The following is a 62,197-nucleotide window of genomic DNA, read 5'->3' as shown; positions in this document are numbered from 1 at the left end:
ATTTTTTGTCGTAGCTCAATGCACCCATGAACCAAGAATAGGGCATGGTCCCCCTCCACTGCTTGCGCGACGTGAGCCTACCCACCACGGCGTGGAGGAAGGCGGTAGTCTTTGGCCCAATGGCCGGTCCTGCCACAGTTGAGGAAGGTATCATCCCGAGTTGCTTTGTGCTCGGCGGCGGGGCCGCCATCAGCACCAGCCAACACCCGAGCTCCTTTCTCCTCCTCCTTGCCGGCGCATGGTCAGCGACGACGCTCCCTAGGCAGACCAGAGCCAGAAGCCTCGTCCTTCTTCTTCTTGTCGAAGGCATGCCACTGCTCGGTGGTGTAGACGAGCTTGCCTCTGGTGGTGCTCGGCTCGGTGCGGGGCACCTCCTCGTGATCTTGCACTGCCTTGATCCTCCCGGTGACCTCCTCGATGGAGAGCGCCTCGAAGTCGAGGAGCGTCTCAATCTCTAGCACGATCTAGGAGTGTTTCTTCGGGATGCAGTGCAGGAGCTTCTCCACCGCACAAGTGTGGGTGATATCAGTGTCGTCGTTGCGCTCCATCTGCTCCTTCAGGCTAGAAAGGCAAAAGGCAAAGTCCTCGACTTGCTCACCAGGGTTAAAGGCGAGGCCTTCCTACTCCTGTCGAAGCTGCTGCAGCGTCGCTCGACGGATCCGGTGGTCGTCGAGGCGCGCGGTGGCGATGGAGTCCCAGGCCTCCTTTGCCATCGCCTTGTTGGCGAGGGAGGCGCCAATCTCTAGCAGCACGGCGGCGCACAACACCTCCAGTGCCCGCCGATCGTCGTGGAACTCGACATCTTCGAACTCGACCACGTCCCAGATCTGCCGGGCCTGCATCTTGACCTTCATCAATAGGCTCCACTCGTGGTAGTTGGTTCTCGTGAGCATCGGCCATGGCGTCCCCGCTCCGGAGTCACGGTAGACGGTCTGCACCACCGATCGCGCAACCGACAAGCGGCCGCGGCGTTCACGGCGCCGCTCCGGTGACGGCGACTGAAGACGACGCCCTGCTGGGCTTCACGACCCGCCGACCGGCTCCCGCTCTATCGCGACACGTAGCGCTGCAGCCGCGGCCACCGCGGCTTGAGCCACAGCCGCCACCTGCTTGGCCGTCTCGACCGCTGCCGCAGCCACCGCCTCTGCGGCAGCGAGGCACGTTGCGTGGTTGTCGGCTCCAGCTGCTGCTGCATCGCTGATTCGCTGGGGTTCCTCACCGCACCGGTAGCGGCAGCAACGGCGCGTGCTCTCTCGATCTGGCTGGCGGTGGACATGACTGCTCACCGGACTCTCAAGAACTCAGGCTCTAATACCAGTTGTTGGCCAAGAACCACGAGATGGATCTCAGATCTAGATCGGATCCGGGAAAGACAGAGGGCAGCTTGGCCTTGGCCGCTTATTGGAATTGGAAATGCAATAGCTTCTCTTTACAATAGCATTGCTCCTGTTTTTATGGACAAGGGACAAAGAGCATCTTCTACTTTTACTTTGTAGAAAAAGTAAGATACAAGTGCCGAGCACTAGACTTATCTATCATTCGATGGCCATTGAAGGTGAGGAGATGGTTGCCTTCAGGCTCTGCAGCTGTTCATCGATGTTGGCTTTGTTGGAGACAGGGCTGGAAGGCACGCTCGCGGACCTAAGGTGGCAAGCCATGATTTGAATGGAGGCTGAGGCCGTGAAGCTTCTCTTTTCTTGAAATGGAGAAGAGAAGGCAAGCTGCTGCAATGGTGGTCTTCCTGGCTTTGGCTTTACTCTTTATATAGCGAAAGAGGTGGAAGCAACTGCATAGCTGAACCAGCAGACACCAAGAATCATTCTCATGTGTAACCAAGTGGTGAACTGCAACAGAAGCCACCAAACCCAAGAAGCATCACAAACTTAGCTTGATTAGGAGGCTGTCATGTCTGCAATATGGGCGGCAAACTCGCCTGCACGGTTGAAGGGCAGCAAGAAGAGCATCTGATCCAGATCATGAGATGATTGATTAACAGGCAAGTTGCCGCTGGAGGAAGGAACAGCTAGATGCCCTTGCTCGCCTCCAGCTCCAGGTTCCCAGGTTAGTTGCATTTAATCACCCGATTCCAATATAATCACATCATTACATGGTGGATTAGTGAAGATAGTGATAGTCCTGTAGTAATGCCTCTGCTCTCCATTGCCACTAGCAGCATATATGCTTGGCCATCCACGTGTTTCTGCAATATTTATAGTCCTGAATAATTAGCATAGCATTGCATTTATCTGAATACAGGATGCAGTCAGGCTACTTACAAAAACAATGTAGGCACTATTGCACTATGACACAACACTGCATTTTCTGCCCAAGCAGATTGGCAACTAAAGATTTGGCCAGTAGGATTTTTCCTTCCTCCAAAAAAACCATTAAGGTAGACAAAAATTATATGCAACAATAAAAGAATTTTAGTCTAGAGAGTGGTGTTGAAAACATATTCTCTCATCTACCCATTCCATTTTATGTGATCCAGGCCCATATTTAAAGGATTCACTAATCTTTTTTACTGCAAAATGGATTCGCTAATCATCTAAATAGACTTCAATGTGCAGAACAGGAAATGTATATATCAACTTTTAATTTTCAGAGAAGTTCATTTGTATATACATACAATACTTTCTTTATTTACGCATGTGTGTCAGTGTGTGCCATTATAGCTGTTTTGATTTTCTGGGACTGATCCATTCACTCATGAAACAAGGATGGATGATTGAGCAAGGATTCAAATGGGCCTTGGTGGAAACACAGCAACAGAGGGAAAATAGCAGAGTGGAGCACTGTTTTTTCCACATTTTTTTCCCCTCTTCATTTCAAACTTTGGGGCTGGACAGTGCTTGCAGCCTGTCTTTTTGTCTGGACAATTCATGTTGCAAAATGCCAATGTTGGTCCAACATCAGCCCCACTGAAAATGTGGTCCGGCCTACCCAAAGATGCAACTGAAACATGACAGCAATGTTGCGTAATGAGGTTAGTCATCCCGTAATGTTGAAGCATAATGTGCACCTAATAGATGTAACCCTAACAACATCATTGTGTACTTGTTTGCCTCCAACAATTGAGATATGACAGGCTCATACATAGATTATTCAAAAGAAAAGAATCAAACTGCTGTAGAGATGGACAGCAAACACACAAGCAACTGGACTGGCATGATTCTTCTTGTCTGCTGATTCAAGTTTGTAGTGCTTCATTATATAGAGAGAGAACCCCAAGGAGAGTAGACACCATTAGAGCACCATTCCTCTCCCCTCCTCTACAAAGAAGACAGCACTGCATTTTTCGCTCCAAGCATGGCTTGCCATATAAGATCTGCAAGTGCGCCTTCCAGCCTTCGCTCCAACGAAACCAGCTTTGAGGATCAGTCTCAGATCATTAAGGAAACCATCCCTTTAGCCTCCTCAGCCATTTGAACATTGCTTGATGTTTTGAGGAGGCTTGGAAGTGTGTACAATAACATTTAGGAAAGCAGTGGAGGACTAGCTTGAGCGCTCTGTCCTGCTGCTTGATCTCTTTAGTGCCATGCAAGAGAGCGAGCTCGAGCAGGAGGTGCAATTCGTTATGTAAAGGGGAGACACTGCAGCAGTTGAAGCCAGCATTCAGTTTCAATCCAATATCTGCATTGCAAAGAAAATGCAGAAGCAGTTCAAGAAGATTAACAATAAGTCTACTTTAGCTAACCAGGAGAGCTGCAGGGTGGTCACGCTGTTGGGTGAAACCAGAGATATTGCTGTCTCAATTCTCGAGTTGTTGTCACATTTCCAGTCAAAGCAGATTACAGCATAAAGTTCTAGCAAGTGGTCTCTCATCCACAAGACATTCCTAAAGAGAAGAGTTCTATGTGAAGTGGATCAATTACAAGCCTAAAGCCTTGGAGTTGGACATTGTTTATCTAGAGGGTAGATTTGGGCAAAGCAGAGTTTCCCTTCTCAGCACTCTCAGCTTGTAGATAGATGTACCAACTCTGAGACCCTTTGTCATCTACCTTTTAGATGATCAGCTGATGACTGTATATGAGAAGTATTGTACAGAAAAACAGTCACTTGAAAACAGAAACATAATTTTGAACTACTTCTTGTTTTACTGTTATAAATCATATGATACAATGACCCAAGTTTGTAGCATCCGTCCAGAAAATTCTTTACTAAGAAAAAATGGTGCTCCAAAGATGCTCAGTACCGGTGACTGTTACCAAAGTAGTTAGGCCGCGTTGTTCAAGTTGATCTCTACATGGCTTTATTATGAGATGGCCACGTTGCTAAGATGCAATATGTTGCCTCAGCAGCAAGCAGCAGATCCTTGTCCAATGGATCTTGCTAAGTGCTAACTACTCCCAAAGCAAGCCAGCTCCAACACACGAGGTAGAGCGTGTAAGCAGCATGAGTTGTGTAGAATAAAATACCTACTGGCATTTACTGACTGCGCAACAACTACATAACACGTACTTCACCAATAATACTTGGTTAGTGATCACTAAACTAATCTCTGGAGCATGCAATTGGGTCAAGATTGCCCAGTAGAGTAACTAACTTGTTGATTCTTGTTGACAATAGTTGGAGCATGACAATGTGATAGATCACTGGGAGAATAGCTGGCGCACTAAAAATTTGATAAACACACGCGGCGTGATGAAGGAAACAGATTCCTTATGCTGCTGCCAGATCTCAAACCTTGATAGACAACATTGAGGAGATGAAATGGCAGGATTCTCTTTGTCTACCCTTCAAAAGATGCTGCCTCATACCCTCTCTCTATAAATAGGTCTCGGCAGAGACTTGAATCATCAGGCAAAAATTTTAGCTTCTCATTTCTTCCACCTCATTTCAATACGCAAAAAGTTTTCAGCCAGAGACTACAGATCGATATGGCTTGCCATCTTAGGTCGATAAGCTTGCCGTCTAGGCCTCAGTCCAGCGAAGCTGCAGTGCAACCAGAGTTGTGTATTCTAGAGGCAATCATCTCCTCACCATCCACATGTATCGTCACGATGTGTGACGGTTTGAGGAGGCTTGGAGACATCTACGACAGTGTTGAGGAAATGACTCACTTGCCAAGCAACCAAATTTGCTCTACCCAGCAAAGGAAAATGCTGGATGGAGAAATTGAGTCTTCTCTCCAGCTGCTGGATCTCTGCAACACCATGCAAGAGATCTTTGTTGAGTTGAAGGCCATTATCCAAGAGCTGCAAGTGGCTCTAAGAAAAGGAGATGGTGCCACCGTTCAAGCCAAGATCCAGTCTTACAGCCGCTTGGTGAAGAAGGCTAAACAGTCTTTCAAGAAGTCAAGCAAGAAGGCCACTTCTGACAAGACAGATTGTGCAATGATCAGGCTACTGACCAAGGCCAGGGAGATCGCCATCTCTCTACTTGAGTCCACGGTGCAGCTCCTGTCAAAGCAAATTGAAGTGCCCAAGAAGTCACTTGTCTCGAAGGCATTTTCCAAGAGAAAAGCAGTTGTTTGCGAGGAGGACCAATTACAGGCGTTAGAGTGCAGCATTGGAGATCTCGAGAGCGGAGCAGGACACCTGTTCAGGATATTGGTCCAGAGCAGGGTTTCTCTCCTAAACATCCTTAGCTCATAGATACTCCTTGTTGCTTTTGACATCCTGTGATTGGCATCCGTGTTTTTGAGGATTAGCTAATCTTGATGCAGTTTTCTACTATGCATAGAGTACAAATGTACAGAAATTTTCGGAAAGGAAAAAAGACACAGTTTTTATCCAATTCATTTTTGTTGATGTGATTTTGTGCATTCAGTATGGATTGCTTTGTTTTCAGATCCTTATTTTGTGGATCTTGCCCAGCGTGCAAGAAGCATGCCAGATCACAGCCACAATGGTTAAGCTGAGATAGCAGAATAAATTAGTCATCTAGATGTGCTATACTGCCCAACTCTGAATAAATTGAGCCACGCCGCCGCCGGACGCCCACCGGACAGTCGGACATGACGGTCCAACTCTGAATGAAGGGATTTTCGGAAATTTACGGGGTGTTTGGTTCCACGGACTAAATTTTAGTCCATGTCGTTCGGATGTTAATTAGAAAGACTAAATATGAGTTAATTATAAAATTAATTACGTTGATGGAGACTAATTTATGAGACGAATTTATTAAACCTAATTAACCCATCATTAGCACATATTTACTGTAGCACCGCCTTGTCAAATCATGGACTAATTAGGCTTAAAAAATTCGTCTCGTAAATTAGTCGCAATCTGTATAATTAGTTATTTTTTTAGTCAATATTTAATACTCCATGTATGTGTCCAAATATCCGATGGGACATTAACTAAAATTCGGTCTAAGGAACCAAACATGCCCTTAGTAGGGCTTCCACGTTCAAAGCAGGAGTAGACATGACTATATATGGCCATCGGGCCGGCCCGCCACGCCCCGGCCCGGGCACGGGCCAGGCACGGCCCGCAACTTCTCGGGCCGGCACGGCACGTCGTGCCTGCGGGCCATGCCAGCACGGGCCTCGTGCCTGGCATTCGGCCCAAGCACGGGCCTGCAGGCTGATTTTTGGGTCATGCCAGCCCGACCAGCCCGGCGAAAATATCGGGCCGTGCCAGCCCACAGCCCGTAATTCTATAAACATACCAGCAAATTCAGCTCTAACTTCAGTTTTCAAATTTAGAATCAAATTTCACAGAAAACATAAAGGATAAGAGATCACAGATTCACAATCACAAGTTCACAACTAGACCGAATTCAAAGATAACAATTAACAACTAGACCATTGACCAGTGACCAGTCACAACTCACAAGTATGAAGTATCTTAACATATTTACAACTCACAATCACAAAATAACAATGCACAAACAAGACTTAAAAAGATAATTGAGCTGTGTGCAATGCTGCCTCATTAAAAACCTTTCTGGGTAAAACTCACCCTTGTGAGAAACCTTAGAAAGAAAGAAAAAAAGAGTGCAGCACAGCTCTTATAATGATAAGTTCAAAGTTCAGATACAAATGTCACTCTCAGTTTTATCTCAACTCTCATCTCTTATCTCTCCTCTCAATCTCAAGTTCTCAACTCACTCTCATCTCTCATCTTTCAACTCTCTCAAAACAGAGAACGCTAAGTACCAGCAGAAGTAGATGCAGAAGTCACTGATGTACCAGCTGAAGGAGCCCCAGATGCACTCTAAATTTCTTCATCAAGATATTGATGCTCGAAGTAGCTTGCCAACTCTTGGTTGTCTGTTGAATGCTGCAGTCTTCGTTCTCCCAACTCCCAATCCTTGATGTAAGCAAGCATCTCCACATGTTCTGGCAACAAGCGTCGACGCCGCTCTTCAAGTATCCTTTCTGTCAAGCTGAAGCATGATTCTGAAGACACAGTAGACACTGAAACAGACATTATATCTTTTGCCATTATAGATAAAATAGGAAATGTTAGTTTGTGGTCACGCCACCAGAGAAACAAATCAAAGTCATTTTCATATGCAGTGACATTGTCACTGTCCAGGTAAGCTGTGAGCTCACAATCAACAGATGCAGCAGATAAAGTTGGGGTAGGGGATGGACCAATAACACCAGAGGCTCCAGGGCCTCCAAATATTCTTTCCCAAGCCTGTTTTCTCTTACCAGTTTGGCCTGCAGGATGTGCAGCCCTTCTATTCTTAGCTGCACCAAACTTGTTGTCATACTTGGCAAACAACTTATAAAGTTTAGTTTTAACAGAAGCATAATATGAACTGTAATCAACACCAAGGTTTTCTTTTAGAATTACCAGGACATTAAACAGACCTCTCATCTTAGCTCTTCGATCAAGAATGAAAGCAAATGAATACAACAGAGGTATATTTTCTCAGTATTTAAGAAATTTTAGTTTCATCGGATACACAATAGCTATCAGATTTTGATCCTTTTCACTTTCATGCAAATGCGCAGAAATCTCAAGCAGATGATGCAAAACAAGAGGGCTAGTTGGATAGTACACAACAGAAAGAACAACAGTTGATTCATAAAATACTTTCAGGAATTCCAATACCTTTGCAGCTATATGGCAATGCCTTGGAGTTAACAATTCAGCCCCAAAATTAGCATTAATGAACACAGAAAAAACTTCCTTATATGACAGCAGATGTTTAGCATAAGGTATGTAGCATTCCATCTAACATCCATATTCAAACCAAACTTTCTAAGTCTTAAACCTTGAGCATTGCAGTAGTTCTTAAACATGGCAATTCTATGATTAGAAGAATTCAAGAAGTTAATAGCAGTTCTAAAATCTTCTATGTAAGGTTTGAACCTCTTTAAATCAGATTTAACAATCAAATTTATGATATGACAAGCACAACGTTGATGAACAAGGTGATAAGTTCTTTTATTAGGATCAGAAGGTGTAGGGGCTGGATCAGAACCCAAGTATCCTACAAACAAAGGTGTCAAAGTTTCCATTGCTTTTGCATTAGAAGAAGTATTATCTAGAGTAACAGAAAAGATCTTGTCAATCAAACCAAATTCCTCAATCACAGAACTAATTTTTTCAGCAATGTTCTGACCAGTATGCTTCACCTCAATCAATCTCAACTCAATTACCTTTTTCTGTAGCTCCTAGTCAGCACTCACAAAATGAGCAACTACACTGATGTAGTCCTCCTTAGCATTACCAAACCAAATGTCAGATGTCAAACCAACAGATGAAGCACCACGCAAAATATGATTCTTAAGCATATTACGACGTTCAGTGAATAACTTACTTAGGTCTCTAGTGGTGGCCTGCCAGGAGACCCTAGTAAAAATAGGGTTATGAGCATGTTGAATGTACTCCTCCCATGCATCAGTGTCACCAATACCTAAAGGAAGATCAAGCCTAGCAATCAAGCGACACAGCTCCTGTCTAGCTACATCAGGTTTATAGTCCCAGTTACGCAAACCATCAGGATTAAGTGCAAGCCTAGACTGAACAGCAGCACATCGATTAGTTTTTTCCATACATGATTTCTAGTGCCTCTTCAAGTGCCTAGTTCCAGAAACAGATCTAGCAGACAAAGTAGCCTTACACATTTTGCAAACAGCTTTAGTGCAAATTCTACTGCCGTTCACATCCTCATAGATCTCATCAAAGTCAGCCCAGACAGGAGATTTGCGCTTACCAACTCTGGTTGCATTACCAGAAACAGATGGAGCAGAGCTGCTGGTGTTGGAGCCAGTCCCAACCGTCATCGCCCCTTCACCACCGCCGCCGTCTAGATCGATTGAAGCCTGGCTGGCTTTGAGATCGACACCGAACAAGGCAGCTGCGTCCTCTCGGAGGTCGTCGTCGTCCTCACCCTCGGGGGCCATGCCTGGTAGGACGACATCGTCATCCGCCATGGCAGTGACCGCTCTGGCCTCGTTCCTCGACGATGTGGGTGGCCGCCGAGCTCGCTCTACGCCGTAGCTAGAAGAGAAAGCATCGGCTACCGACCTGCAGATCAAGAAACACATCAGATGACAGAATCAGATCAAGAAAGAAGATGCTAGGGTTAGAGTTTACCTGCGCAACCGTAGTCCGGTGCCGGAGAAGACGACGACCCCCGCAGAGAAGACGACAGACCGTTAGCAAGGACGGCGAGCGGCGGAGGAGGGATGACACTGACAGGAACACGAACTCACATATCACCAAGAGGGGAAGGGAGAGGGGGAGAGGAAGGAGATCAGGAAGGAGAAGGGAAAGGCTGGTCGGCGGCGGAAGGCAGATCAAGGTCACCGGAGTCGATGAGGTCGGACGCCGAGGAGACGACGGCGCGACGAAGGCGAGGCGAAGACGAGAGCGGTGTGGGCGCTGCGCGGCGGGTGGAGTCGAATGGATTAGCCGATTAGGGTTAGGTGAGGAGAGGGGGCGGCCGGTGGCTGTGGCGTGTCCCTTATATATGAAGGGAGGGGCTGAGTGTGGGCTGATGATGGGCCAAAATGGTCGTTGGGCTGGCGGTGGCGGGTAGCCGTTGGGGGGGGGGCTGGCTGCCTCGGGCCGCTGTCGGGCCTCCCTCCATTTCTCGTGCCGGGCCGTGCCGGGCCACGGGCTTGGGGGTCAGCCCAAGCACGGCCTGAGCAGCGGGCCGGGCCAGCCCGGGCCCGAGTTTCATCGGGCCGTGCCGGGTTCGTGTCGGGCTTTTTTTTTTGTGCTTCGTGTCATGCTGTCGTGCCTCGTGCTGCATGGCCAAGTATAGACATGACGAGGGCACTCCTAACCCAGATGATTGATGCGGTACGGTAAAAGAAGAGAGAAAAAAATGATTTTTAAGACCGGAAATGTTTTTTTAAGGCTAGTGCTAGCGAAGGTTTTATTATAATTTCATTGCATTTGTAAGCTGTCACGTAAGTGTTTTTTATGATTTGGTAACTTTTTTAAAAAAAGAGAGAGAAGAATGAAACTCTCTTGGCACCATTACTAATTCTTTTATGAGTCATGGAATTAAATATATATGAAACTATAGAATGAAACTTGCCATTGAGAATGAGTGTTTTATCTACGTTTGATTAGGTCTACTTAAAAAAAAGATTGGGCTCCAAGCCAAAAAAAAACCCGCTATTTTTTCTGGCTTGATCTGACCTAGTGTTTGATCGGGTCTACTTCAAAAGTTTGGAACATGTATAATTTTTCTTACAGGGACAAATCCTGCTTTTATAAAGTAAATAAACAAAGTTCACAAGACGCGCAATACACATGGTGGAGAACCCAGCTAACTATACATCATCAACAGGCAAACACAACTAGAAGTATGAAACTCCAAAAGAGCAACACAGCTTCAAGCTTTCGCCATGCTGTTTTTCGTGTTGCGGGCTAGAGGCCGCGGTCCCAAACACGCCCTTAGAGAAGTCCCTCCACCTTTAGATCCTTAGTTTCCTTCGAGAAGTCCTCCAATCATTTCCTCATAGTCTTGATCTTGTCTTCTACTCCCTCCGTCCTTAAATAACTGTCGTTTTTTTGTTTTCGTACCGTAAGTTTGACTAGATTTGTAGAAAATGCATGCAATATTTGTATCTTTAAATAATTTTATTATGAAAATAGATTCAACGATCTATCTAATGATATTAATTTTGTACCATAAATATTAATATTTTTTATATTTAGTCAAAGTTGTTTCTCGGGAAGCGAAAACGATAGTTATTTAGGGAAGGGGAGAGTATATATCAGGCATCGTCCTCATTCAAGAGAATTCGCCACTCTACAGGAAGGTAAAAATTTTGTGAAAAATCTCATTAGATGTCTTCGAAAACTTCTTTTCAATACTCATTTTGTTCCAAATATTCAGGTCCCCAAATAATGATAGAGAGCAAAAGGAGTTTAATATGATAATCATCACAGCTCGGACAGATCTAGTGATAAGAAAAAATGGCTGCGGCTGCCAGCTTCTCAGCTGTAGCACTGAACTGTCACAGCTGCAGCCGCAGCCGCTTTAAGCCGAGCGAACAAGAGCCTTGTTCAAATTTTGGGTCGCGATTAGTAAAAGTAGCACGATCTGTCATGGGTTTTATGTGTCTAGCCCGATTTTGTATGCACTACCTTTTTATCTGATCTGAACCCGACTTAACCCAGTGTTTGATCAGGTCTACTTCAAACATTCAAATGTTTGGATCATGATTAGTAATAGTACCACGGTCTATTTTAGGGGGTTCTATGAAAACTATCAGATCACATCACAAGTTCATCTATACCTCAATAGAGACGATTACTCTAAAATCTCAAAATCTCTTCGGGCACGTTTGGTTAGGTAGTTGAAAGGAGGAAATGGGAGTCTGAATGTAGGAGTTTAGAAATCTTCTATTTTGATTTATGGGATGGGAGTTTTAGTTGAAAGGGGAATAGAAGTTTAGAGGATTAGTTTTCTACTAATAATTCGGGAGGGAAGGCAATTGGGTCGAAATTATGTTTTTTTTAGTGAAAGATGAATACATGATCACCTTCTATCTTGACTTGTCACTAATTTCTCACTTCAAAACTCACACATCAAATTAGGGATTTCCTATTCGACCTCCCTTTTATATTTCCCTCTATGAACCAAACAAGAAACTAAGATTAAGGTCCTGTTCGCTGGTCTGAAACTTGGCTGAAACTGGCTGGTTGTGTGAGAGAGAAACACTGTTTAGCTGGTTTGGTGAACAGTGAAATGTGAGGGGATCAGCCGGCTGGTCTGGACGATCCAGACCAGCGAACGGCCCCTAAAATTCAAATTCTCGTTAATTCCTTCTATCAACCCCTACTACTAATTTCTGTGACTCTTTCCCTATAGTTGCCAAACACATCAATAGAGCAACTCCAACAGAAGCACAAATTAGTTAGTTAAAGTGTAAAAGCTCGCACCAAGATCTATACCTTCTCCTGTGCAACTCCTTGGTAGATTTTTAGGGCCGCTGGTGGGGGTTTTAGGGAGAACAAATTATAGGAGCGATAAGAGAGAGAGAGAGAGAGTTGTTGGAGGGAGCTTTTACACATTAACTCACTAATCTATGGTATCTCTTCAAGTTGCTCCAATGATACATTTGGCAACTATACCGAGAAGAGGCATGTAAATTAGTGGTGGGAGTTGATGGAGCGAATTAATATGAGAATTTAAAAGTATCAATTCCTTGTTTGGTTTATGGAGGAAAATAAAAAAAAAGTTGAATAGGGAATTCATATATCACCTACTCGGTGTGTGAGTTTTATGTGAGAAATCTCTCACAAAAAGCATAATTTCCACCTAATAACCTCCCTTGCCGAATTATTAGTGGGAGTTAGCTCTCTAGACTTCATTTCCTCCAAACTTCCATTTATCCTTAACTACCTAATCAAACATGTCTTAAGAGCCTGTTTTGATCACATGAATTGAAACCAACATCTAGACAGTGCTTTCGATTTTATTACTAAATTACTTTTCAATTCCTTAAACAGGACCTAAGAGAATTTGAGATTTTAGAGCAGTCATCTCTTCGAGGTATGAATGAACTCGTGATGTGATCGGATTGTTTTCATACTACACCCTAAGGTCTTTGGATGTATTCGGATTCGTATCAATCCACGTCTGTTGGGATGGGATTACAGTGTAAGTAAATTTCACTCCAATACACCATAACACATGTGAATCCGGCGACATCAAACAAGGTCTAAAAGAGACTGTGTTACTGTTACCAACCGTGGCCCAAATATTTGAAAGTAGACAAATATCCAGTCGAGTCAGGTACTCAGGTTTGGGGGACATCTAATTATTTGCCACTCTTACGGAGGCCGCCTCTCTGATTGCTAACTTTGTGGTGGCAACTACAAAAATGTCCCAAAAAATAGTAACTCGTCTAATATTTTGCCATTTTTGCTGACGTGGCATGCCAGATCAGCCAGCCAGCTTGGGAACGGGCCGTTGACGCTCGAAGACCGAAGGCAAAAGACCATTCTGCCCCCGCCGTGTATTGCTTAACAAGCGCCGTCTCCTCCCATCTGTTCAGTCCACTCGCTATTTTCCCGTCCCTCCCCTTTCATTCCCCATGGCGGCGCGAGCTCAAGGCGGGCAGGCGGGAGCTCAACGGCGGCGCCAAGTCGTAGGACGGCATGACGCCTGCAAGGTTAGATCTACTTCCTTCTTCTACCTACGCGCGACATCTGTGAATGGGGGGATTCCTTATGCTAGGGTTTTCTAATTTTTGTGTGTTGATGTAGGATTCGGATGTAGAGCAAACCATTAGCCACGATGGTGTTGTCTCCGTGCCCCCCGTGGTATGTTTCATTGTTATGGCATGTATGTGAGGGGATCCCGTATGTGAGGGATGTCCTAACTCCCAATTTGTTTGTTTTGCTTGTCACTATCAGGATTGATCCTAGCAATGCTTTTTATAATCCATGTTAGCGTTGATAAATACACTTTGGTTAACGACTATGGAGTGGTTGACCTAGATGCTCAAGAACATGACCTATGGTTTGACAGTAGCAATGTGTACACGCTGAATGGCTTTGTAGATGATATGGCCAGCAAGATCATTTGGGGCAACTGCTTATTTGTGACATTGACAGTGGAACAGAGTGAAAGGTTACTAGCCATGATCAGTTTGAGGAGATGATAATGTCTAGGATGGATGAGAAGGTAATGCATGTTAGCTGTGATGTTGTTGAGAAAGATGCAGTTGGTCTGAATGATGTTGTTAGCAGAGCAAACAAAGGTGGGTCTTCTACTACTGCTACCCAATCTGGTGTGACAAATGCAGGACATGAATGCAGAAGGCTTAGGTGACACTTGTAGTACTCCTAAAGAAGGTAGAGCTAAAGAAAATGTGGTTGATTGGAACACATTGACTATATTGGCTGATGAGAACTGTGATGGTGAAGCTAATGCTGTGGTAGATGAGGATCAAATCTATGAGGCTTTTGGATTCAAGGCAGCAGATGAGGCTCCTGCATATGAGGTTCCTATTCCTAACATACCTGCTGATGTGGAGGATGAAATGAATGAGGCAACAATCCCTGTTAATGATGACCTAGGAGATGAGCCAATGTTTGGTTGGGATAGAGACAACCCTGACATGAGTGTTGGGGCACTGTATCCTTGCATGGATGATTTTAGGATGGCAATTAGGCAGCATACTATTGTGAATGAGTTTCAATTGGGGACAGAGAAGTCTGACAAGGAGAGGTTTAGGGGCTACTGCAGTTCCAAGGGCTGCCCATGGAAAATTAGAGCTAGGACACAGAAGGATGGCAGTGTCAGGGCACCAATACTAACACTTTTTTGTCCTTTTGATGTAACCTTATTTCTAATATTTGCATGTTGTATATGAATTTATCTTAACTATTTCTGACATTTCTTCATGTATGTGCAGATCCAAATCAATAAGGGTACCCACAAGTGTCCTTCAAAGAGTAGAGTTCTTGGGAGGATGGCATCCCAGAAGTGGATTGCTGAGAGGGCTATACCACTATTCAAGGATAATCCTGAGATGGGTCCTAAAGTCGTGAAGGAAGAGTTAGAGAAGAAGTACAACATAAAGATTCCATATCAGACTGTATTTTATGGGAGACAGAGGGTTGCAGATAAATTATTTGGTAAGTGGGATGATTGTTTTGATTATTTGTTTAGATTCAAGGCTGAGATTGAGCTTAGGTCTCCTAGTAGTGTAGTTGAGATAGATACAGTTACTATGGAAGGCAAGGTACACTTCAGTAGATTTTTTTGTGCCTTCAAAGCAAGTATAGATGGATTTAGAGATGGCTGCAGACCATATATTAGTGTAGATTCAACTGCTCTCAATGATGAGTGGAATGGCCACATGTCTGTAGCCAATGCAATAGATGGCCACAATTGGTTGTACCCAATTGCTTTTGGCTTCTTTGATTCAGAGACCAAGGATAATTGGACTTGGTTCATGGAACGGTTAGGGAAAGCTTTAGGGCCAATGAACCACTTGGCTATATGCACTGATGCCTACAAAGGGCTAGAAGCAGCTGTGAAAAAGGTTTTCCCTGGAGTAGAGCAGAGAGAGTGTTTCAGGCATCTCATGGAAAATATGAAGAAAAGGTTTACATGAAATGCCTATGCTAAGTACATATGGCCAGCAGCAAGGGCATGCACAGTAGAGAAGTTCAATAAATTGATGGACAAAGTTATTGAAGCCTATCTAGGAGTTGTTCCATGGTTGAAGGAACATCACAGTTTACTGTGGGCTAGGAGTGGATTTAAGGAAGAGATCAAGTGTGACTTCATAAATAATAATTTGGCTGAATCTTGGAATGCATGGATCCAAGCACATAAAGATCTACCATTAGACATTCTAGCTGATGCTATCAGGCACAAGACAATGGTACTTTTTGAGAAGAGAAGAAAGATATCCAAGGCCCTAAAAGGATTCATACTACCAGTAATAATTCATCAGCTAAATGCAGCCTCAAAGGGACTGAACCATCTGAAGGCAACTAAGGGTGGACCCAACCAAGCAGAGGTGATAGTCATGTACAATGATGAAGTTGTCAAGAGGCATGTTGTCTACCTGGACCAACATGAGTGTACATGCAGAGAGTGGCAAGCCCTGTCCCCATGCACTGGCAGTCATAATAGCTGAAAGGCAGCCAAATATAGAGCAATATGTGGATGTGGCCTACTCAGTGCACAAGTTTCAAGCAGCATATGCAGAAATGATTCCTGTCATCACTGATAAGAGCCAATGGCCGGTAGTTGAGAAGGGATTCAAGCTTCTTCCACCAATTGGGAAGAAAAGAGGACTTAGGAGGCAAAGGAAGAAGAGGGTTAAGAGATGCCTGGAGAGAAGTGGTAAAGCCACAAGGTAGGTTACTTGCAAGGGCTGTGGTGAATTAGGCCATAGAAGGACAAGTTGGAGGTGCCCACTAAGTGGCACCATCACCAAGGACTCCAAGAACAAGGGCAGCAGTAGCAAGGGAAAGAGAGGCAGAGGAAGCAGCAGCAGCAAGGTAAAATCTGAACCTAAATTGTGACTCAGGAACTTGCCATCTCGACAATAGCTCACTAAACCACTTTCAAATGCAGGAGGTTGAACTTGGAAGCTCCACAACCCCTTGAAATGATCATTCCAGAGGCTGAATCTCTGTCAAACCCTGCACCAGCCAAGAAGATGACCCCTAGGAGGAAGCAGCTAGCCACAAAGGTGAAGAATTCTTCTGCCAAGGGAAACTGATGAAGCAATGAATCCTTGTGATCCATATTTTGGGAACTTTGTTATGTCATTAAAAGGTGCATGAACAACTTGTTATGATATTGTAAGTTGAATGGACAACTTGTAATGTATTGCCTTATAGGCCTGAACTGAAAGTGCATCTAGCCCTTTTGTGGGTTTTGGATGATTGAATGACAACGTGATTAAAGGACTAACCTGTTTGCTAAGTGTGAACAGGTAATAGGTTATCTCATAGGTACTTAATGAAAGCCAAAATGATGTATTGTTGTATAAACAATCTAGTTCAAGCACAAGACAACAATGCAAATGGAAATCATGTGAAGGCTTATTTCTTGTGGGATTTCCATGTACTATGTGAAAGCAAGCTCATGATTATTAGTTAATGAGACATAAGGGATTGCATATGGAATGGTCTCATATTTGAAGCTTGCTAAATTTAAATGAAAAAGATAACAATACATATGAATGGATGATTCAACACAAGATGTGACTTGATGGCTTGAGATGGTGAAGATAGCAAGGAAAGGCTTCGAGGTACTAAGCAAGGGTGAAGGACAAGCGATGGCTTGGCGGCCGAAGAACCTAGCTAGGGTGAAGAAGAAAGTACTTGCATTTAGTTGAGGTACTAATCAAGCTAAGATGGTCATATTTATGTGAAGGATAAAATCTATAATGAAGTATTTGATGGAAGTGACTTGATACATCTGGGATTATTCAAACTTGATGAATGGAATCAAGTCACATGCTCAAGATGGCTATGCTCAAGTGAAAAGATCAACATCAACATGTTAGCACCCTTACTTGATGAAGATTGGAAAGGACGGCATCAATTCAAAAGAACAACTCAAGTGGTACAAATTCATATTTCCATTTATCTTGAGTTTAATAGGTATGCCGTACTATAAAGAGGGATGCACCATGTTGATAGATAATGTTTCATAAGTGCTCAAGCCAACCCATGTGAGTTTTGAGTATTTGAGCGACAAAAGTGCTAACTGATCACTTGCTGGTCTGGCAATACCGGACGTGTCCGGTATTCATACCGGACGTGTCCGGTATTTGTCCAGCAGCTGTAAACCTGTTGTTCTCGGGTTGGTTCGTCGGGAGTTCCGACGCAGGTCGGGAGTTCCGACGGTCGGGAGTCCCGGCATGGGTCGGGAGTTCCGACGTGTCGTACTTCAACTGACTTGGAGGGTTCACTGTCCTGGTCATACCGGACGTGTCCGGTATTCATACCGGACGTGTTCGGTATGGATGACCAGAGGCCAACGGCTAGTTTTCAAAAGCCGTGAGAGTCGGGAGTTCCGACGTAAGTCGGGAGTTCCGACGCTCGGGAGTTCCGACATGTGTCGGGAGTTCCGACACCTCACTAACTTTAACTCAGTTACATGTTTTTCAAAATTACTGAGGGTCGGGGGTTCTGACTTGAGTCGGGAGTTCCGACGGTCGGAAGTCCCGGCATTCTTCGGGAGTTCCGACACCTCACAACTTCACTGTAACTTAGTTACCGTTGACGCAGTGTGAGTCGTACCGGACGTGTCCGGTATGCATACCGGACATGTCCGGTATTGCAACGGCTATAAAACGGCTAGTTTTTCAAGGGGGCTATAAATACCCCCAAGCCTCCACCTTTGGAAGTTGCTGATTCTGCTGTGATAGACACACGTTTTTGAGCCTTGCCAACTCTCCTAAACCCTCTCTTAGTGAGTGTGTGATCCAAATTGCAAAATCAATTTGTGGGTTGAGAAAGAATTTGAAAAAGAGAGCAAGCCACCACTTGAGCACTTGTGCATATTGTCAATCTCGTGATTCGCATTTATTACTCTTGGACTCTTCGGTCCTAGATGGCTAGGCGTTACCGGAGAGCAACCGAGAGATTGTGGTTGCTTCGGAAAGTTTGTAACGGTCGATTCCGCTGCCTCGGAATCATTTAGTGGAAGGAGGAAAAGGAGTTGGAAAAGACTCCGGCTAGAGTGACCTTCGTGGTACCCTCTAGGGCTGACCTTCACTGGGTCGCCCGCAGCCCCCTCAACGGAGAGTAGGACTCGAACGAGTCCGAACTTCGGTAAAACAAATATCGTGTGTTAATTTGCATTTCATTTGATATTTGTGTTGCTCTAGCTATACTGCAGGTTCTCTGTGTATATTATCATCTCCATTAGGTGCCTGTAGTTTGGTTTGAAGATAGAAATCAAAAGGAGCAAGTTCAGGGCTGATCTGCAGAAATCGTGTATACCGGACACGTCCGGTATTCATACCGGACACGTCCGGTATTTCCTGCCTGCACTGAAAATATTTATTCTCTGTTCTAACTTGGTGTTGCAGGGTTGTAGCTTCTATATATATTCTTTATACCTTGTTTACTTTGTGGCTAACTTGTGAGGGGTGGTAGTACTCTTGATTTAGAGTTTCCATTTTGGAAACTCCCCTTTCTAATTGTTTCCGCATTTAAAAGTGTTAATTTTCAAAAACGCCTATTCACCCCCCTCTAGGCGGCATCCTAGGTCCTTTCAATTGGTATCGGAGTAAGGTTCTCACCTAAAGCTTCACCGCCGTGAGAAAAGGATGTCGACGCCTATCGAGTTGGAGCCGGTGCTTCTCCAAAATGATGGTTCAAACTTTCTACCTTGGTCAATTAATGTACTCAATGCTTTTAGAGATATTAGTCCTCTTGTTGAGCATATTGTGGATGCAAGCATACCTCTTCCTATAGTTGATTGGAGCAACTACAAAAATTTGTCTAAAGAGGAAGAGATATGCGTGCAACTCAATGCTCAAGCTATTAATGTCATTTTGAGTACATTAAGTGTAGAGGTTCAAGATGAGGCAATATTCAATGGACAACCACCTCCGGAGAGTGCTCATCTCATTTGGACTAGACTTTTTGATTTATATGGAAAATCCAAATGTGATGATGCACTTGAGATCGAGTCAATGGAAAGTGTGTCCATTGTGTCTTCATACAGCGAAGAAGCCTCACAAGACCTCAAGAGTACCGAGCCGGAGCAAGAGGTGCAAGCAGCACATGACGTGCTGTCTGCCTGCACATACCGGACGTGTCCGGTATGCATACCGGACGTGTCCGGTATGGCCGAGGCAGCAGACCAGCAAGCAGCTGTTTGCAGCGATGCTCAAGCCCGATGGCGACCAAGTGATGAGTCAACCTCAGTATCTCATGATACTCATCACTTGTGTCTCATGGCCAAGAAAAGCAAGAAGAAGAATAACAAGAAAGATCAAGAAAAGGAGAAAGCACAAGTAGATGATCAAGATAAGAGTGATGTTGAAGTTGAAGACAACTACAACCTTGATCATCTCAACCATAAAGATAAGTTTATCATCATGAAGATAGTTGAAAAGAATGATGAGCTTGAAGAAGAGATTGAGAAGCAAGAGCAATCGCTTCAAAATCAAGAAAAGTTTCTCATCTCCAAATTGCAAGAGCTAAAGGCAATTAATGAGAGGTATGAAAAATTGTCAATTGAGCATGCTTTAGTTACTAACTCCTCTTCTAGTGTTTCACAACTAGAGAAGGAAAACTTTGAGCTCAAGACAAGGCTAGATGAACTATCAAGCAAGTATAATGAGCTACAAGCAAATTATGTTCATCTAAAGTGCTCTCATGAGGAAGTAGTAGAATCAAGCATCATGCTTGAGGTGGTTCATGAGGTTGTGATTACATCGGTAAAATTCTCTCAACCTCTCACACATCCGCTCACTAGTACACCATCTCAATTAAATATTTCTTGTACTAATGAATGTGCTACTCAAGCAAGCCAATCTTCGATTGAGCTAAATCTTATAGAAAACATAGAGCTCAAAGAAGAAGTGCAAAGATTAAAGAAAGATGTGATTCGATTGAAGGGTAAGGAGAAAGCACAACCTTCTCAAGATAACCGTGATAACATGGTGAAGAAGCTTGAGAAGGGTTCAAACCTTGCTTCCTCCAAAGCCCAACAAAAGAATCACATCTCAAGCAAGGCCAACACAACCAAGAGCAAGAAACATGGAAAAAGGATGTGCTATGGTTGTGGATTGTATGGACATGAGTGGGCTATGTGTCCACACAAGAGTTGGGCCGACAAAGTTGAAGCCGCCAATCAAAAGGCTTCTACCAAGAAATGCCCAATGTACAAAGAAGCAAGAAAGGAAGCCCAAGTTGCAACTAGAAGATGCTATGGGTGCAATGAGATGGGCCACAAGGTTGATAGATGTCCATACAAGCAAATCAAGCATAGAGCACACAAAGGCCGCATATGCTATGCTTGTAGAAGAAAGGGGCATCTAAGCTATGAATGCCCAAATGGTAAAACTCTTAAGCCAAACACATTTGTTTATAATGATATGCTTAGGAAGACCACAAATGGAGTTAGCACTAGTAAGGTGATGTGTTCACCACAAACTAATGCTAAAGCCATTTGGGTGCCTAAGCACTTATTGACTAACTCAAAAGGACCCAACAAGAGTTGGGTACCAAAGTGTGCTTAGGTTAATGATGTAGGTACTTGGTGATGAGATGAAGTCCTCAGGGTGGTTGAGCAAGCAATTTGACTATATTCACTCAATCTATCAACCAATTCTTATCTTAATCCCTTATATGGTTGACCCGAAGATAATACGATGAACATCTCATATATTTCATCCTCACCATTGGTAACACGTACCTAAACCTTTTAGGATAGCCATCTTGTTCATTTCATGTTCTATAGTTCACAAATAAGTACATTTGTGAAATAATAAAAGTGGCTAATTAATTTCACTTGAGATTCATCATGTTTGCCATATGATGCTTTTATTAGCTCTCTAGTAGAGTAATTTATTTGTTGAGATGCAAGTATACAATAAATAAATATTACAGTTAAAACGAAGAATCACAAGCAGCAACTTAATTGGTTCTGTCTTTCACCTATCGGACGTGTCCGGCATTACTATCGGACATGTCCGGTATGGACAGGGACAGAAGTCAGTGTTTCTGTTCTGTGTATTCCGGACGTGTCCGGTATACTACCGGACATGTCTGGTATTGCATGGACCAGAACACTAATTGTGTTCCAACTGAGTATTCGATCCATATATTTTTTATATATCCCTAACTTACTCAGAAGCTTGTGTTTTATCAAATCTAAGTGGATTGTGGGCATCGCTTAAACTCACTTTTAACTATGGCAATCTTATTTGGTTTATGGTCAAAATGAAAAATTGGCTCTCAAATTTCTTATTAGAATAAAAGTGCTTGTTAAAAGTCATTCAAAATACGTGAAGCACTTATTTAGGGGGAGCTAAATTTCCATTTTGCACCATTGTGGACTAACAAATTTATCTAGCATTCTTTGTAGTTCTTTGGATGAAAATGTATCCAGCATGATTATTTGGCAATTGAGGTCAACATAAAGATCATCATGCTGCTTGTCTTCTTAGTGATATTCTTGCGGGCTCAAGGCAAAGGTATGTGTTTACATACATACATTGTAAGTGCATCTAAGGCCCTGTATATGTTAGAATGTGCATTTGTGTGACATAGGAGAGATGTTTTTCAAAAATCCCTAACTAGCATGAGTAGGAAGTGTGAATTTGAAAAACTATTTGAATCTTGGTCTTTGTGACCTAGCCTTGCCATGTGATGATTATAGCTCTCCTTGATTGTTTGATTGGCTAATCACACATGACATGGCTCTCTTAAGTCCACAATCTACTTTGTCTCACTTTATCTCTCTCAAGCAAGCGAATTATTGTTTATGCCATTTATTTGGAAAAGAGAAAATAAATTGATGGCATTTGATAAGAAAAGTGATAGTACTCGGTTTGGATCAAGATCATACACCTTTTTGGACTGAGCAACAACAGAGAAAGGGTTTGGAAGAGTGAGAACACATTTTGGAATTATTTGGGCCAGCCCGCGTATACTGGACGTGTCCGGTATACTACCGGACGTGTCCGGTATGAGCAGGATTATAAAAACAGAGCTTACCCCTTCGGCCCAAACAGACTTGCCTCCTCCAAACCAACCAGCCGACGCCCTTCTTCTCCCCTAGGGCGACCAAGGATCTCATCAAGGAAAAGAGAGAGAGGGAGATTGCATTGGAGAAGACTTGGATCAAGAATTGAAGGCCCGTGGATTTGGATTTCACATCGCTCGATCTTCTCTCCTCTCAAGGTACCCTAATCACGGACCTCGTCCGATCTACATGGTCAATGCAAGATTTTAAAATTCCTTCGGTCAATATGCTACATTGGTGATATAGAAGCAATGCCCAAAGTTTGGAATTGATCCGTGGTGGTTTGAATCGAGAAACCCCGGTTAGGGTTGCTGGTCGCCCATACCGGACGTGTCCGGTATGCTACCGGACGTGTCCGGTATGGCCCAGCAGAGCAGACTCCCTGCTGTTCTCTGACTCAATCCTATCTGAATGGTTTGTTAGGCTTAGTTTCTTTTGTATCTATGTTTTGCAAACCTTGTGACAACGGTGTGTCGAGGTGATTGTAAAACCTTGGATAAAAGAATCTATGTCTAACTACAATTCAAGAATAAGCTATGGGCATGTATCTAAAATTATTTGGAAATATTTGGATACAGGACAGTAGCCATGAGTGGACGACAGGAGCCGAGGTCCAAGCACAGGCATGATCCAGCACTTGAGAAGTACAAGAAGGCGAGACAGGATATGCATCCTGGATTTCAGCCAACCAGCAGGAGGTCCACCAGGGCTGCCTCTAGTGCAGCAGCTCAGTATGCAGAGGGGTCCGGGAGCTCTTCTTCTGACACAGACACTGATGAGTTCAGAGTGGAGTCTAGAGATGAAAGAAAGAGGAAGAGCACTGACAGAGGATCAGATGGTGACAGCTCAGATGAGGAGCAGGAGATTGAGGAGGAGGAGTCCGTTCCTCCAGTTTAGCACCAGCCTAGTCAGGGGATGCATTATGGTCTTCTTGAGACACGTCTGCCCAATGTGCCCTCCTATGTTCCCAGAGTTGACTACAGGGGAAAGGGTATGACCAGGAAGGCTCAAGATGAGCGAAGGGTTGATCCGAGGAACTTACCTAAGGTTCAGTACGATCATTGCTTCTAGACAGCCTTTCACTTGGACTTCTACTCCAGTGTGATTCTTACCAGGAACCCAGTTATTGCCAGGTCTCAGTGGATTGACTGGCAATATATTAGAGAGTTGCAGAAGGCCTCAGTTGATCATGCTATTGCCATCTGCCAGAGCATAGGAGTTTATGAGATCATGGAGTTCCAGCATGACTAGAACACAGAGGTAGTAGCTCAGTTCTATGCTACTCTGTTCGTTGAGGAGGATGAGAGGCGGATGCACTGGATGCTTGAGGGCCAGTGGTACAGTGCTGACTATGATGTTTTTGCCACCCAGCTTGGCTTCTCTGAGGATGATCTCCAGAGGGACAGGATCCACACCGAGCAGGTGTTACCTCCTGAGCAGCTCGCATATATGTATCCTCCTAGTGGTCAGAGAGGAGCTGTGGGGAAGGTTCTAGGTCTTCACCCTACCTACAGGTACTTGGACAGGATGTTCAGGAAGACTATTGACTGCAAGGGTGGAGACAAGGGCACCATTGCTGATTACTCCAGGAACCTACTCCATAGGATGGCACCTGATGCTCAGCCCTTCAGCGTGTTTGACTTTATTTGGTCCGAAATCAGGAGTGTTGGAGAGAGGCCCCTCAAGGGCTGTGGTTTTGCTCCTTATATCATGCATATGATTGAGCAGGTGACAGGGCACACATTTGAGTATGATAAGATTCACAAGGCCCTGAAGATTATTGCAGATCTGCCTGAGACCGGGTTACCTCCAGCAGGACCAGGAGGAGCAGCAGCAGCACCAGAGGCAGATGCACCTGGGAGTGGTGCACCAGCAGGAGCTTCACCTTCACCACGTGCTCCTTCACGTTCTACTTCACGCCGTGGCAGTTCTCCTTCGCCTATCCGCAGGCTTTTCAGCTCCATATTTGGGATGTGCCGTGACATCCAGACCAGGCAGCAGAAGGAGAGGGAGGCTAGGAGGAAGGACACTCGAACTTTGAAGCAAATTGCTTCTAATCTTGAGCTTGATCCTCCTAGGTCTCCTCTATCAGATGAGGCAGCTAGTGAGCTTGAGACTGAGGAGCAGCAGCAGGCTAGATATGATAGAGAGTATGTTGAGTTCATACAGCGACAGCAGCAGCAGCAGCAGGCACCTGAGCACCCTGACACTCTACCACTTCAGGCTCGTGTGCCTACTCACTCTCAGCCACATCCCAGCACTGCAGACGATTATGCTACAGATTGGTGGAGTGACCTGACAGGTGGTGGTGGCTTCTACAGGTCTGGTGGCTATGACGCGTTTGGTGCGGGTGGTTCTCGTCTAGCCGGTGTTGCACGCTCAGATGATGAGGATGCTGGTCGAGATGATGATGATGATGAGTGATCTCAGCTTTCCGTGACAGCTTGTAGCCCCTTTGTCCTTAGTATGTCTTTGTTGGACCTTTGTGGTGATAGATGACAAAGGGGGAGAGAGACTGATTAAAGCTTCAGGATAGTTTCATTTGCTTATCTTTGTACCTGAAGATATGTACTGCAGGCTGTAGTTTGTTTCTGAGCTTCATTGATGTATCTTGGATTTGAGATAGATTGTATCATGTGAGAGATGAGACTTACTTATGCTTTATCTATGTATCTCTTGAGACATGATCTTTATCTATATATATCAGTGGTTTCTGGACTTGAGAAAATTTGTAATGAGTGCTATGTGTGAATTACATGTGTCATATTTATTTTCATAAGGACTATGCATGCTACAATGAAAATATTTGATGTGATGCCTTTATATTTATTCTTGTATGATATATCATGTCATATGCATCACGGTTCCTCTTTGTCACACACACATGCACCCCACGGATGCAATGATTTAGGGGGAGTCTCCTATTTGTTTTAGTATGTGCAATTGACATTTGAGGTCATTTTGTGGATTCTAATCATAAGCACATATTAAGGGGGAGCCTCTCATAAATCATTGAACCCAAAAGTTTAAATGTTTATATCATTTTGTAAGCTTTAATCAAGTTGTCATCAATCACCAAAAAGGGGGAGATTGAAAGTGCATCTAGCCCTTTTGTGGGTTTTGGATGATTGAATGACAACGTGATTAAAGGACTAACCCGTTTGCTAAGTGTGAACAGGTAATAGGTTATCTCACAGGTACTTAATGAAAGCCAAAATGATGTATTGTTGTATAAACAATCTAGTTCAAGCACAAGACAACAATGCAAATGGAAATCATGTGAAGGCTTATTTCTTGTGGGATTTCCATGTACTATGTGAAAGTAAGCTCATGATTATTAGTTAATGAGACATAAGGGATTGCATATGGAATGGTCTCATATTTGAAGCTTGCTAAATTTAAATGAAAAAGATAACAATACATATGAATGGATGATTCAACACAAGATGTGACTTGATGGCTTGAGATGGTGAAGATAGCAAGGAAAGGCTTCGAGGTACTAAGCAAGGGTGAAGGGCAAGCGACGGCTTGGCGGCCGAAGAACCTAGCTAGGGTGAAGAAGAAAGTACTTGCATTTAGTTGAGGTACTAATCAAGCTAAGATGGTCATATTTATGTGAAGGATAAAATCTATAATGAAGTATTTGATGGAAGTGACTTGATACATCTGGGATTATTCAAACTTGATGAATGGAATCAAGTCACATGCTCAAGATGGCTATGCTCAAGTGAAAAGATCAACATCAACATGTTAGCACCCTTACTTGATGAAGATTGGAAAGGACGGCATCAATTCAAAAGAACAACTCAAGTGGTACAAATTCATATTTCCATTTATCTTGAGTTTAATAGGTATGCCGTACTATGAAGAGGGATGCATCATGTTGATAGATAATGTTTCATAAGTGCTCAAGCCAACCCATGTGAGTTTTGAGTATTTGAGCGACAAAAGTGCTAACTGAGCACTTGCTGGTCTGGCAATACCGGACGTGTCCGGTATTCATACCGGACGTGTCCGGTATTTGTCCAGCAGCTGTAAACCTGTTGTTCTCGGGTTGGTTCGTCGGGAGTTCCGACGCAGGTCGGGAGTTCCGACGGTCGGGAGTCCCGGCATGGGTCGGGAGTTCTGACGTGTCGCACTTCAACTGACTTGGAGGGTTCACTGTCCTGGTCATACCGGACGTGTCCGGTATTCATACCGGACGTGTCCGGTATGGATGACCAGAGGCCAACGGCTAGTTTTCAAAAGCCGTGAGAGTCGGGAGTTCCGACGTAAGTCGGGAGTTCCGACGCTCGGGAGTTCCGACATGTGTCGGGAGTTCCGACACCTCACTAACTTTAACTCAGTTACATGTTTTTCAAAATTACTGAGGGTCGGGGGTTCTGACTTGAGTCGGGAGTTCCGATGGTCGGAAGTCCCGGCATTCTTCGGGAGTTCCGACACCTCACAACTTCACTGTAACTTAGTTACCATTGGCGCAGTGTGAGTCGTACCGAACGTGTCCGGTATGCATACCGGACATGTCCGGTATTGCAACGGCTATAAAACGGCTAGTTTTTCAAGGGGGCTATAAATACCCCCAAGCCTCCACCTTTGGAAGTTGCTGATTCTGCTGTGATAGACACACGTTTTTGAGCCTTGCCAACTCTCCTAAACCCTCTCTTAGTGAGTGTGTGATCCAAATTGCAAAATCAATTTGTGGGTTGAGAAAGAATTTGAAAAAGAGAGCAAGCCACCACTTGAGCACTTGTGCATATTGTCAATCTCGTGATTCGCATTTGTTACTCTTGGACTCTTCGGTCCTAGACGGCTAGGCGTCGCCGGAGAGCAACCGAGAGATTGTGGTTGCTTCGGAAAGTTTGTAACGGTCGATTCCGCCGCCTCGGAATCATTTAGTGGAAGGAGGAAAAGGAGTTGGAAAAGACTCCGGCTAGAGTGACCTTCATGGTACCCTCTAGGGCTGACCTTCGCTGGGTCGCCCGCAGGCCCCTCAATGGAGAGTAGGACTCGAACGAGTCCGAACTTCGGTAAAATAAATATCGTGTGTTAATTTGTATTTCATTTGATATTTGTGTTGCTCTAGCTGTACTGCAGGTTCTCTGTGTATATTGTCATCTCCATTAGGTGCCTGCAGTTTGGTTTGAAGATAGAAATCGAAAGGAGCAAGTTCAGGGCTGATCTGCAGAAATCGTGTATACCGGACACGTCCGGTATTCATACCGGACACGTCCGGTATTTCCTGCCTGCACTGAAAATATTTATTCTCTGTTCTAACTTGGTGTTGCAGGGTTGTAGCTTCTATATATATTCTTTATACCTTGTTTACTTTGTGGCTAACTTGTGAGGGGTGGTAGTACTCTTGATTTGGAGTTTCCATTTTGGAAACTCCCCTTTCTAATTGTTTCCGCATTTAAAAGTGTTAATTTTCAAAAACGCCTATTCACCCCCCTCTAGGCGGCATCCTAGGTCCTTTCAACAACTTGTGATGACTTTGTTAGGGTTGTGTTATGTATGCAGACTGAACTTGCTATGTTTGTGTCATGTATGCAGACTGAACTTGCTATGGTTGTCAAGAGCATATCAGTGGTCTTGTAGTGATGATTTTTCGATATCATGTACAAGTGGAATAACAGAAACAATATTCCATTAACCATTTGAAGGGCCGAGATGGCGGACTAGAGGGGGGTGAATAGTCTTTTCTAAAATTAATCGCGTCGGCTAACCGATATAAGTGCGGAATTAAAACAATCGGACTAGCCAAGACTACACCCCTCTATATATGTTCACTAGCACTAGCAAAGATACTAATTATGCAACTAAGGTGCCGGGCTAGCTAGAGCTCTCCTAAACAATTCTAGGAGCAAGGTCACACAAACCTATGTCACTAGTACTTTAAGCAACAAGGGAGCTCCTACACATGCTAGTAAGCAAAAACACAAAGCTAACTAAGCTCACTAGCAATGCTCAATAATGAGGCAACCAATGCCTAATTAGAGAGCGCAAATACTTAGCTACACAAACTAAGCAAAGTGACTAACAAGGTTACACAAACCAAATTAGCCACGCAAGTGAGCTACTTCTATGCTACACAAGCAAGAAGATAATTAGCAAGCTACACAAGCTAACTAATTATTAAAGCAACAACACAAGCTCAATGTATATGAAAGTAATTGCAAGCTTGTGTAATGGGAATGCAAACCAATGGGAAGAACAAGGTTGACACGATGATTTTTCTCCCGAGGTTCACGTGTTTGCCAACACGCTAGTCCCCGTTGTGTCGACCGCTCACTTGGTGGTTCGGTGGCTAATTGGCATCACCCGCCAAGCCCACACGTCGGGTGCCACAAGAACCTACCTCTTGAGTGAGGGTAGCTCAATGACACGCTTTACTAGAGTTGCTCTTCGCGGCTCCCGTGGGGCGAGCACAATGCCCCTCACAAGCACTTCTCCGGAGCGCCGCACAAGCTTCTTGCGCGCTTCAATGGAGACCACCACCAAGCCGTCTAGGAGGTGGCAACCTCTAAGAGTAACAAGCACCACCGGCTTGCAACTCGATCACCTAGTGCCACTCGATGCAACCTCACGATGCAATCGCACTAGTATCGCTCACTCACACAATCGGATGATCACTATCAAGTATATATGTGATGGAGGGCTCCTAAGCACTCTCAAGCATGGACACAAAGTCTCCCAAGGTGCTCAGCACCAGCCATGGCCGAAGGCCACTTCTATTTATAGCCCCAAGGGCTAAACTAGCCGTTACCCCCTTCACTGGGCAACGGTCGGGCCGACCGGACGCTCCGGTCGCTCGCAGATGACCACGTGTCCCGGTTCCAACGGTCACTTGACCTGACCGGACACACCAGCTTCAACTGACCGGACGCTGAACCCCCAGCGTCCGGTCGTTTCCAGTAAGCTCCCGAGCATGACCGGACGCGTCTGGTCGAACACGATCGGACGCAGCCAGCGTCCGGTCACACTCCAGCTTCTGCGTCATCGTACGTCAGCCTAACCGAACGCAGCCAGCCAGCGTCCGGTGCATGCAGATCCAGCGTCCAGTCAGTTGACCGATACCAGCATCTTCGCGACCAACTCGTTTTCACTTCTAACTTCTTCACCCTTGCTCCAATGTGCTAACCATAAGAATTTGCATCCAGCGCAATAGAAAATAGGCATTCCATTTTCCCGAAAGCGCCGAATCCTGAGAGGGACCCAAACCCATCTCACCCCTACAAACACCACCTCCTTTGTAAATGTGCCAACACCACCATGTGTATGTGTGTTAGCATTTTCACAATCATTTCCTAAAGGATGTTAGCCACTCAACTTGCCACGCCACTCGATCCTAGCGACAATGCAAAGTTAGATCACTCGAGTGGCACTAGATGACCGATATGCAAATAAGTTTGCCCCTCTTGATAGTACGGCCATCTATCCTAAACCCGGTCATAAACTTCTCTACACACCTATGACCGGTGAAATAAAATGCCCTAGGTTATACCTTTGCCTTGCGCATTCCATTCCATCTCCTTCAATGTCGATGCAACACATGCACCAACACGATCAACAATGATATAATCCACTTCATATCATCACATGATCATATTAGTTCATCGATCTTGACTCTACTTGCTCTTCACCGTTGCCATCGTCCATCGGCGCCAAGTCTTGCTCAAGCTTCACCGTCACGCGGTCCATCACTCCAAAGCCTTCGACTTGCCCTTCACGCTTGCAACCGATCCATCAAGCCAAGTCTTGTCTTGATCTTCTCCACCTTGATCACATGACTCAATGTCATGTCTCATGTGCATTTAAGCTCCTTCATCATCACATGTGTGAGCTTTGCAAGATCTCCAAGCCATTTTCACCTTCATGGCATATGTTGCTCACACACATGTACATGTGGACTAATTACCTGTGTATCTCACATAAACATAATTAGTCCACCTAAGTTGTCACTCAATTACCAAAACCAAACAAGGACCTTTCACCATTCAACATTTTCACACATATATGCCCACTGATTAGTCAAACTCATACTGAAACACAGAGCTCATTACTCAACTAAGATACAAGTAGTTCAACTAACAAACAAGGGAACTAACAACTAGTGAAACATACATAGCTCCAACCACTACACCAGCACCCATGACCAAGCTCAAAGCCTTCACTGCACCAACCAAAGCATCCAGCTTCACCTCTATTGAGTTCTTCTGCACACGCACCAGTGCCCTTGAATCAGCTTCTTCCTCTACTGCGCCATGTTGTTCTAGATTCATCACAATCTTCTCCTGGTCCACCAATATGGCCAGGTACTCTCGCTGCCACTCAAAAAACCTACAAGATCCTGTAACCTAAACACATGGAAACATATTTGATGTGACAATCGATTCAAAACCCTAACAAATCGGAACCCAAAGAATGTGGCTTACCCCTTGCATGTTCCTGGGACATTTAAAGAAGACACGACCCTTGTTGCCTTTCTCATCTGTCTGGGCCACGAGCTCGAGCACCCTCTGCACCCCACACTCCTCGCACATGATGAGGGGGAGCCCTGTCTGCCTCCCGAGTGGGTACTCCCCTATCCTATCCGGCAGCTGCGGACGCCTATTGCGCGTTGATGAGCTTGCTCGACGGGACATGGCGGCTAGGGTTGGGGAGGGCAATGGAGGGGCGGCGGCGACCAAGGACGGGGAGACGAAGGAAGAAGAAGAAGTGCGGAGAGAACCATTGGGACTGAGCAGATGGGAGGAGACGGCGCTTGTTAAGCAATACACGGCGGGGGCAGAATGGTCTTTTGCCTTCGGTCTTCGAGCGTCAACGGCCCGTTCCTAAGCTGGCTGGCTGATCTGGCATGCCACGTCAGTAAAAATGGTAAAATATTAGACGAGATACTATTTTTTGATTATTTTTATAGTTGCCACTGCAAAGTTGACAATCAGAGAGGCGGCCTCCGTAAGAGTGGCAAATAATTAGATGTCCCCAGGTTTGGAGGAGCCGGAAAAAATGACGTGTCAAAGTTTTTAGCCTGAAGTGTAACCTTAAGCACTTTCGGATCATACTATTGCTCGGGTTTTCTACTTTGAATCGAGTTGGATCGGATCATGAGTCGGACATTATGAGCTAATCCTGTGGGTAATCATCAGGTCTACTCTGAGGAGGAGGGAAGCCCTACACATCATTTTTCCGAAAATCCCTTCGTTGCGAGTTGGACCCTCGGGCGGTCGGCGTCCGGCGGCGGCGGGGCTGAACTCGGGCGGAAGGAGATGGAACTCCATGACAAAGTCCGCTGCCACCCCGCCACCAATGCAACGCTAAGTAGCCGGGTCCGTGGCCTCGAGGTGGAGAAGTGCGTTGCGGCGAATGGGAGGACCGCGAGGAGCTCTACAATTCGAAGGCCGCGGCAGGGTCAAGTCAGGGGACCGAAAGCTCCCTGCACAACTCCGTCTGGTATGGACCGTGCCATCCGGCTCCTCCCGATCCGTAAGGGCTACACGCACCTTCGATTTGCATTCAATTTGGCCGATTGAGCTGGTCTAGGCCTCTAGGGCACCCGAAATTGCTTGGATTCGGATGTGAAATGATTGACAGCCTGTTCGGTTGGCTGGATCGTATCGTTGCTTTCTCGTGAAAAGTACTGCTGTCTGGTTTGCGGGAGAGAAAAATACTGTTTCGGCTAAAAATTTACGATCGTTTACGACAAGCCACAACCAAAGTTGTTTGGAAGATTGCAGCCCAATGCCCCAAAAAATTTTGCATGCCACAGTGCCACGCCACTTTTCCGATGGTTTTGATTATCTTTGGGGCTTAGGGATTTGTGAAATTTATTAATCATCTTAACATCTAGATATATATTTAGTCTCAACTCTCACGATGGAACGGACGCAGCCCAGAGGTGTATTCTTGAAAGGAATGCATACATGGAATAGACAATAACATGCTTACACAAATGATCTGGCTGTTAAGGCCATAAATTTTTTCTATACATGGCTAGGAATCTACATCCATTGCAAAACAAGAATTGTTCAATGGCAGTGCTATACTGGACAAACGTGGTAGGGGGAATCTGGATGATTAATTTATTCTGCTATCACAGCTTAACCATTGTGGATGTGATCTGGCATGCTTCTTGTACGCAGGGCAAGATCCACAAAATAAGGATCTGAAAACAAAGCAATCCATACTGAATGCACAAAATCACATCAACAAACATGAATTGGATCAAAACTGTGTCTTTTTTCCTTTCTGAATTTTTCTGTACATTTGTACTCTATACATACTAGAAAACTGCATCAAGATTAGCTAATCCTCAAAAACGCAGATGCCAATCACAGGATGTCAAAAGCAACAAGGAGTATCTATGAGCTAAGGATGTTTAGGAGGGAAACCCTGCTCTGGATCAATATCCTGAACAGGTGTCCTGCTCCGCTCTCAAGATCTCCAATGCTGCACTCTAACGCCTGTAGTTGGTCCTCCTCGCAAACAACTGCTTTTCTCTTGGAAAATGCTTTCGAGACAGGTGACTGCTTGGGCACTTCAATTTGCTTTGACAAGAGCTGCACCGTGGACTCAAGTAGAGAGATGGCGATCTCCCTGGCCTTGGTCAGTAGCCTGATCATTGCACAGTCTGGCTTGTCAGAAGTGGCCTTCTTGCTTGACTTCTTGAAAGACTGTTTAGCCTTCTTCACCAAGCGGCTGTAAGACTGGATCTTGGCTTGAACGGTCACACCATCTCCTTTTCTTAGAGCCACTTGCAGCTCTTGGATAATGGCCTTCAACTCAACAAAGATCTCTTGCATGGTGTTGCAGAGATCCAGCAGCTCGAGAGAAGACTCGATTTCTCCATCCAGCATTTTCCTTTGCTGGGAAGAGCAAACTTGGTTGCTTGGCAAGTGAGTCATCTCCTCAACACTGTCGTAGATGTCTCCAAGCCTCCTCAAACCGTCACACATCGTGACGATACATGTGGATGGTGAGGAGATGATTGCCTCTAGAATACACAACTCTGGTTGCACTGCAGCTTCACTGGACTGAGGCCTAGACGGCAAGCTTATCGACCTAAGATGGCAAGCCATATCGATCTGTAGTCTCTGGCTGAAATTTTTTGCGTATTGAAATGAGGTGGAAGAAATGAGAAGTGAAAACTTTTGCCTGATGATTCAAGTCTCCGCTGAGACCTATTTATAGAGAGAGCGTCTGAGGCAGCATCTTTTGAAGGGTAGACAAAGAGAATCCTGCCATTTCATCTCCTGAATGCTGTCTATCAAGGTTTGAGATCTGGCAGCAGCACAAGGAATCTGTTTCCTTCATCACGCCGCGTGTGTTTATATGTTTTTTAGTGCGCCAGCTATTCTCACAGTGATCTATCACATTGTCATGCTCCAATTATTGGCAACAAGAATCATCAGGTTAGTTACTCTACTGGACAACCTTGACACAATTGCATGCTCCAGGGATTAGTTTAGTGATCACTAACCAAGTATTATTGGTGAAGTACGTGTTATGTAGTTGTTGCGCAGTCGCAAATGCCAGTAGGTATTTTATTCTGCGCAACTCATGCTACTTACACGCTCTACCTCGTGTGTTGGAGCTGGCTTGCTTTAGTAGTAGTTAGCAAGATCCATTGGGCAAGGATCTGCTGCTTGCTGCTGAGGCAACATATTGCATCTTAGCAACGTGGGCATCTCATAATAAAGCCATGTAAAGATCAACTTGAACAACGCGCCCTAACTACTTTAATAACAGTCACCAGTATTGAGCATCTTTGGAGCACCATTTTTTCTTAATAAAGAATTTTCTGGTCGGATGCTACAAACTTGGATCATTGTATCATATGATTTATAACAGTAAAACAAGAAGTAGTTCAAAGTTATGTTTTTGTTTTCAAGTGACTGTTTTTCTGTACAATACTTCTCATATACAGTGATAAGCTGACCATCTAAAGGTCTGATGCCATAGGGGCTCAGAGTTGGTACATCTATGTACAAGCTGAGAGTGTTGAGAAGGGAAACATCTGCTTTGGATCAATTTTTTGAACAAAGTCCCAAATCTACCCTCTAGATAAACAATGTCCAGCTCCAAGGCTTTAGGCTTGTAATTGATCAATTCACATAGAACTCTCCTCTTTAGGAATGTCTTGTGGATGAAAGACCACCTGCTAGAACTTTGCTGCAATCTGCTTTGACAGGAAACGTGACGAAGACTCGAGAATTGAGACAGCAATATCTCTAGCTTCACCCAACAGCTTGACCACCCTGCAGGTCTCCTGGTTAGCTGAAGTTGACTTATTGTTAATCTCCTTGAACCTCCTGCAGGTCTCTGCATTTTCATTGCAAAGCAGATTTAGGATCGAAACTGAATCTTGGCTTCAACTGCTGCAATGTCTCCCCTTTTGATAATCAATTGTTCCTCCTGAATGCTCGAGCTTGCTCTCTTGCATGGCACTGAAGAGATCAAGCAACAGGAGAGAGCGCTCAAGCTCGTCCTCCACTGCTTTCCTTTGCTTTGGTTGGCACAGGCTGACTTGGCTGCTAGTCTAGCACATGATCTCCTAAATGTTGTTGTACACACTTCCAAGCTCCTCAAAACATCATGCATTGTTCGAATGGCTATGGAGGCTGAAGGGATGGTTTCGTTAATGATCTGCAACTGATCCTTAATGCTGGTTTCGTTGGAGCAAGGGCTAGAAGGTGCACTTGCAGATCTTATATGGTAAGGCTGTCTCCAACAAGAGACCCATTGTGGCACCCACACCCAAAATGGGTCTCCAACAGAATACCTATAGCCTCCAATAGAGTACCTATACGGAAGACCCATTTTGGGTGCCAGGAGAGGCATAACCCAAATCTGAGTATCCTCTCTCCTAGAGACCCATTTGCAGAAAGGGTTGTCTTTTGGGTCGTGTTGTCGGAGAAGACCAAAAATGGGTATTGAACCCTTTGTCTGTAGCGCTACCCAAAGGACGAATGGGTCTTGTATTTTAGGTCACGGTTGTTGGAGACAGTCTAAGCATGGTTGGAGCGAAAAATGCAGCGCTCTCTTCTTTGTAGAGGAGGGGAGAGGAATGCTGCTCTAATGGTGTCTACTCTCCTTGGGCCTCTCTATATATATAATGAAAGAAGTAGAAGCAATACACAATTGAATCAGCAGACAAGAAGAATCATGCGAGTCCAGTTGCTTGTGAGTTTGCTGTCCATCTCTACGGCTGGTTGATTCTTTTCTTTTGAATAATCTATCGATTCAGACATCTAAATAGTGTATGAGCCTGTCATGTCCCAGAAAATCAAAACAGCTATAACGGCACACACTGACACATGTGTAAATAAAGTAACTATGGTATGTATATTATATATGAACTTCTCTGAACATTAAAAGTTGCTATACACATTTCCTGTTCTGTACATTGAAATCTATTAGATGATCAGCGAATCCTTTTTGCATTAAAAAAAGATTAGTGAATCCTTTAGACTTGGATCACATACAATTCTTTTATTCTCTCATACAATTTTTGTCTTCCTTAATGGGTTTTTTGGAGGAAGCAAAAATCCTACTGGCCACTTTGCAATCTTTCGTTCCGAATATGCTTGGGCAGAAGATGCATTATTGATTCATAGCGCAATAGTGCATACTGCATTTTTGTAAGTGTCCTGACCTATTAAGGTAAATGCAAGGCTATGCTAATTATTCAGGACTACAAAAAATACAGAAACACGAGGATGGTCAAGCATATACATTGCTAGTGCACAAGCAATGAAGAGCCGAGACATGACAGCAGGACTATCACTATCTTCACAAATCAACCATGTAATGACATGATTATATTGTATCGGGGTGATTAAATGCAACTAGTTGGGAACCTGGGGCTGGAGGCAAGCAAAGGCATCTAGCTGCTCCTTCCTCCAGTGGCAAGTTGCCTGTTAATCAATCATCTCATGATCTGGAGGATCACATGCTCATCTTGCTGCCCTTCAACTGTGCAGGCAAGTTTGCTGCCTATATTGCAGATATGACAGCCTCCTAATCAAGCTAAGTTTGTGATGCTTCTTGGGTTTGGTGGCTTCTGTTGCCGTTCACCACTTGGTTACACATGAGAATGATTCTTGCTGTCTGCTGGTCAAGCATATACACTGCTAGTGCACAAGCAATGGAGAGCAGAGACATGACTACAGGGCTACCACTATCTTCAATAATCCACCGTGTAATGATGTGATTATACCGGAATCTGGTGATTAAATGCAACTAGCTTGGGAACCTGGAGCTGGAGGCGAGCAGAGGCATCTAGTTGTAGCTTCCTACAGTGGCAACATGCCTATTAATCAATCATCTCATGATCTGGATCAGATGCTCATCTCGCTGCCCTTCAACCGTGCAGGCGAGTTTGCCGTCCATATTGCAGACATGACAGCCTCCTAATCAAGCTAAGTTTGTGATGCTTCTTGGGTTTGGTGGCTTCTGTTGCAGTTCACCACTTGGTTACACATGAGAATGATTCTTGCTGTTTGCTTGTTCAGCTATGCTGTTGCTTCCACCTCTTTCGCTATATAAAGAGGAAAGCCAAAGCCCGGAAGACCACCATTGCAGCAGCTTGCCTTCTCTTCCCCATTTCAAGAAAAAAGAAGCTTCACAGCTTCAGCTTCCATTCAAATCATGGCTTGCCACCTTAGGTCCGCGAGCATGCCTTCCAGCCCTCTCTATAACAAAGCCAACATCGATGAACAGCTGCAGAGCCTGAAGGCAACCATCTCCTCACCTTCAGTGGCCATTGAAACCATGGTTGATGGACTGAGCAAGATCGTGAGCATCTACAGCTGCATTGACGAGCTCACATCCTTGCCCAGCAACCAACGACAGCAGAGGAAGGCAGTGGAGGAGGAGCTCGAGCGCTCTCTTGTCCTGCTTGACCTCTGCAATGCCATGCAAGAGAACTTTGGAGAGCTCAAGGTCAACGTCCAGGAGATGCAGCTGGTTCTCAAGAGAGGAGACAATGCGGCTCTTCAGGCCAAGGTTCAATCTTATGCCCGCTTGGCCAAGAAGGCACAGAAGCAGTTCAAGAAGATCAACAGCAAGGTTGCTTCTGACATTGAAGGATGCAGGGTAGTGAGGTTGTTGGCTGAAGCAAGGGAGATTGCTGTGTCGATGCTCGAATTGACATCACATCTCCTTTCAAAGAAGATTGCGATGCCCAGTGCTAGCAAGTGGTCTCTTGTGTCCAAGGCATTTGAGAAGAAGAAATTTGTGTGCAAGGAGGAGCAATTGCAGGTGTTGGAGTTGAACATTGTTGATCTTGAGAGTGGAGTTGCCACTTTGTTCAGGACACTGATCCAGAGCAGAGTTTCTCTTCTGAACATTCTCACTTTGTAGATAGATCATACACCAACTCTAACCCCTGCGATTAGCATCCATGTTTTAGAGGATCTGCTGATCATCGAAACAATTTTGATGTATATATATATATATGAGAGTGTACAGAAATATACTCAACTGGAAAGCAAATTTTGGGTCCATTTTCCTGCTGTCGATTTCTTTCCCTCTTTCGTCTCCTCGTTCAACATGGACAGCTAAATAAAAAAAACAATCAATGAAATGGGAGTGCTGCAGTTGAAGTTTCTTCAGCAAAATAAATTATCATAAGGTCCTAATGAAGTGCATCTTGCTCCCTTAACTGACAGCATGCGAACTGTAGCCATGAGATTTGCACTTGCAATTAATAGTTGTTCAGCATTCGGTAAGGTGCCAATGCATAAGAAATTTGGACGGCATGTGGACATCTTGATATTGCAGGATTCGGATTCTAAATGCTTAACGCACAGCAGGCAGGAGAAACAAACCAGCGTGTCATGAAGTATCAAGAACGCTGTAGTCAACTGTTCCTTCCACTAGCATGCATCAACCAGCCTAGCCAACAGCTGTTCTAATTGCACAACTTTGCTCTCCAATCTCATGATCTGAATCTTACACTAAACTATGCACCCGTGCAGATGGTTTTGCTGCCAGTTATTGAAACATCCAATGCAACTCTTTTTATTACCATACTATTTTTCTTGTGCAAAATGATTTTTTTTTGGGGGGGGGCGCTACAAATACCCCTTTTAACCTTGTTCTAACAAATGTTTTTGGACTGAAGGTAAACTTCTGTCGGAGTGAAATATCTGGCATTGGTGAGGCATTAGAAATAAAATGTAAATTCAGGAATTATTAACTTGTGAGTCCCTTTGCCTCTGAAAACCACTGTGAACGAAATAGGGAATCTTTTCTGTTGTTCTGCCCTTATAAAATTTATATATCTATTCTCTCACGATGTTTAAGAGAGATGGATATCTCTGGCAAAGCGTGCACATATTATGAGCTAGAACTAGAACAGATCCTTTGCTGCCGGTACTTGCAACATGACAGTGCGATAATAAGCTAATTATTCAGGAGCTGCACCTAATGGGTCTATAATCAGATGATTAAACACGTCTTGGGAGCCTGGAGGTGAGCGAAGTCAAATAGCTGTCCATGCTTCCACCGGCAACTTGCATGTTAGTTAACGGATCACACGATTGAATCTGATGCTAATTCAATGCCCCTTCACCCGTGCTGCTCATTTTGCCACCCATAATGCAGGACATGACAGCAGACAGCCTCGTAATCAAGCTCAACTAGTGATGCCCCTTGAGAAATAATGGTTCTTGCTGTCTGCTTATTTCAGCTGTGCAGTTGCTTCAACTTATGTCCCTATATAAAGAGGGAACCCAGAGCTGGGAAGACACCATTGCAGCAGCTTGGCTTCTCTTCCATCCTCCAGCAAGAAGAGGCTTCGTAACTTGTCCCATCCCATTTTCAAGCATGGCCTGCCACCTGAGATCCGCGAGTGTGCCCTCAAGCCCTCGCTCCAACAAAACCAACGTGGAGGAACAGCTCCAGAGCCTGAAGGCGACCATCTCTTCAACCTCCACGACAGTCCAAACCATCGTTGGTGGCCTGTCCAGGCTTGAGAGCATCTACAGCTGCATTGACGAGCTCGCATGCTTGCCCAGCACCAGCAGCCAATGCCAGCAGAGGAAAGCAGTGGAGGAGGAGCTCGAGCGCTCTCTTGTTCTGCTCGACCTCTGCAGCGCCATGCAAGAAAGCTTGGCCGAGCTCAGGGTGATCTCCCAGGAGATGCTACTGGGTCTGAAGAGAGGAGACGATGTGGCTGTCCAGGCTAAGGCTCAGGCTTACGCCCGCTTGGCCAAGAAGGCGCAGAAGCAGTTCAAGAAGACCAGCAGCAAGGTTGCCCTTGATGACACCGAAAGCCGCAGGGTGGTCAAGCTGTTGTCTGAAGCGAGAGAGGTCGCTCTGTCGATGCTGGAATCGGCGTTGTATCTCCTGTCAAGGGAGATCGTGACGCCGAGCGCCACCAAGTGGTCTCTTGTCTCCAAGGCATTCCAGAAGAAAAGAGTCGCGTGCAGGGAGGAGCAATTGCAAGCGTTGGAGTTGGAGATTGTTGACCTTGAGAGCGAGGTTCAGGTTGTCTTCAGGAGACTGATCCAATGCAGGGTCTCTCTTCTGAATGCTCTTAGCCTGTAGAAAGGTCATGCACCAACCAACTAACTCCGATAGCCTGCGATTAGCATCCACCTTTTAGAGGATTGGCTGATCACCAGAACAATTTTGATGTATATATTGAGACAAAGTGTACAGAAAAATAGTTGATGCAAGAACAAGATTTTGATCCATATCATGTTCCCAAACTGTCCGCTACTCTATTTCTTTTCATAGCTTGACATGGAAAGCATAAAACAAATCACCTGAAATTGGGAGCTTCAACTGAAGTTTAGTTCGAAAAAAAAATATTCAGAAGATGCTCTTCACGTTTGGTATCATCAAAGAAATTAGTCGATGAGATGCCCACGTTTATATTCACATGGGATGTGCCTCAACAACAGGCACAAGATCCTTGCAAAGTGGATCTTGCTCTCTTTAACCAATAACTTGCCAGCCCCAGCCATGAAGTTTAAGTTCGTTCGCAACCAATAATTTATCAGCACTAGAGTAAGCTGCCATGCTGATTCTTGCTGCTAATAGTTGGAACATGACAGTGCGATTGATCACTTACACGGTTACACCAAATGCTCAAGAAATTTGGATGGCACGTTGATCATCTTGCAATCACCGATTTCAGAGATTATTCTAAATGCTGACAGCACAGCAGGCAGGAGAAACATGCCAGCATTGCGAGGAGACATGAAGAATAATCATGAACATCGAATTCAAATGTTGCTTCTGCATGCAGCATCAAGCTATCCTCTCTTCACACGATCTGAATCAAACATTGAACTACACAATCGTGCAGGTGATTTTGCTTCCGGTTATCTAGACATCCCATGCTGGACACAAGCTCAACATGGCACCTCGTCACCAATAGGATTCTTGCTGTCTACAAGGTCAGCGATGCCACTTCTTCAGCTTTTTCATTATATATAGAGGACAACCATGGCAGGTCGACAACATTTCAGCAGTTTCCTTTCTGCTCTCTTCTTTTCCATTTGTAGAGGAAAAGAGAGCACTCCAGCTTCCATTGAAGCCATGGCCTTCCACCTCAGATCAGCTAGCGTGCCTTCCAGCCCTCGCTCCAATGACATCAACGTTGATGAACAGCTCCAGAGCTTGAACACAACCATCTCTTCATCTTCTGCCACCATGGGAACTGTGTGCGATGGTTTGAGCAAGCTTGGAGAAATTTACAACTACATCAGCGAGCTTGTGTGCTTACCTAGCAGCCAAGTTCCAAAGCAGAGGAAATCAGTGGAACAAGAGCTTGAGAGCTCGTTCTCTCGAGCAGTTGATACTAAGTTTACAAAGAAGTATGGCAGAGCTAGAATGAAAGTAGCCATGCTGAATCCCGATCTCATCCTAGACCTAGTGGATGTAGTCATTGGGGATTATGTCTATGAGCTACAATTCAGAATGGAGAAAGATATGCCCGATGGTGAGCCCCAAGTGATTGACATGGACTCTACCATGGACGAGGATAAAGCCCCAGAGGAGAAAGAGCCGGAGAATATGGATCATGATGGTAGAAAGATGGAAGACCCGCTAGCTGGTCAAACATCTGAAAAGCAGCCTAATAACACAGTTGTAACGAGTGGACAACACATGAGTAAGGCTGCAACAGGTATACCTCTTGAGCAGCACGTGGACTTGGCAATGGGGACTCAGCATGTCCTTGCAGAGGACGCTGGGATCCAGCAGGTTTTTACAGACGCTGCAGAGGATCCATTTCATCATGTTGGAAGGCACAGGTTCTGACTCTGCTAGGAAGAGTGATGTAGTTAAGCCGGTGGTGTTACTCACGCAGACTGGGATGACTCCAGGTGGATCTGCATAGTGGAAAGCTAGTTTGATGCAATCCAAGATTGACTCTGGTCTTCGGAATAAGACTAAAGCACTGAGTGGTGGGGTAGTGTCGCCGGTGAGAGCTAGTAAAAGGAACGCGTCTATTTCGGAGCAAGACTCGTTGAAAAAGGCAACGAAGTTAAAAGCGTGTAGGAACATGGATTCTTCTTCTATCAAAGGTAAAGAACTACCACTTTCTTTTGATGTTTTTGATGATTCATCCTTACTAGCTTCTACTAGCACACTAGGCATATCACTTGGGGGTAATGAACAGGAAGCTGCTCTTTCTATGCAACTTCTTAGAGACGTAGAATCTCGTAGAATGTCTGAGAGTAAATGTTTACATGTAGAGTCTAATTCTTTGTTAGGTGATGTTTCTTCTGTTTGTTCGCTAGATGAGAACCTAGATTTAGATGCTTTAAACCTCATTTGTGCTGAAATCTCCGAAGACCTAGGTGATGGGGGCTGTGACCCTGTATGTCTACAGACCCCTATATCACATCTCAAGAAGTCTAGGTCCAAAAACAAAAAGAAAAAATTAAAAAAACACTCGAGATGAAAGGAATTTTCTAAAATAGCAATGGTTTTGCGGACAAAAAAAATAGATTCCTTTCTGATTTAACAAAAGAAAAGAACCTAGACTTTATAGCTGTATCAAAAACCAGGAGAGCCAATTTTCCGCAGTCCACCTTGAATAATATCTGCGCTGGCAGAGATTTTCTTTGGCACGGCATGGCTCCAAGGGGTCGGTCTGGTGGCGTGATTCTAGGGGTAAACCTTTTAACCTTTGACATTGGACAAATAGAAGAAGGAGACTTTTTTTATTCGGTTTATGTTGGGACACAAAGAGGATGATTTCAAGTTCAATTTAATCTCAGTGTATGGCCCAGCTCAAGTGGATTTCAAATCATAATTTTTATCCGAATTAGTCCGAGTATGTTCAAAAGAAACATTACCTGTTATTATAGGTAGTGATTTTAACATTATTCGTAGACCGGATGAGAAAAATAATGACAATTATAATGATAGATGACCTTTTCTTTTCAATGCTGTAATAGATACGTTAAACCTCAGAGAATTAGAAATGGCAGGAAGAAAGTTTACTTGGGCTAATCACTTACAAAATCAGACCTTTGAGAAATTAGATAGGATTCTTGTTTGTACGGATTTTGAGTCCAAGTATCCGGTTACAAGTGTCCAAGCTTTGAGTAGAGAGATTTCTGACCACACTCCACTGTTATGTAGCACAAATAGCCCATCCCGGCTTACCAGCCACAGTTCAAGTTTGAACTGGGATGGTTGCTCAGGGATGGATTTTGCGACATGGTGAAAGATGTTTGGCATAGTGTGCCTGTCGAGGGCAGCCCCCTAGAGAGGTGGCAAGCGAAGATCAGAAGGCTTCGCCAGTACCTTAGAGGATGGACAAAAAATGTGAGTGGCGCCTACAAGAAAAAAAAGGAAACTTTGTTAAACAAACTCGATGAGCTAGATAAAAAGGCAGAAAACTCTTTGCTCGATGAGTCGGAATTAAATTAAAAACATGTGTTAAGTGAAAGACTTGTTGAATTACTTCGCGAAGAGGAACTTAAATGGTACCAAAGGGCAAAGGTTAAGCATCTACTAGAGGGTGATGCTAATACAAAATATTACCATTTATTGGCTAACGGAAGACATCGAAAAATTCGTATTTTTCAGTTGGAGGACGGTAACACTGTAATAGATGGTGATGCTCGGTTAAAGCAGCATATTACCAGCTATTATAAGAGCCTTTTTGGTCCTCCGGAGAATTCTTTTATTGAGTTAAATGAACACTATGTTCATGACATTCGACAAGTCTCCCAACTGGAAAATGAGTACTTGATAGATACCTTCTTGGAATCAGAAGTAAGGGCAGCAGTTTTCCAAATGGAACATAATAAGGCACCAGGCCCGGATGGTTTTCCACCAGAGTTTTATCAGGTTTTCTGGGACTTAATAAAAAATGACCTGATGGCTATGTTCATGGAATTCCATGAGGGAACCTTGCCTTTGAATAGACTCAACTTTGGAACGATAATCTTGCTACCAAAAAAGAAAGATGCGAAAGTGATTCAACAATACAGACCAATATATTTGTTGAATGTCTCTTTCAAAATCTATACCAAAGTTGCAACTAATAGATTATCTACTGTTGCCCAGAAGATTATTAGACCAACACAAACAGCATTCCTCCCAGGCAGAAACATTATGGAAGGCGCAGTAATACTCCATGAGACAATACATGAACTTCACTTGAAAAAACAAGATGGGATAATCTTTAAAATAGATTTTGAGAAGGCATATGATAAAGTAAAATGGAGTTTTCTACAACAAACTTTAAGGATGAAAGGTTTCTCACAAAAATGGTGATCTTGGGTGAAGCAGTTCACACAAGGAGGTAATATAAATATTAAGGTGAATGATCAACTTGGCTCCTACTTCCAAACGAAAAAAGGCTTAAGGCAAAGTGACCCAATGTCTCCAATACTATTTAATATAGTGGTAGACATGCTGGCCATACTGATTGCTAGAGCCAAGGAAGCAGGTCAAGTAGAAGAGGTCATCCCCCATCTTGTCCAAGATGGCTTGTCCATTCTCCAATATGCGGATGACAATGAGCCATGATTTTGAAAAAGCAAGAAATATGAAGTTAATTTTAAGTACTTTTGAGCAATTTTCAGGGTTTAAAATCAACTTTCACAAAAGTGAGATCTTCTGTTTTGGTAAAGCAAGGGATAATGAGGTGTTTTATTCGCAACTGTTTGGATGTGGGGTGGGTAAATTTCCTTTCCGCTACCTTGGTTTACCGATGCACACTAGGAAGTTGAGTAATAAAGATTGGCAGGCAATTAAAAATAGAATTGAGAAGAAACTTAGTGGATGAAAAAGGTAAATTGCTCTCGGTAGGAGGTCTCTTGGTCTTATTAAACTCGGTGCTCTCTAGCTTACCGATGTTTATGATGTCATTCTTTGAATTACCTAAAGGTGTATTAGAAAAGATTGACTGCTTTAGATCAAGATTCTACTGGCAAAATGATCAACACAAACACAAATATAGATTAGCCAAATGGGATATCTTGTGCCAACCAAAAGGCCAAGGAGGCTTAGGTATACACAATCTAGACCTACAAAACAAATGCTTGCTGAGTAAGTGGCTTTTAAAACTTTTGAATGAAGATGGCATGTGGCAAGAATTGTTGAGGAATAAATATATAAAAGACAAGACTCTAGGGGAATGCACTAAAAAGCCAACAGATTCTCATTTCTAGAAAGGTCTGATGAATGTTAAAGATTCCTTCATGAGTTTTGGTTCATTCAAAGTGAAAGACGGGTCACAGACTCGTTTTTGGATGGACACTTGGTTGGAAAATCAGCCATTGAAGGATAGATTCTCTTTGTTGTTCAATATTATGAGAAAAAACAAGATTCGGTGACAATAGTAATTGCTTCAGTTCCACTAAACATTTTCTTCCACCGCAACCTAGTGGGTACGAACCTAAGGGACTGGCATAGAATTGTTGCCTCGTTACAAGATGTGAACTTACAGGGGGGAAGGGATGCTTTTGTTTGGGGACTACATTCATCAAGCAAATATTCTGTAAAATCTATGTATGCTGTGTTAATCAACAATGAGGTCAAAGTGTCACAAGATTTATGGCAGATTAAAATACCTATAAGAATAAAAATATTCTTGTAGTACCTAAAAAGAGGTGTGGTCCTTACCAAAGATAACCTCGCCCGACGTAACTGGAATGGCGACACAAGGTGTAGCTTTTGTCACTCTCCAGAATCTATTCATCACATTTTTTTCTAATGCTTTTATGCCAAATTCCTGTGGCGCGCTGTACACTTAGTGTTTGGGATATCACCTCCCCTCAGCATAGATGATTTATTTGTTAATTGGTCTAAAGTTGGTGGTACTATTCACAATTCATTGTTACTAACAACAGCATCGGCTTTATGTTGGACAATTTGGATAACAAGAAATGAAGTGGTTTTTGACAAATGTAGACCGAATAAATTTTTGCAGGTACTCTTCCGAGGAACTCATTGGCTGCGGCAATGGGCAAGACTGCAGCGGCGTGATGATCTACAGGACCAGCTGACATCTGCTGGGCGGCTTTTGGAGACATCAGCCTTGCATTTCTTTAGTTCCAATGGGTGGTTCTCAAATAGATTTATCGGTCTTTCTTAGTCAAGACTTTACTTCACGCTTTGTGTTTCCAAAGTCTGGCTGTAAGCTTGTAAACTGTGTAAGTTGTGTGCTCACCGTTGGGTCAAACCTTATAATAATTGGCCTAATTCTAACTCATGGTAGATGAAGCCGGATATAAACTATCCTTTATTAAAAAAAAAAAAAAGAGCTTGAGAGCTCGCTTGTCTTGCTCGACCTTTGCAACACGATGCAAGAGAGCTTCTCTGAGCTCAAGGAAAGCATCCTGGACATGCAGCTGGCTCTCAAGAGAGGAGATAATGCAGCTGTTCAGACCAAGATCCAGTCTTACATCTGTATAGCGAAGAAGACACAAAAGCAGTTCAAAAATATCAGCAAGAAGTCTGCAGCAGCTGATCAGGAAAGCTGCAAACTGATCAAGATGATGTCTGAAGCCAGGGAGACTGCTGTCTTGATGCTGGAATCTTCATCCCAACTCTTGTTGAAACAAATTGCGGTACCAAGTCCCAGCAAGTGGTTTCTCATCTCCAAGACGTTCCAGAAGAGAAGAGTTGTGTGTGAGGAGCAATTGCAGGCGTTGGAGTTGGACATTGTTGATCTTGAGAGTGGAGTTGAGACTTTGTTCAGGATACTGATCCAGAGCAGGGTTTCTCTTCTGAATGCTCTTTGCTTGTAGATCATACACCAACTGTGATTCCTAGTGATTAGCATCCAACTTTTAGAGGATTAGCTAATCATGAAAACATTTTTTTGATGTATATTATGAGGAAATGTACATAGATATACTCGATGAGAAAAGCCGATCCATCTCATGCTGTCAGTTTTTCTGCTGTTTCCTTTTTCTTGTACAGAAAATAGTAAACTTCATTTCTGGTGTCATGAAAAAAAATGGTAGTGGTTCAGTCACAGCTAAGAACTGCATATAAGATGTTGCTCAACAGCAGGCAGAAGATCCTTGTAAAGTGGATCATGCTCTCTCTAAGTGATAGCATGCCAGCTCCAGCCATGAGGTTTGAGCCTGCAGTTGATAATAATTCAAAAATCAGATGCAATAACATGTAGAGCACATAGAGTAAGCTCCATGCTTATTCTTGCTACCAGTACTTACAACATGGCAATGTGATTCAGTTAGGCATAACGCATTACAAAATTGAACAGTACATGAGTCAGTCTCGGGATTGTAAAACCCAGATTCTAAATGTTGTAAACACAGCAGGGAACATGACAACGATGCAAGGAGCTTCGGAGCCTGCAGAAATGAAGCAAGCGTTCCTCGCAAGAAGCATCAACTGCCGAAGAGACAGCTCGCTCATATTTCCTTTCATGATCACTAGTATCACGAGCCCTTTTTATGTATTTATGAGATATAAATGTACACAAAAATATTCAAGTGAGAAAAAGGTGTCCACATCACTGCTTATACATGAAATGTGTGAGTATGCTAGATAACACATTTTTGTTTGCTATTCCAAATTCAAATAAATATTATCAGAAAAAATGGTTGTATTTGTTGTGCAGCAGCCAGAATCAAGACAGCCATGGTAGTCACTCACATGAGATGTGCCTGCTAAACAACAAGCAAAAGATGCTTGCAGAGTGGATCTTGCTCCCCAAACCGACTAGCATACATGCCAGCTCCAGCCAATTGCTATCACACATCACGAAAGCTGAGCTGCCTTGCCGATTCCTCCTGCCAGCATGAGAAACAACCAGGCAACAAGGCAGCAACTGTGGGTGAAGCTAGCAAGTCAACCGTTCTTTCCCTCAGTTTCCTTGCACGCTCACCGATCTCATGATCTAGATCTCAATATAAACAACAGAATACCTGCTGCTTATAACTGGGACATAGCACTATGAGAGCTTCATCAAGCCACCTTCAGAGATTCCTCTTGCTCAGGTTGAACATACAGAAAGCATCAACCTGCAGTGGAGACTAGTGGCTAAGTCGCAACAGCCCAGCACTTCATCACCAGAGATATTCTTTTCTTGTCGGTAGGGTCCACAACACCATCGCTTCAGCTTCTTTGCTTATATATACTGGGAAACCATATACCTGGTCGACACCATTGCGGATCAATTTCTCTCCATTCTCTTCACCTCCAGTTCCAGCCATGGCTTCCATTGTCAGATCCACGAGTTTGCCTTCCAGTCTTCGATCTGAAGAAATCGACATCGAAGAACAGCTGCAGAGCCTCAAGGAAACCATCTCTTCTGCTACCATCGAGACAATTGTCGATGGTATCAAGAGGCTTGGAGAAGTGTACAACAACATTGAGCAGACAATTTGCTCACCCAGTAGCCAGGCTAGCCTGTGCCGATTACAGCAGAGGAAAATGGTAGAGCAAGAGGTTGAGCTCTCCCTTGTCTTGCTCGATCTCTGCAACACCATGCAAGAGAACTTTTCAGAGATCAAGATCAACATCCAGGAGATGCAGCTGGCTATCAAGAGAGGAGATGACTCGACCCTTCAAGCTAGGATCCAATCTTACGTCCGCTTGGCCAAGAAAGCGCATAAACAGTTCAAGAAGATCAGCAAGAAGCCTACTTCAGTTGATCAGGACAGCTGCAGGGTGGTCAAGCATTTGGCTGAAGCCAGGGAGATTGCGATCTCCATGCTAGAATCCTTGTCATATCTTCTATCGAAACAAATTGCCATCTCAAGTTCCAGCAAATGGTTCCTTGTCTCCAAGGCAGTCAAGAAAAGAAGAGTTGTTTGTGACGAAAAATTGCAAGAGACAGAGTTCGTCATTGTAGATCTTGAGAGCATAGTCGAGACTTTGTTCAGGAAATTGATCCAGAGCAGAGTCTCTCTCCTCAACACTCTCAGTTTGTAGATAGATTGTGTACCAGCCCCAATCCCTTGCGATTGATCACAATTTTGTAGCATACCTGTAAATGAGCAACTGTACAGAAAACTACTGAAAAGGTCACAGTTTTGGTCAATCTACTATTACCGATTTTACTGTTTATGGATTCCCTCAAAAAAGTACTATTGTCAAGTTTTAACAGTTTAATTATGTTATTTTTTTAGAATACTCAAAAGATGCTCGTCATTATTGACGCTTAAAGAAGTTATTTTGTGTAATGCTTCAGTAGAGATGTGCATGTTATGTAGATGCCATGTGTTGTCCAAGCAACAAGCAAAGGATCCTCGTGCGGTGGATCTTGCTTCCCACATCTAAAACAAGTCAGCTCCAACACACGTGGTTGAGCGTGTAAGTAGCATGAATCCCGCTGAATAAAGCATCTTTACAAATTAAGAATTGCACACTCGCTCCATAACATGCTTGTCACCAATAATAATTGGTTAGCAATCCACTAAAATGAGCTCGAGCGTGCAATTATGTCAAGATCCACCAGTTGAGCTTAACTAACCTGTTGATTATTGCCGCCAATAGCTGGAACATGGCAATGTGATAGCTCATTGGGAGGATAGCTATTGAAATTAAAAAACCAGAACTAAGCCTGAGTCATATAACAGACTCCATGTGCTGTAGCCACCTTCCAGGTTTCAAACCATAGTAGTTAGAAAGCATCTGGAAAATAAAAAAGGAAGAACTATGTTTGTTCACCATCAACATGATGCCACCTCGCACGCTTCTTGGGTATAAATAGGCCTCAGCTGAAGGCCAGAAACATTCAACCCAACATCTGCTATCTCACTTCTCATCTCCACAGCCAACAAACATAAAAGAGCCCAGCAACAGCCATGGCTTGCCACCAAAGATCAATCAGTCTACCTTCTAGGCCTGCCTCCAAAGTTGAGGAGGAGCTGCAAATCCTTGAGGCATGCACCTCTTCGCCCTCGATGACCGTCGAGATAATCTCCAATGGTCTAAGGAGGCTTGGAGACATCTACAACTCCATTGAGGAGATTATGTGCCTGCCTAGCAACCAAGTTTGCTCCTCACAACAGAGGAAAATGTTGGATGGAGAGATGGAACGCTCTCTTGAGCTATTGGACCTCTGCAACGTCATGCATGAGGACTTCACCGAGTTGAAGGCCATCGTCCAAGATCTGCAAGTCTCTCTCAGAAAAGCAGATGATGCAGCAATTCAGGCCAAGATCCAGTGTTACTTCCGCTTGGTGAAGAAGGCAAAGAAACATTTCAAGAAGGCTGCAAAGAAGGTTACCTTTGATGAAGACTGCAGGATCTTGCGGCTGTTGAGCGAGGCTAGAGAGATCACTACCTCTCTTCTTGAGTCAACAGTGCATCTCCTAGCCAAGCAAATTGCAATGCCCAAATCATCTATTATCTTGAAGGCGTTCCAGAAGAAAACTTCAGTTATCTGCGAGGAGCAGTTGCAGGTGTTAGAGTGTAACATCAGAGATATTGAGGATGGAGCAGGACTTCTGTTCAGGAGATTAGTCCAGAGCAGGGTCACACTCCTGAACATGTTTAGCTCGATCCTCTAGCTTAGACACTCTTGACATCTGCGATTGTTATCCGCCTTTTAAAGGATCTGCCAGTCGCTATGTACTTACCATTTGTATAGCACAAATATACATAAAATAGCTCAATGGAAAACAAAATTTTGGTTCAGTTCACGTCATCAACCTAGTACTTCAGGCATGCTTCAATTTCAATGGTATCAAGGAAGTGATTTTTACCTTCTCCATGGCCAAAAGGTGCATGTGTTCAATGATGAACCTGAACATTATACATTTGTAATACGAAAACAAAAACAAAAGGAGGATGTATTTTTGTTTACAAATAAAAAACCGAACATATACTATTGTGAGCAAAAACTCCGCCTATGTTGTTTCAACATAGCAGGTCTCAAACCCTGGTAAAGGAGGAGGGTTGTGATAGGCGTGGCGAGTCAACGTTAAATCTAGCCATTCTAATGGAGATGAAATCCGAAAGAAAACCGTTGGGGCGTAACCCTCTTAGCGACGCGCCATATCGGAACCCGGGTATGGTGTTAAATGGGCAAGGGCCAGGTCGGCACCCCCTTGATGACGCGCCGTGTCGCGATCTGGGCATGGTGTCAAGTGAGCAAGGATCGGGTCGTCGCTTCCTTAGTGGCGCGCTACATCGGCGCCTGGGTGTAGTGAAAAATGAGCAAGGGTCTTCACATCTAAGTCGACGGGTGCGAAGGGTAAGGAAGCTAGTCGAACCAATTATGATCTGTTTAGGTAGTTGGAATGTAGGGTCGCTTATAGATAAGTTAAGAGAATTAGTTGATACCGCGACTAGGAGGCATGTAAATATATTATGGGTTCAAGAGACTAAATGGAAGGGTCAAAAGGCGAAAGAGATGGACAATACAGGTTTCAAGTTTTGGTACACAGGGATAGTCGCGAATAGAAATGGAGGAGTTTTGATTGATAAGAGCCTCAAGAATGGTGTGGTGGGAGTGAGAAGGCAAGGAGATAGGATTATCTTAGTCAAGCTTGTCGTTGGTGATATGGTCTTGAACGTAATTAGTGCGTTGTAACAACCCGGGTTTTTGGAGAAGCCAAAAATACGAACTTTTTAAAAATTTTCCTGCAATGTGTGAAGCATGTAGATGCTAGGTCAAACTAAGAACAACTTATAAATAAATTGTTGCATGCATATAGAATTACTTGTAGGAACTTGCCGGAGTTCTTTATCTGGTTTTGGGTTGTTAGTCGCTGAATTCTCACTCTTGGTAGTAGGAGAATTCTTACTCTCATCGAGAGAGGATGACACTAGGAGTTGGAGCAATTTTAGTTGTTAGTCGCTGAATTTTCACTCTTGGTAGTAGGAGAATTCTTACTCTCATCGAGAGAGGATGACACTAGGAGTTGGGGCAATTTTCTTGTCTATTTCTCACACAAGCTCATACAAATGCCATACCAACCTGAGGGGTTGGGGTTACATATTTATAGGCTGCTAGCCAGCCAAGCATATGCCAAGATGCTAGTCTAAGATGCTAATATGCTGTCCTAGCTAAGATGTTGTCCTATAGTCTAAGATGCTGTCCTAAAAACAGAATAACAGCCACCAGGACCATGACCATGTGAGCATCATAGCCCCACAAAGACCAGCCACACATGAGACTTATCCATCATTCTCCCCCTAAGTCTTGTGCGTCGTCTTGTGGGAGAGTTGAACCATCCCGGTCCTAGAGCAGAGCTCAAGGAACTTGATCCTCCCAAGGGGCTTGGTGAGCAGGTCCGCAAGCTGGTCCTTGGTGTTGATGTAGCTCGCCTTGATGCTCCCTTCCTCCAAACAGCCTCGGATGAAGTGGTACCTCACCCGGATGTGCTTGCTGCGTTCGTGGAACACGGGGTTCTTTGCCAAGGCCAGAGCGGACTTGCTGTCCACCCTGAGCTCCACCGCTCTAGTGTCTCTGCCGAGGAGATCACCAAGCAGTCGAGCGAGCCAGAGCGCCTGAGTCGAAGCGGTGGAGGCCGCTATGTACTCGGCCTCGCAGCTGGACAGGGCCACCACCTGCTGCTTGACCGACTGCCAGCTAACGAGGCACTTGCCGAGGAAGAAGAGGATCCCGCTCGTGCTCTTGCTGGTGTCGATGTCGCCGACGTGGTCGCTGTCGCTGTACCCGACGAAGTGTGCCGCCACAGGGCACCTCGGGTAGTAGAGGCCGTGGTCGAGAGTCCCCGCAACGTAGCGGATGATCCTCTTCACAGCCTGCTGGTGCTCCGTCGTCGGTCGCTGCATGAACCGACTAACGTAGCCGACGGAGAATGCCAAGTCCGGCCGTGTGTGGGTGAGGTAGCGAAGGCTCCCCACAAGACGCCGGTACTGCGTAGCGTCCACCTCCTCCGTCGTGCTGTCGCGGCTCAGCTTCAGCCTCTCCTCCATCGGAGTGAGAGCTGGGTTGCAGTCGGTGAGCCCAGCTAGCTCAACGACGCACTTGGCGTAGGCGGTCTGTCGAAGCGTGATCCTAGAGTCATCCTGGTGTACCTCGATTCCCAGGTAGAAGGAGAGAGGCCCCAGGTCACTCATCTGGAAGGTGGCCTTCATCTCTTCCTTGAATGCCGCCACCTCCGCATCCTTGGTGCCGGCGATCACCAAGTCGTCGACGTAGACACCCACCAGCAGGGCATTACCTCCATTGCCCCGTCGGTAGATGGCCGCCTCGTGCGGGCTTTGCTCGAAGCCCATCCCCTTTAGCGTGGAATCCAGCTTGGCATTCCACGCCCTCGGTGCCTGCCGCAAGCCATAGAGGGCCTTGCGCAGGCGGAGCACCTTGCCCTCCTTGCCGGGGATCGCAAATCCCGGCGGCTGGTGCACGTAGACCTCCTCCTTCAAGTCGCCGTTAAGGAACGCCGACTTGACGTCCATGTGATGAACACGCCAGCCCTCCTGGGCAGCTAGCGCAAGGAGGAGTCGCACGGACTCCATCCGTGCCACGGGAGCAAAGGCGTCGTCGAAGTCGACCCCCTCTTGTTGCACGAAACCTCGTGCCACCAAGCGAGCCTTGTGCTTGACGATGGCGCCGGCTTCATCCCTCTTCAACTTGTACACCCACTTAAGGGTGATCGCGCGGTGACCATGAGGAAGGTCAGCAAGCTCCCAGGTGCGGTTCTTCTCAACCGCATCCATCTCCAACTGCATCACGGCGTGCCATGCCACGTGTCTCTCAGCCTCTGCAAACGACCGAGGCTCGCCGTCGTCACACGCAAGGTGCAACTGCGCCTCTAGGTCGTGAGGCACCGGTCCCGGCACCGGCTGGTCGCCGAGAAGGTTCTCCACCGTACGGTACCGCAACGGCTCGCCGTCGTGGTACGCGTCGACGCGCTCCTCGTCGTGAGAGAGCGGAGTAGCGAGCTCAACCGGGCCGTGCTCGACACGAGCTGGTGGTGGAGTAGACGTGCCCGGAGTGGTGCCTGTCGGTGCTGGAGTGCATGGCGTTGCCGGCTGTGGTGGAGCCGGCGAAGAGCTCATCGCAGCCGAGGTCCTGGCTGGAGAGCGTGGTGCTGTCGGAGTAGCAGGTGCCGGGGTCGGTGGAGGCTCGGAGACTGGGGTAGACGCGCTTGCCGAAGAAGAACTGCCTACTCCCCCAGCTCCCTCGAAGTGGACGTACTCGACAGTGAAGTCGTCGTACGTCGGAGCCGAGCCGTCGTCCACTGCCTTGTCCCACGCCCATCCTCGCCCTTCGTCAAACACAACGTCGCGCGCCGATGAACACTCCTGGAGTGCTCCTGTCGTCGAGCTTGCTGATGTGGCCAAGCTCCTTGGCGAACGCGAGGCAGCCGAAGACCCGCAAGTGGGAGACCGCCGGCTTGCGCCCATGCCAAGCCTCGTACGGCGTCCTGCCGTCGAGTGCCTTGGTAGGCGAGCGGTTGAGAATGTAGATGGCCGTCACCACCGCCTCTCCCCAAAAGACAGCCGGCATCCCCCTCTGCTTGAGGAGGGCCCGAGCCATCCCCACAACCGTCTGGTTGCGCCGCTCGACGACGCCGTTCTGCTGCGGGCTGTACGGCGCGGAGTAGTGGCGCTGAATGCCCTCGTCAGCGCAGTACGACGCGAATTCAGCCGCCGTGAATTCGCCGCCGTTGTCGGTACGCAGCACGCGCAGCTTGCGGCCGCACTCCGCCTCCGCAGCAGCCTGCGCGCGTCTGATGGCATCCGCAGCCTCTCCATTGCTGTCGAGGACCATCACCCACATGTAGCGGGAGAGGTCGTCGACGAGCAGCAGGAAGTAGCGTCGTCCTCCCGGTGTGGCCGGTGTCACCGGGCCACACAAGTCCCCGTGCACGAGGTCGAGCCTCTCCTTGGCTCGAAAGCTCGCCCGCTGGAGAAAGGGGAGTCGCCTCTGCTTCGTCAACACGCAGACGTCGCAGAGCTGCTCCACATGGTCGAGGCACGGCAGGCCTCGCACCATCTCCGTGGCACTGAGGCGCTTCAGGGCCTCAAAGTGAAGGTGCCCGAAACGCTCGTGCCACTGCCATGCCTCGTCGTCCCGACGAGCAGCGAGACAGAGGGGTTGTGCCACCTGCACGTTAAGGACGTAGAGTCGATTTGCGCTTCTGGATACCTTGGCAAGAAGGCGACGACGACGATCCCAAATTCTCATGACTCCGTCCTCAACCACCACGCGCGAACCGTTCTCATCCAGCTGTCCCAAGTTGATGATGGAGTTCCTCAACGCAGGGATGTAGTAGACTCCGGTGAGCAGCCTGTGCTCACCAGACACGGCGGTGAAGATGATGGAGCCGACGCCCTTGATCTCCACGCCGGAGGCATCCCCAAACTTGACGGAGCCTCGGACGCTAGAGTCAAGCTCGGTGAAGAACTCCCGTCGACCGGTCATGTGATGGGTGGCGCCGGTGTCGAGGCACCACCCGTCAGTCTTGTCGTTGCCGGAGCTGTCGCCGAGGAGGGCGTGTGCTTTTGGCTCGTCAAGGTGGAGGAGAGCCGCTGCGGCCGGTGCCGCTGGAGGTAGCTCGATGCTGGCATGTGCCATGAACAGAGCCGGCTCCTCCTCCTCCGCCTGTGCGACGTGGGCCTGGCCGCGTCGTGGCTGTCGACAGTCCTTGGCCCAATGGCCAAGCTGGCCGCAGCTGCGGCAGGCGTCGTCTCGTGCCGGCTTGTGCCTGCCGGCGGCGCCGCCCTGGGCGCCTCCGCGGGCATCACCCTCGGCACGTCCTCGCGCCCCGGCCTAGGCGTCTCTGCGCGCCTTGCGTGGCTTGCCACGCTTGCGGCCGCCTGTCGCGGAAGAAGGCTCCCCCTTCCTCCGGTCACCTTGGCTGGCAAGCCACTGCTCCCTAGTGAGAAGGAGCTTCCCGCCAGTAGTGATGGGCCCCGAGAGGGACTGTGGCTCATCGCTGTCGATGACCTTGAGGCGACCTATCGCCTCCTCGATCGACATCGTGGAGAGATCCAGCAGAGACTCGATCGAGCGAGCCATCTACTTGTACTTCTCGGGGATGCAGCGGAAGAGCTTTTCGACAGCTCTCTCCTCGCCGTAAGTGTCGTCGCCGAACTGCACCATCTTCTGCAACAGAGTGTTGAGACGGAGAGCAAAGTCATCAACGTCCTCACCTGGCTTGAAGGCCAGGTTCTCCCACTCCTTGCGAAGTGCGTACAGTGTGGACTTGCGGGCGCGGTCGCTGCCGATGTGTGCCGCAGCGATGGCGTCCCAAGCCTCCTTGGCAGTCCGCTTGCTGGTAAGCGAGAACTGCATCTCGGGCGGGACTGCAGCGATGAGAGCATCCAGCGCCCGTCGATCTAGGTCGTAGTCGACGTCGCCGTACCGGACTGCCTCCCACATGTGCCGCACCTGGAGCTTTACCCTCATCACCGTAGCCCACTCGACGTAGTTGGTCTTGGTGAGGGTAGGCCACCCACCGCCGGGACCGACGTCCCTGACAACAGCCTGGAGCCCGTGGTAACCACGGTACCGATCCGGGGAGAGAGAGCCACGCTGCCTGTGAAGGCCGCGCTCTCCATCGACCCGTCGGTACCGATCCGGGGAGAGAGAGCCACGCTGCCTGTGAAGGCCGCGCTCTCCATCGACCCGTCCACCACCGTTGCCATGCGCGCCTCCTCCAGGAGCGCCGCCGCCGTGCGCGCCTCCTCCAGGAGCGCCACCGGCGCGTCCGCGCCTGTCTGGGCTGCCGCCGCGCTCATGGGCGTGCGCGGCTGCCCCAGGAGCGCCACCGCCGTGCGCGCCTCTTCCAGGAGCGCCGGCGGCGCGTCCGCGCCTGTCTGGGCTACCGCCACGCTCGTGGACGTGCGCGGCTGCCCACTGCGCCGCCCGCGCTCGCGCTGCCTCCCTCCCTAGCAGCTCGAGGTCCGCGTCGGCGGTGTCGTCAGCGGAAATGGAGCTGCCGATGCTGCCGCGCAGAGCCTCGACCTCCGCTGCCGCCGCACGCGCTGCATTCGCCGCCACCGCTGCCTCCGCCTCCGCTCTGGCTGCTGCCAGCTCCGCTGCTACCAGCCTCGACGCCCTTGTCGCCGCCGCAGCGGTCTCTGCCGCCGCTCGCTCGCGTTCCTCTGCTGCGGCAAGTTCGGCCTCCTGCAGACGCCGCGTGCTCGAGGCGACCGAGCGCTGAGACTGCCCTGCGGACATGACGCGCTACCGGGGGGCTGCTGCGTGGGGAGAGGGCTGCTTCAGACGAGCTAGGAGAGGAGTGAACAGGAGCGGCCGGAGGAGCTGCTGCTGCCAACAGCTGGGCTGTTGTGGGGCTGGGAGAGAAGATGAGCAAGAGATGCTTAGGCTACAGGATAATACGGCTCTGATACCAGTTGTTAGTCGCTGAATTCTCACTCTTGGTAGTAGGAGAATTCTTACTCTCATCGAGAGAGGATGACACTAGGAGTTGGGGCAATTTTAGTTGTTAGTCGCTGAATTCACTCTTGGTAGTAGGAGAATTCTTACTCTCATCGAGAGATGATGACACTAGGAGTTGGGGCAATTTTCGTTAGTCGCTGAATTCTCACTCTTGGTAGTAGGAAGAATTCTTACTCTCATCAAGAGAGGATGACACTAGGAGTTGGGGCAATTTTAGTTGTTAGTCGCTGAATTCTCACTCTTGGTAGTAGGAGAATTCTTACTCTCATCGAGAGAGGATGACACTAGGAGTTGGGGCAATTTTCTTGTCTATTTCTCACACAAGCTCACACAAATGACATACCAACCTGAGGGGTTGGGGTTACATATTTATAGGCTGCTAGCCAGCCAAGCATATGCCAAGATGCTAGTCTAAGATGCTAGTCTAAGATGCTAATATGCTGTCCTAGCTAAGATGCTGTCCTCTAGTCTAAGATGCTGTCCTATAGTCTAAGATGCTGTCCTAAAAACAGAATAACAGCCACAAGGACCATGACCATGTGAGCATCATAGCCCCACAAAGACCAGCCACACATGAGACTTATCCATCATGGGTTTCGTGTCGGAATGCACAATCCGTAGCAACCCCTCTTAATTTCCTTTGGGACATCTCATAAATCCCCATCACATTTCTTTCGAAGCCATCTGATCCGAAATCATAAAAATCACATCTCTAATTATTTTGAACTCCTCTTGAAATTCATTGTGTTGTACTTCAACTTCTCTTTATATTCCACGTGATCTCTCTTAAATTCATTTCAAATTCCTTGAATCAATTTCCTCCAAGCCCACCGTCTCCTTCCCTTTGGCCCAGCCCGCTCGCCCTTCACTCCTCCCTTCTGGCCCGCTCGCGTGCGCGTGGCCTGCTTGGCCCAGCCGGCATAGTAGCCGGCCTGCCCCTCTCTCCTCCCTACGGCCCGCCCCGCCAGCCGGCCGGCCCAGCAAGCCGTGGCCCAGCCTGGCCTGCAGCCCCACCCCCAACCCTAGCGAGCAGACGCTCCCACGCCGCCGCCGCTCGGGTGGCAAAGCACACGCCCGTGCTTCACCAGCTCCGCACCCCCCGCTCGATGCACGCCGCATGGGCAGGAAGCGCAGACCCCAAGGATCGCCGCCATCCGTGACCCCTGGCAGCCCTAGCCCGTGGGCATAAGTAGCCCAGCCGCCGCCGCCCCATCTCCATCCTGTCCGCCGGCACAGCAGCTGGCGCCTCTCCCGAACTCCCTCCTCCAGCCGCCGCTCTTCCTCGCTGGCTTCTCCACCTCCTCGCCGTGATGCGCCAGTGCGTGGCAACAGTGCCCGCTGTCCGGAGCCGCCCACGCCGCACTCGTGCAACCCCGTCGACGCCACCACCTAGAGCCCCCTCATCCCCGTCAAGCTGCCGCACCGTCGACTTCACTCGCAAGCCCGCGGTGGTCTCGTCACCCAGCAGCGTCCGATCGACATGCCCCTTCGCCGCCTTCATCACCTGGCCACGACCGCGACACGACGCCCGACCGGAGCTGCTTCTCCACCACTCCGTCGCTGCGTCGAGCCGCCTCGCCACAGCGACGCCGACGGGCCACCGACGCCCCGCCAGCCGTCCGTCCTCCGTCTTCTCGCGCTCAGCCTCGGCAAGCGGCCACTCCGCCCCGACCGCACCGCGCCGCCGCAGCAAGCTGTGTGAGGCACGACATCGCATTCGACGGCGTCCCCATCCTCGCCAATTCCACCGGTGAGCCCCTTTTTCCATGGAAAGTCTCCACCTTTCGCCTTAGCTCCCTGGACCGCACCCTACACCGGCTCAAGCCGCCGCCTTGGGTGCGGGAACAATCTCCCAGAGCCACCTCGCCGTACCGATGCTGCCACAGAGCCCATGACCACATCGAGCCTTGGCCCCTATGGACCGCGACGCCCGAGCCCCGGTGCCGCACCGACCGTGTTGCCACTCGAGCTCTCCCAAAGGAAGATGACGCGGTGGCCATCTTCCTCCATCATGCGGACACACGCCGACGAGCCATCGGTGAGCACTGGTTTCCCAAGCCCCCACCTTTGTTCACGCCTGGTGGTCTGCCTATCCCGGCCTTCCACGCCGGCTTTGTCCCCGTGCCGACGCGGCCTTCCGGGGCGCTGCAGAGCATTTTGTGCCGCTCACGCACTTGCACGGCCATGCTCAAGGACTCGCCCCTCCCTTCGAGCCGGCATATTTTCCTGCAGGGGGCACGATGCCGCACCGGTAGCCACCCACGGCCAGGCGCCATCACACGCGCGTGTCGTGCACAGCGACACAAGACAGGCACCAAGCCGTGGCCTTTCATCCTCCTCTCTGCTCGCTCGTCCATACCGGTCGCAGGCGCCGAGGGTTGAGGCAACCGCACTCGCACAGCATGCGCACACCTCGCGGACACGCCGTGCCGAACTCTTCCGAGCCCTCGGCCGAGCACCGCTGCCCGAAGAACCCGTGCACACAACAGCTCCGTCCAAAGGCACAACCTTGCCCACCTTCCGTTCCCTCTGTCTGGCCCTCGAGCCAAGCTCTCGAAGTCACAGCTTGGGCACGACGCGCTCACAGCCTCACACCCACACTAGCCACTGCCATCGCTTGACAAGACCCTGCCTTGCCTCGACACGACGCCGTCGGCGAACCTCGTCGTGGCCATGACCACGCCCGCGCACATACCGCCTCGCCCTCACGTCCACGGCATGGCACCGCCATCGCGGCCTCACCATGGTGAGCTCAGCCGACCCTACACCTCCGTGACCTCGGACCCTGCCACCACACTCACGACCATGGCCACCGCCCGGACGCACGCACACAGACCCAAAGGCCAACCTTGGCCACGCTGGCACTCATGCACCGAGCAGTGTCACGGCGAGCCAAGCGTGCACTGTGTCCGTGTCCCCAGGCTCTTCGGTCAAGCACCGCTGGGCACGGTCGCGAGCTGCTCACCCAAGGCCTCGGAGAACGTCGCGCGCGACACCATCACCGAGGACACGCACGTCACGAGCAGCCCCAGTCCCAGACCCTACCTTGCTGAGCGGCTTGCGGGAAAGCACCAAGGCCAGCCGGCCCAATGCCCAACACCAGCACCCTCTCTTCTCCCTTGGGCCAACTGCAGCAGCTGCAACATCGGCCCAGTGGCCCTATGCTGGCCCTCTCTCTCTCTCTTCCTTGCAGTTCGGGCCGACAAACTGGCCGACCTACCTTTCCTCTTCACGTAAGACAAGCCCAGTAGCAGCCCAGTGGCGGCCCAGTAGAAACCGTGGCCTCCCTCTTCTTTTTCAGGAATGGATTTAATCTCCGAAATTCGTAGAAAATTCATACGTTGATGAAAAATTATGAAACCAGTTTCATAATTTTTCTAAAGACGAGCACCACGATGTGGACCAACCCTTAAGTACTCTCCGACCACCTCGACAACCTTTCCGACCATGTTGGCAACCTTTCCGACTACTCGGCAATCTCACCGACCACGTTGATGATCACTCCAACCACCTCCGCGATCTCACCGACCACGTTGGCAAAGCTCTCCGACCACCTCGGCCAGCCTTTCGACCACCTCGGCCAGCCTTCCGACCACGACGGTGATCTCACCGACCACCTCGGTGACATCTCCGACCACCGACGAAAGCCCTTTCCCGCTCATTCTTATACTCGTTCGTCCACTTACAATACGTGATCTTGATCTATCTATATATGTCTGCACCGTGCCCTTGTGCAGGTCTACCCATCCCCCTCGCTATAGAATGTGCTACTCCTCAGTCGTGTTGAGTTGTTGCGTCTTCGGTCGTGTTTGGTTCTTATCGCTAATTGTTGGTGTTGTTGCCTGTGTGCCGAGCCTTCGAGCCGGCTGAGGGATCGTACCTCGTTCGGACATTACGATCGCGGGATCTGTCTCGCCATGACCGTGATGCCGAGTGTAACTCGACCCGTCGCTTTTTAGTTGGCTTCATAGTACCACGAGTGTTAGCTCCTGCCTTCGGCCCTTGAACATGGTCGCGATAGATTCGATATCGATATCGATATCGATGCGGATATCACCCGCTCACATCGAGCCTTTCGCGACTTAGCCTATGGGAGATGACCTGGGAGGTAACAATCGTGGAACAATGGATGCCAACACATGTTGGTATAGCTTGTGGCCGCGAGTTCGCCCCACCATGACCATGGAGCTACGCCACTCATTTGCTTTTGGTTGCTTCTCCGTGCTCAAGACCTTGTATGCTTGTACCCCGTTTGACCATCACGTCTCTCCAATTCTCGCGGTGACAACCGCACCGCTTCGAATCCGAGAGGTATCTTAGTGCCAGTGCACCTAGGTCGGGTACCCTATGAGTGGCCTGTGCACTTGGTGTTTGTCGCTCCTTCCAATGCCCTGTCTTCTGTCGTGGCGTGTGTGCCGGAAGGAGTAGACCTCCGTTTTATGCTGTTATTGCCCTATTAGCCCGCTCTGTTCGATCCTGCCTTGTCCATGGCGATTGGATCAAATACCGGACTATCTCTTTTAGCTAGCGAAGCTATAGTCTATGTCGTACCTCGGACCCGTGTGTGTCGACCTGATCGACCGTCTAAAACTATCTTTCCCGAAGATGTGTCTGAGAACATGACATGGATGTGCCTAGCTAACCCTCGCTTCTTTTGTTTTGCTGAGCAATTCTCTTCTCGGCTCCCGACGTTATTATGTCGTGAGGATCGAGAGAACCCGTTGCTGTCCAATCTCTTTGCGCTACCGCTTTCTACCGTAGCGGGCGAGCCGAAGTACATTGGAGCCAAGTCACAAT

The 62,197-nt window shown here is 46.9% G+C and overlaps 7 protein-coding genes and 1 pseudogene across 7 annotated transcripts; 7 read left to right on the top strand and 1 right to left on the bottom strand.

The window, feature by feature from the left end:
• Positions 1-4,880: 4,880 nt before the first annotated feature.
• On the top strand, positions 4,881-5,648 carry LOC136502232 (uncharacterized). Its single transcript, XM_066497694.1, has one exon. The coding sequence runs from the start codon at positions 4,881-4,883 to the stop codon at positions 5,595-5,597; it is 717 nt and encodes a 238-aa protein (XP_066353791.1). The 3' UTR covers positions 5,598-5,648.
• Positions 5,649-14,049: 8,401 nt separating this feature from the next.
• LOC136500037 (uncharacterized) lies at positions 14,050-15,499 on the top strand. The gene is made up of 3 exons (XM_066495476.1): positions 14,050-14,061; positions 14,183-14,677; positions 14,795-15,499. The coding sequence occupies exons 1-3, from the start codon at positions 14,050-14,052 to the stop codon at positions 15,497-15,499; spliced, it is 1,212 nt and encodes a 403-aa protein (XP_066351573.1).
• Positions 15,500-31,741: 16,242 nt separating this feature from the next.
• On the top strand, positions 31,742-40,300 carry LOC136501618 (uncharacterized). The gene is made up of 2 exons (XM_066497136.1): positions 31,742-32,067; positions 39,308-40,300. The coding sequence occupies exons 1-2, from the start codon at positions 31,884-31,886 to the stop codon at positions 40,165-40,167; spliced, it is 1,044 nt and encodes a 347-aa protein (XP_066353233.1). The 5' UTR covers positions 31,742-31,883; the 3' UTR covers positions 40,168-40,300.
• Positions 31,925-38,219, top strand: LOC136501622 (uncharacterized). The gene is made up of 2 exons (XM_066497141.1): positions 31,925-32,100; positions 36,323-38,219. Exon 2 carries the CDS (start codon positions 37,264-37,266, stop codon positions 37,975-37,977), a length of 714 nt encoding a protein of 237 aa, XP_066353238.1. The 5' UTR covers positions 31,925-32,100; positions 36,323-37,263; the 3' UTR covers positions 37,978-38,219.
• LOC136501621 (uncharacterized) lies at positions 32,971-34,019 on the bottom strand. The gene has a single exon (XM_066497140.1). It carries the CDS (start codon positions 33,690-33,692, stop codon positions 32,976-32,978), a length of 717 nt encoding a protein of 238 aa, XP_066353237.1. The 5' UTR covers positions 33,693-34,019; the 3' UTR covers positions 32,971-32,975.
• Positions 40,301-41,073: 773 nt separating the features above from the next.
• LOC136501619 (uncharacterized) lies at positions 41,074-47,183 on the top strand. The gene is made up of 2 exons (XM_066497137.1): positions 41,074-41,408; positions 46,367-47,183. Exons 1-2 carry the CDS (start codon positions 41,074-41,076, stop codon positions 46,842-46,844), a joined length of 813 nt encoding a protein of 270 aa, XP_066353234.1. The 3' UTR covers positions 46,845-47,183.
• Positions 47,184-47,360: 177 nt separating this feature from the next.
• Positions 47,361-49,069, top strand: LOC136501620 (uncharacterized). Its single transcript, XM_066497139.1, has one exon. The coding sequence runs from the start codon at positions 48,280-48,282 to the stop codon at positions 49,000-49,002; it is 723 nt and encodes a 240-aa protein (XP_066353236.1). The 5' UTR covers positions 47,361-48,279; the 3' UTR covers positions 49,003-49,069.
• Positions 49,070-49,078: 9 nt separating this feature from the next.
• Positions 49,079-50,589, top strand: LOC136501623 (uncharacterized; annotated as a pseudogene).
• The last annotated feature ends 11,608 nt before the right edge of the window (positions 50,590-62,197 follow it).

The sequence above is a fragment of the Miscanthus floridulus genome, chromosome 13 (assembly GCF_019320115.1).
Source record: "Miscanthus floridulus cultivar M001 chromosome 13, ASM1932011v1, whole genome shotgun sequence".
Classification (NCBI taxonomy): Eukaryota; Viridiplantae; Streptophyta; class Magnoliopsida; order Poales; family Poaceae; genus Miscanthus; species Miscanthus floridulus.
This window is presented reverse-complemented; position numbering and strand designations above follow the sequence as displayed.

Excerpts from the sequence above, each read along its gene's own strand:
- LOC136502232 (XM_066497694.1), top strand. The coding sequence starts at position 4,881 with ATGGCTTGCCATCTTAGGTCGATAAGCTTGCCGTCTAGGCCTCAGTCC.
- LOC136500037 (XM_066495476.1), top strand. Across the intron at positions 14,678-14,794 it reads GGACACAGAAGGATGGCAGT|ATCCAAATCAATAAGGGTAC; the intron begins GTCAGGGCACCA and ends ATGTATGTGCAG.
- LOC136501618 (XM_066497136.1), top strand. The coding sequence starts at position 31,884 with ATGGAACTCCATGACAAAGTCCGCTGCCACCCCGCCACCAATGCAACG. Across the intron at positions 32,068-39,307 it reads TCCCTGCACAACTCCGTCTG|CTGTGCAGTTGCTTCAACTT; the intron begins GTATGGACCGTG and ends TGCTTATTTCAG.
- LOC136501621 (XM_066497140.1), bottom strand. The coding sequence starts at position 33,692 with ATGGCTTGCCATCTTAGGTCGATAAGCTTGCCGTCTAGGCCTCAGTCC.
- LOC136501622 (XM_066497141.1), top strand. The coding sequence starts at position 37,264 with ATGGCTTGCCACCTTAGGTCCGCGAGCATGCCTTCCAGCCCTCTCTAT.
- LOC136501619 (XM_066497137.1), top strand. The coding sequence starts at position 41,074 with ATGGCAGGTCGACAACATTTCAGCAGTTTCCTTTCTGCTCTCTTCTTT. Across the intron at positions 41,409-46,366 it reads GAACAAGAGCTTGAGAGCTC|CTCGCTTGTCTTGCTCGACC; the intron begins GTTCTCTCGAGC and ends AGAGCTTGAGAG.
- LOC136501620 (XM_066497139.1), top strand. The coding sequence starts at position 48,280 with ATGGCTTCCATTGTCAGATCCACGAGTTTGCCTTCCAGTCTTCGATCT.